The sequence below is a fragment of the Vombatus ursinus genome, unplaced genomic scaffold, assembly GCF_900497805.2.
Source record: "Vombatus ursinus unplaced genomic scaffold, bare-nosed wombat genome assembly UNPS02007284.1, whole genome shotgun sequence".
NCBI lineage: Eukaryota > Metazoa > Chordata > Mammalia > Diprotodontia > Vombatidae > Vombatus > Vombatus ursinus.
The window spans coordinates 19,760,817-19,832,905 of record NW_020947062.1 but is presented as its reverse complement, the minus strand read 5'-3'; the positions used below and the strand labels follow the sequence as shown (position 1 = coordinate 19,832,905).

General features: G+C 39.0%; 1 long non-coding RNA gene across 1 annotated transcript; it reads left to right on the top strand.

Moving 5' to 3' along the window:
* The first annotated feature begins 19,047 nt into the window (after positions 1-19,047).
* Positions 19,048-53,460, top strand: LOC114033589. The gene is made up of 4 exons (XR_003567997.1): positions 19,048-19,966; positions 36,617-36,762; positions 52,478-52,556; positions 52,845-53,460. It is a non-coding gene; the product is annotated as an uncharacterized LOC114033589 (long non-coding RNA).
* The last annotated feature ends 18,629 nt before the right edge of the window (positions 53,461-72,089 follow it).

The window sequence follows — 72,089 nt, the reverse complement described above, 5'->3', positions numbered from 1 at the left end:
AGTAGCAGAAAGAGGACTATAAATTCATGTCCTCTCCCTCTCAACCCAGAGCTCTTTCAGCTGCCTCTTAATTGACCTTCCTGTCTACAGCTTCTTTCTTCTCTAGTCTGCCCTCTGCAGAGCAACTAAAATGATTTTCTCACAGCACTGTTGTGATCTTCAGTGACTTGCCCATGTTTAGGTCAGCCTTTAAAGCCATCACAATTTGCCTCCAAACTCCCTTCAAGGTCCTCTATCACTCTAATCTCCATTATAAGCTCTCCGTTCTCCTTCCTCAAATCGAGAGGCAGCACAGCAGATACAACATTGGATTTGGAGTGCAAAGGCCTGAGTTCAAATATGGCCTTAGACACTAGCTGTGTCTAAGCTGCCTCAGTTTCTTTGTCTACCTCAGTTTCCTCATCTATAAAGTGAAGATTATAGTAGCACCTGCTTCCCAGGGTTGTTGTGAGGATAAAGTGAAAAAAAAATTTGTAAAGTCCTTTATAAACCTTGAAGATATATAAATGCTAGATGTTACTATTCTTAAAATATTGGAATTCCCTTATATCACTCTTGCTTTGGTACATCAGTACAAGCCACCTCCCACGCCCTGTCCCATGCTAGGAGTATATTCCTTTCTAATTGGCACCTGTTGAAATTCTCTTCCTTCAAGGCCCAGGTTAGGGGTCATCTCCATGAAGCCTGAAAGTGTTTTGTCCCTCCTCAGATTTTCCCAGATCACTTTGTCTCTTTTGTCCGCATCACTCCTGTCCTTTGTCACATTTGTCTATGGGTTTCATAGCTTCCCCTGACCCTAGTAGACTAAAAATTCCTTTAGAGAATTGTGATGTTCACCTTTATAATCCCAGTGTCTAATATGGCACCTTGCACATGGCAGGTACTTGAAAATTTTTACTGAGATTAATTGAGTTTTATTATTAACATTTTAGAAAAATAAATTTTAAGCTGGTTTTTGGTATGGTTTTTTTTTACAAGCAGCTAGAGTCTGCTTGATAGATGAAAATCTTTGTAACCTGCCTGTGCTTCTGGCATCAAGTCATTCTGTTCCTGACTTTTTGATGGGCTTATGTCCATTCAGAGAACAAGTGAAACTTGGGGATGATTCTATAACCAGGCACCTGTTAGGGAAATACCTTTGCATCAGACTGAGTAAGAGGATGTCAGAGAGTTAGACATCTCAGATGACTTTGCTAAAAAATCACATCCATGCAGACTGGTGAAATTCAGGGCATGGACACAGAAAAATGGATTCAAGGTAATCTTACTGCTTCTGAAAAGCACTGACCCATCACTTCTAGGACAGAGTTCTTAACCTGAGGTTTACAGATTCTTTAGATTTCAGGGAGTTTGGATGGGAACTTGGATGGGAAAAAATAATATCTTTATTTTCACTATCCTTTGATTTCCTTTGTAACCCTATGCATTTTATTTTATGTATCGAGAAACATTATTCTGAGATACGGTCCATAGGCTTCACCAGACTGCCGAAGGGACCTATGAAACACAAAACAACATTAAGAACCCCTGCTCTACAGAGAAAACTTTTTGGACAGAAATTTGCAGAGTTACAGCATATCGACAAGCTGTGATGGATAGGTCATCAGCCTTGTAGTCAGGCAGGACTGAGTTCAAATCCCACCTCAGGCACTTCCTACCTGTGTGATTCTAAGTCACGACTTCTGCTTGCCTCATTTTCCTACCCTGTAAAATGAAGGGGTTAGACTGCACCATCCCTAAGATCCCTTCCAACTTTAGATGTGCAACTTCTTGGGCAAGGAAGAATACTAAGGGGGACAGCTAGGTGGCGCAGTGGATAGAGCACCTGCCCTGGAGTCAGGAGGACCTGAGTTCAAATCCAGCCTCAGACATATAACACTAGCTGTGTGACTCTGGGCAAGTCACTTACCCCCAGTTTTCTCACCAATAAAAACAGAAGACTAAGGGAAAGAGCCTATGGGATTCTGGTGAAGAAAGACTACTTTAGGGTATTCCTGTGCCCCTGGGGTTGATAGCAGAGGAGCCAGACGGCCCTGTGAGTCCTCATATAGAGAGTGCAGTTTCAGGGGGGAATGGGCCAGTAACTTCTAACTTTTCATTGATATTTTTCTTAATTCCATGCAGCAGTTTGGAGTACCCTGGCACATGAACTCTTTAGGAGTCTCTCATCCAGCTTGCTCCGTGCTGGTTGGCAGGATCAGAAGACCAGAGAGAAGTACTGCAGTGACCCATCAATCAATGAATCAATCAACTAGCGTTTATGAAGTACTTACTATGAGTCAAGCTCTGTGCTGAGCTCTGAAGATACCAACAGCAAACAACAACCACAGCGTCAACAACAACAATGACAACAACAGTTCCTAGACCATCCAGAGAAGCTAGTAAGAGGGTGGGGTACGTGCACCTGTTTTATTTTAAATGCATCTTAATGTGAAATGCAATGGGGCTAGATTAGGTGACTCAATATTCATTCATTCAGGAAATATTTATCAATCACCTACCACATACACAGAGAGAAAGCCTTGTGCTGGACATTGGGCGAGACATAAAATTTAGACAAGTCAGTCCTTGCCTTCATCAGATTTATAATCTAGGATGGGATTATAACATATACATAGATTATAGCACTATACAGCCTTACCTAATAGGGGTATTTAAAAAATACAAAACAAAATGCTTTGGGATGTTCCTTTCAGCATTGAAGGTCAAAGCTTCAGTAAAATCATTTACTCTAATGAGAATCATCGACAAACTGTCCAGTAAATAGCATTTCAGGGTTTTCAAAGATCTTTTCAAAGCCTCCCATTGCAGCCTCCTAACAATCTAGTGAGGTAGGTGCATTATTATCACCCCCATTTCACTGTCGATCAAGCTGAAGCCCAGAGAGGTGTGCTAGGACCACAGATCATAGATTTAGAGCTAGAAGGAATATTAGAGACTGTTTAATCCATCTGCCCTTCTCGTTTTACAGATGAGGAAACTGAGGCCAAGATAGGTTGAAGTTCATACAGCAAGGATGTGACAGAGTCAGGGTTTGGGTTCAAATCATCCTGACTCAAAACTCTTAGTTTATGGAAAGTTGTTATTGCCTGAAGCTGGTTATAGTGTATTGTTTAGGAAGGACATTCAGCATGGGCCAAATTCACTCACCACTTTGGTTGTTTTGTTTGAAAAGTCCACATCAGCCTAGTTCTAGCTTAACCTTGGTCCTCCTCAGCTTTAAATGCCCACCTCAGTCACCTTTGGTAACATCATAAACTTTTTTAAGACAAAAGAAAATTTTTTTAAAGGCTCACACAATCAGTATAACATTTTAGACAACTGGCTTTGAGAAAGTTTGGCTGGGGGCGTTGGCGTACTTTCATGGTTACCACAAGAAAATGGCTGAGTCTTTCAAAAAATCTAAGAACACATGGTGAGTGAGATCTTTATAGAGAAATGCTGCTTGGTAATTGTGTCAAAATCGGAGGCAAACTCTAATTCTCCTGCTTGGCTAAGAAAGATGAGGCTAAGCACCCCAAGAGCATCCTTGTACTATTAGAGAACTCTTGGGATCACAGATCACTGAGTCAAAAAAATACCTCACAGATCAAGGACCCCTATCCTACCACTTTATAAAGGAAGAACCTGAGCACCAAAGGCAGTAAGTTACTTGCCCACAGTCAAAGTAAGTGTCATGGGAGAATTGGAACCCAAGTCTTCTCACTTCAGAGAAGTTATTTTCCCACTATACCAAGCTGACTCCTCCAAGTGCAGACATAATCCTGGGTGCTAGGCTCTATTCCTCCTGGACAAAAAAAAAGAGAGCACTTTGGTTCTGACCCCTGATTCACTTGACCACCTCTCCTCCCCCGACATCAGTTGGCCATGATGCTGAGGAAAACAGAAGTAAACCTTGACTTTCCCTGGGACGCTCCCTCGGAGTTTCACTTTGTGTGCCAAAGCACCTAAGTTCTTCGCTGTTTAGTTTCAGAAAAGCCCAGAAAAGTGCTGTCAGAAACTGGAGTTTCTCCTGACTTGGGGGTGGGGAGAGGGTCATAACCACAAGCCTCCTGTCTTGGGAGTATAGCGCTGGTGGAAGGAGGGTACTCAGAGCCTCTCAAAGAAGACGTGCTCAATTTCTTGAAACCTTGACCTGATTAGAAGAAAAAAAAAATGCAAAAAATGTATGCAAATAGGAAAATGAAAAATGCATACAAAATAAGCACAAAGGGATTGGGTGGAAAACAGTAACACCTGGGAGAAGGGGGCCTCAGATCAGGAAAACCTGATCATCATCAGCTTCCTATACCAATAGGAAATGGCACTTGAGTCTCACCTACTTGTTGAGTATGGTGGGTTAGGCCTCCAGTCATCAACACTACCCTTCCTATCTCCCCCTACCAGTGAGCTTGAAGGCTTATTGTCCTAACATTCTTACCTCAGCCAATACAAGCTCCTCAAAAGTGTTTCCCTACTTGTCCATCCATCCTCTCTCCCTTCATCTATCCTTTGTAGCCTTCACATCTTTGCCTAATTGGCTGACAAGAGGTTGGTTTGGGTACAGCCCTATAATTTGTGACTCATCCCTCTCTCCATAGACCAAGGAGACACAGATCATTCCAATGACTGGTGACTCATTTGGACATGTCTGTTCTAGCCAAAAACTTTAAAGAAAACTGCCCCTCTCTCATGTACCTTCTTACTCTGACTCAGACTGTTATAAGCTATGCTTTTGTCTGAGCCTTTTGGTTGAGGTTGGGAGGCCTGTGGGGAGTGACTCTTGGGTGGTACCCAAGCTCAGTCAAGGCTGCTGGAGCCAATCTGTCCTTGGTATGGCCATTGGAATACCTCTCTGGTGGCAAATGCTTGTGTGAAAGGCTGAGGTCAGGGCAGGTGTTATACACATTGGGATGATTATAGTGGATGGTGCCTATTGTCCAGGTGGAGGTTCTCCCCACCCTCCCCTTGCTGGGGTTCTGTAGCAAAGCTGCTCTTTATCCCTCACCACGCTCTGGCTTAGATCGTCATCTTCATGGTCATAATAGGGTTGGGAAAAGATAGAGCTGGAAACACTCTTGGCAGACCCAGCCTAACTAGAATAGATCCTGAGGTAGGTAGTATGAGGTAAGGGAAGGAGAGTTGCCATGTTAGATATCACCATGCAATTCAGTCAGAGGCAGCAGGTTACTGGATAAGGTCTCTTCCTCTTTAGAGAGGACCTGATCCTGGAGTACAAGGACTCTTTTCTTTTGGGGTTTGTACTCCTAGTACCTAGGATGGCACCTGGCTCTCAGCAGGTGTTCTAATAAATGCTTTTGAAATGGTCTAAATCTTTAATTCATAGACTGTCAAAATTGGAAGGAGCCTTAGAGACCATCACATCCAAACTCCTCAATTTATAGATTAGGAAGCTAGGGCCTAGAGAAGGGAAGATCACATTTTTCTAAGGATCCTTAACTAGTCTGACTAGAGTCAGATCCAAATTCTAGGGCTTCAGTATTATCAGTTGTTTTGCCTCCTGAAAGAGCAACACCCTTGGTAATAAGAAAATCCTGGGTTGGTGTCCTGGTTCTGACATTTACAAACTGTGTGATATAAGACAAGCCATGTCACCTCTCTTTGCCTCTGTGTTCTAAATGAATGAATAAATGAGTGAATGAATGATTGAAAAAGCATTTATTAATCACTTCTTATATGTCAGGGACTATAATAAACTCTGGGGATACAGATACAAATCAGAGATGTTTCCTGACTTTGTAAGAGGGGAAAATGTCATTCCTCAGTTGATAAATGGTCAAAGGATATGAACAGATGGTTTTCAGAAATCAAAGCTATCTATAGTTATATGAAAAAATGCTCCAAATCACTATAGATTGAAGAAATGCAAATTAAAACAACTCTGAAAAAACCCTCGTATCTATCAGATTGGCTAATATGACAGAAAAGGAAAATGACAGATGTTGGAGGGGATGTGGAAAAATAGGGACACTAATGTACTATTGGTGGAGTTGTGAACTGATCCAGCCATTCTGGAGAGCAATTTGGAACTATGCCCAAAGGGCTATCAAACTATGCATATCCTTTGAATCAGCAATACTAGGTCTATATCCCAATGAGATCTAAGAAAAAGGGAAAGAATCTACACATATAAAAATATGTTAGCAGCCTTTTTGTGGTAGCAAAATATTGGAAACTGAGGGAAGTTGCAAAACAAGTTGTGGTATATGATTGCAGTGGAGTACTATTGTGCTATAAGAAATGATGAACAGGATGCTTTTATCTATTTTTAATAGTATTTTACTTTCCCCTCAGTTACAGGTCAAGAAAATTTTTAGCATTCCTTTTTATAAGATTTTGAGTTCCAAATTTTTCTCTCTCTCCCATCTCCTCTTCTGAAAATGGTAGGCAGTTTGATATAGTTTATACATGTACTATCATGTAAAAAATATTTCCACATTAGTCACCATTGTGAAACAGATCAAAAGGGGAAAAAATATGAGAAAGAATGAAGTAAGTAAAAACAAATATGCTGTGATCTGCATTCAGAGCCCATCAGTTCTTTATCTGGATATGCATAGCATTTTCCTTTGTGAGTCCCTTGTAATTGTCTTGGTTGCTGAAAAGAGCTGAGTCATTCATACTTGATCGTCACACAGTGTTGCTGATACTGTGTACAATGTTTTCCTGGTTCTGCTAATTTCATTTTACATCAGTTCGTACAAGTCTTTCCAGGTTTTTCTGAAATCTGCCTGTTCATCATTTCTTACTGAACAATAGTATTCCATTACATTCATATACCACAGCTTGTTCAGCCATTCCCCAATTGATGGGCATTCCCCCAATTTCTACTCTTTTGCCACCACAAAAAGGACTGCTATAAATATTTTTGCACATGTAGGTCCTTTTCCTTTTTTTTTTTTTTTTTGGTTTTTAAGGCAATTGAGGTTAAGTGACTTACCCAGAGTCACACAGCTAGTAAGTGTTATATGTCTGAGACCGGATTTGAACTCAAGTTCTTCTGACTCCAGGGCCAGTGCTCTATCCACTGCACCACCTAGCTGCCCCCTCCTTTTCCCTTTTTTATGATCTCTTTGGGATACAGACCTAGTAGTGGTATTGCTGGATCAAAGAGTATGCACAATTTCATAGCTCTTTGGGCATAGTTCCAAATTGCTCCCCAGAATGGTTGGATCAGTTCACAACTTCACCAACAGTACATTATTGTCCCAATTTCCCCACATCATCTCCAACATTTATCATTGTCCCTTTCTATCATATTAGCCAATCTGATAGGTATGAAGTGGTACCTCAGAGTTGTTTTAATTTGCATTTCTCTAATCAAAAGTGATTTAGAGCACTTCTTCACATGCCTTTAGATAGCTTTGATTTCTTCATCTGAAAACTGCCTGTTCATATCCTTTGACCATTTATCAATTGGGGAATGATTTGTATTCTTGTAAATTTGACTCAGTTCTCCATATATTTGAGAAAAGAAGCCTTTATCAGAGACATTTGCTGTAAAGATTGTTTCTCAGCTTTCTACTTTCCTTCTAATCTTGGTTGCACTGGTCTTGTTTGTACAGAAGTTAATTTAATATAATCAAAATTATTCATTTTGTATTTTGTAATGCTCTCTATCTCTTGTTTATTTTTGGTTGGGTTTATTGAGTTCTGAGAGGGGACAGTTGAGGTTCCCCATTACTATAGTTTTGCTGTCTATTTTTTCCTGTTACTCCCTTAACTCCTCCTTTAAGAATTTGGATGCTATACCACTTGGTGCATATATGTTTAGTATTGATATTGCTTCATTGTCTATCGTACATTTTAGCAAGCTGTAGTTTCCTTCCTTATCTCTTTTAATTAGGTCTATTTCTGCTTTTAGTTTGTCTGAGATCAGAATTGCTACCCTTGCTTTTTTTTTTTTTAACTTCAGCTGAAACATAATAGATTCCGCTCCAGTCCCTTACCTGTGTGTGTGTGTCTCTCTGCTTCAAGTGTGTTTCTTGTAAACACCATATTGTAGGATTCTGGTTTTTAATCCACTCTGCTCTCTGCTTCCATTTTATTGAAGAGTTCATCCCATTCACATTACAGTTATGATTATTACCTGTGTATTTCCCTCCATCATATTCTTCCTCCTGTCTGTCCTTTCTCTCTTTTTCACTTTTCCCTCCTCACCAGTGTTTTGCTTCTGTCCACCACCTCCCCTGATTTGTCAGTCCCCACTCCTACCACCCTTGCCTTTATTTGATCTCCTCCCCTCCTACTTCCCTATTGGGTAAGAGAAATTTCTATATTCAACTGATTGTGTATGTGATTCCCTCTTTGAGCCAATACTGAGGAGAGGAAGGTTCAAGCAAAGCTTGCTGCTCACCCTCCCATCTTCCTGTCCACTGTCTCTCATGCCTCTTCACATGAAATGATTTACCCTATTCTACCTCTCTCTTCCTCCTTCACTCATTGCATTCCTCTTTCTCATCCCTTATTTTTTTATGTCATTCCCTGAAATTCACCTTATACCCATACCCTCTGTCTATGTATAGTCCTTCTAGCTCTGCTGTTGGTAATATATTTTTTTAAAGAATTACACATATCATCTTCCCATGTAGGGATGAAAAGAGTTTAGCTCTATTGAATCATATTTTCTTTTCCCTTTTACCTGTTTATGTTTCTCTTGGCTCTTGATATTGGAGGTTAATTTTTTTATTTAGTTCTGGTCTTCTCCTTATGAAATCTTGAAATCCTTCTATTTCATTGAATGACCATTTTTTCCCTTTATGTATTATGCTTAATTTTGCCAGGTAAGTGATTCTTGGTTGTAGTCCTAGTTCTTTTGCTTTCTGGAATATCATATTCCATGACCTCCAATCGTTTTATATTGTAGCTGCCAAGTCCTGTGTAATCCTGACTGTGACTCCCTAATATTTGAATTCTTTCTTTCTGGCCACTTGTAGTATTTTTTCCTTGACCTGATAGTTCTGAAATTTGGCTATAATGTTCCTCGGGGAGTTTTTATTTTGTGATTTCTTTCCTGAGATGATAGGTGGCCTATTTTGCCTCAGTTTCTAGGACATGAAGGAAGTTTTCCTTGATAATTTCTTGAAAGATGCTGTCCAGGTCTTCCTTTTGATTATGGCTTTCAGGTAGTCCAATGATTCTGACATTTCCTCTCCTGGATCTATTTTCTAGGTCAATTGTTTTTCCAATGAGGTATTTTACATTTTCTCCTGTTTTTTCATTCTTTTGAATTTGTTTGATTGATCCTTGATGTCTCATAGAGTCATTAGCTTCCACTTGCCTAATTCTAACTTTTAAGGTGTACTTTTCTTCAATTAGCTTTTGTGCTTTCTTTTCCATTCGACTAATTGTGCTCTTTAAGGAGTTATTTTCTTCAGCGGATTTTTGTATCTACTGTTCTGTTTGGCCAATTCTACTTTTTAAGCAGTTTTCCAAGCTGTTGATTCTTTTTTTCCCATAATTCTCTTGATCACTCTCATTTCTTTTCCCATTTTTTTCCTTTTACCTCTCTTATATGATTTTTAAGCTCCTTTTTTATCTATGAGTTCTTTCTGGGCTTGAGATGACTTCCTGTTTTTCTTTGGAGTTTTGCTTATGGGTGTTTTGACATTGTTGTTCTCTTCTGGGTTTGTGTTTTGGTCTTCCTGTCACCACAATAACTTTCTATGGTCAGATTCTTTTTGTTGTTGTTGTTTTTTGCTCATTTTGGGGACAAGAGGCTTTATTCCTTTCTTTTAAATTTCAGCTCTACACCTGGGATGGAAGGGGCACTGTCTCTGGCTCTTGTGCTAGTGGCTGCAGGCCCTGGCTGTTTGCCTGGTGTTGCCCTGAGGCCTGTGGGAGATGTTAGTGTCTGGTGTTATGCTGAGGGGGTGGGGTGGGGGTGGCTGCACTGCTGGAGGCTGTAGGGGTCTGGCAGCTTACCTGGTACTGAGCTGGGGTTCTAGTGGTGATGTCTGGTGTGTGCTGAGGCCCGTTGGAATGTTTCTGTGTTTCCCTGGGGCTACATCAAAGTACCTGGAGGTCTGACTACTTGAGAATGGCTGTTTGCCTGGGGCTACACTGAAGCACATGGTGCTTCTTGAAGTGGAGTCAGCAGGTTTCCCTGGATACACTAAGGCACATGGGAGGTCTTGATGTTGGCATTTGCCTGCTCTACCAAACTGAGGCTCAGGGTCTCCAGCTGGTTTGCTGAGGTGGGGCTTGCCGCTGGTTTGCTGGGATGCTTCCTGTCCTGGAATGCACTCCCTTTTTACCTGAGTGAGATGGACCTTTCTTGCCAATTTTCCAAGTTTCTTGAGCTAAAAGATTGCTTCACCTCATCTTTTTGCTGGTTCTGGTTCTGCTGTTCCAGTATTTGTTTTGGGGCACCATTTTATGATTGTTCAGAGGTGAATATGGGAGAGTTACAGCAATTTACTGCTTACTCTGCCATCTTGGTTCCCAGAAGTGGGCAGGATGCTTTTAGAAAAATCTGGAAGACTTACATGAACTGATGCAAAATGAAATGAGCAGAACTAGGGGATCATTGTACACAGTAATAGCAATGTTGAGTGACAATCAACTACGAATGACTTGGCTATTCTCATCAATACAGTGAACCACCACAACTTCAAAGGACTCATGATACAAAATACTATCTGCTCTGGAAGAGAACTGATGGACTCAGAGTAGAAACTGAAGTATATTTTTTTCTTTTATTTTTCTTGCCTTTCTTTTCAGGCAGGGGGGAATCATGACTCACGTGAAGATAGGTTATACATGACTGTATATGTATAATAGGTAGTCTTACCTTCTCAATGTGGGGTTGGGAGGAAGGTGGAAGGAGGGAGAGAATGTAGAACTAAAGAGAGAAATAAAACTTTAAAGAATAAAATAAAAACAGTTTTAAAATATTGCCATTTACCCTAAAACTAAAACCAGAATGCATGAAGAAGTTGCAGGTAAATTGGAGGCTGCCTTCCAGGTTCTCTTTGGAGAGATATTGACTTCATCATGTGCCCGAAGTCAATGAAAAACATGATTTCATGGAACACTTGACTATCTCATATTTTAGTCCCCAGGATAAGTAAAGGCAGGGGCACTACTTTGCATGTAAATTTATTGCAACATGTGTATTGATGTGTGTTACCAAGGATCATGGAGTAGGGAAATTCCACATTGAAGCTAATGATATATTCCAAACCAAATTAATTCATACTTTGATACTCGGTGACTTCGGTACAAAAGTAGGCACAAGATGGTTGAGGGGGAGGGGTGTAAATGGTAAAAATCCCCATAAAATTTGGGATTATGAAAGAAGCAAAGGTTTATGGGTCATTCAAAAGTTTGGTACTTACATATTATGAATATTATATCTTGGATGTTCATAGTTATTTGCATGTTGGCTCTCCCATTAGAATGTGAGCTCCTTGAGGGCACAGACTGTATTTCAATCAATCAATCAATATTTATTAAACACCTACTATTTGCTGGGCACTATGCTAAGTGTTGGAGATACAAAAAAGAGGCAAAAGACAAACCCTGCCCTCAAGGAGCTCACAATCAAATAGGGGAGACAATAAACAAATAAATATATGCAAATAAACTATACACATATATATAGGATAAATAGGAAATAATTAACAGAGAGGAGGCCATAGAATTAAGAGAAGCTGGGAAAGCCTCCTGTAGAACATGAGATTTTAGTTGGGAAGCCAGGGAAGTCAATAGGCAGAGATGAGGAGGGAGAGCCTCCCAGGCATGAGGGACAGCCAGAGAAAATGCCCAGAGCCAAGAGATAAAGTGTCTTGGTTGTAGAACAGCAAGGAGATCACTGAATTGAAGAGTACATATCAGGGAGTAAGGTATAAGAAATTGAAAAGGTAGGAGTGGGCTAGGTTATAAAGGGGTATGTATGCCAAGCAAAAGATTTTGTATTTGATCCTAGAAGTGACAGAAAACAACTGGAACTTAGTGAATAGGGTGGATGATATGGTCAGACTTGTGCTTTAGGAAAATCACTTTGGTGACTGAATGTAGGGTGGGTTGGAGTAGGGACAGACTTGAGGCAGGCAGACCCAGCATAGTCTATTTCAATAGTCCAGATGTGAGGTAATGAGATCCTGTCCTGGAGTGGTGGCAGTGTCAGAGGAGAAAAGGAGGTGTATTCCCCAGATACTGCAAAGTTGAAGTAGGCAGGCCTTGGCAACAGAGTGGATGGGTATGTGTGATGAGAGATAGTAAGGAATCCAGAATGACTCCTAAGTTCTGTGTCTGAGGGACTGGGAAGATGCTGTTGCCCTCTATATTATCAGGGAAGGTAGGAAGTGGGGAAGGTTTCAGGGAAAAGATAATAAATTTGTTTTTTAATGTGTTGAGCTTAAGACATCTACTGGATTTCCAGTTTGAGATGTCTGAAAGGCACTTGGAGATGTGAGATTGGAGGTCAGGAAAGAGGTTGGGGCAGGATAGATAGATTTTAAATCATTAGCATAGAGATGGAAGTCAAATCCATGAGTGCTAATCAAATTACCAAGTGAAGTAGTATAGAGGTAAAAAAGAAAAGGATCCAGGACAGAACTCTGTGGGACATTGATGGTTAGCGAGCATGGTCTAGATGAGGATCCAGCAAAGGTGGCTGAGAAAGAGAGGTAAAATAGGTAGGAGGAAAACCAGGGCAGAGTAGTTTCCTGAAAACTTAGAGAGAAGAGAGTATCAAGGAGGAAAGAGTGATCAACAGTGTCAAAGGTTTAAGAGGTCAAGATGAATGAGGATTAAGAAAAGGCTATTGAATTTGGCAACTAAGAGATCAGTGGTAACTTCGGACAAAGTTGTTGTGGAATGATAAAGTTTGAAGTTGGATTGTAAGAGATTAAGAGAGTGAGAGAAGAGAAAGTGGAAGAATGTATTGTAGAATGCCTTTTTGAAGAGTTTAGCCACAAAGGGCAGAAGAGATATAAGACATTGACTATTAGGAATGGAAGGACCAAATAAGGGCTTTTTCAGGATAAGGGAGACATGGCAGAATGAGTCAGTAGTCAGGGTGAAATGAAAAATTAGTGAGAGAATGGGGGTGACAGAGGGGGCAGTCTCTTGGAGGAGACATAAAGGAATGGGATTGCTTGAGCATGTAGAGGGGTTATTCTTGGTAAGGAGTAAGGCCACCTCATCATGTGAGATAGGGGTGAAGGAGGATGTAGTGGCAGAAGGCAACTATGTGATAGGATATGATGAAGAGGGGAAAGGAGGGAGCTCACTGTGAATGCCCTCAATTTTTTTCTGAAAAAATATGAGGCAAAATTCACAGCTAAGAGGGTGGGGGGAGGACAAGCCAGGGGAGGTTTGAAGAGAGATGAAAAGGTTTGGAAGAACCCCTATGGAGAGTGGGGTAGTGAGTTGAAAAGGCAGGTATAGAAGGACTGCATAGAAACAATGAGGGCCAAATTGAGGTTGTGTAACATTAATTTGTAGTTGACCCAGACAGAATGATTGACTTTCTCCACTTTAGTGACTGAATGGAGAACTGAGTAGAGTGGGGAGAGACTTGAGGCATGCAGACCCACCAGGAGGATATTGCGATATTCCAGATAGGAGATGATAAGGATCTGCACTAGAATGGTGGCAGTGTCAGAGGAGAGAAGGGGGCATATTCACGAGATATTACAAAGGTAAAGTCAGCAAGTGCTGGCAACAGCTTGGATATGGGGAGCGAGAGATAGTGACAATGTAAAACTGAATTGGTTTACTAAGGAGTTGAGATGAGCAAAAAAGGAGAGAGTGAGTAGTACAAGAGGGATGACCTGGTAGAGAAATGAAAGGTCAAGGGGTTAGAGATCATGGTTCGAATGAAGAGTAGGGTTTTGTAAGGTAAAGCAGAGGGAGAGGTGAAAAGTCAATAGGTTAAATTCAGACAATGGGATTTGGGAATTCTTGAACATGGAGACGGTATGTTTGTGGGTAATGGTAAGATCAAAGATATGACCATCTTTGTGTGGAACTAAGGTGGGGTGGAGGAATGGGTCATGGGAAGTAAGGAAGGTGAGCAACTAAGTGGTTTGGGTGTTTGAAGGAAAATCAATTTGTATGTTCTTTCTATGTCCAGTGCATAGTACAGTGCCTGGCACAAAATAAGTGATTAACAAATGCTTGCTGACTGACTGACAAAAAGGGTTGGAAGTTACTGTGATAGGTACCAAACAACATCATAACAAATGAGTTGACTTATTTTAACAGACAGGAAACACCTGGTGGGAGCCATTTCAGAATCAGCTGTCTGTGTGCAGTCAGGTTATTGAGTGGTTAGAGCACAGGTACAAGAAAAGATAAAGATAAGAAGAAACAACTGCTCCAATCCAACCTAATTAATTCAGCAGTTAACTCCGAAAAATTGGAAGTGGATTAAAGCAGATGCTGGCTCTGATTCTTGACATTTCTTAGAGAAAATTAATGAGTGTCAAGCAATCACCACAATGAATAAAAAGAAAAGAGCCAGAAACCATCTTTACCAACAAATATGTGCTCCCCAGGCCAAGTAGAAAGATGGTAGAGAAGGGCAAGAATAGTTTACAACAAAAACTCATTTATAAGATATTATGAAAGAGGATAGAAGAAGCAGGGTAGTTAGGTAGATGGAATGCTGGATTAGGAATCAGGGTGACTTGGGCTTGAATCCTGCCTCAGTCATCTACAAAATTAAGAATTTGAATTTAATTACCTGTAGGGTCCCTTCTAGCTCTAATTTTACAATCCCATGATGTTATGATTACAGCATTATTAGCTTAAGAATCAATGGGAGGGAAAACCAACATTCATAAAGCTTGACATGAAAACCAAACAGATCATCCTAAGTGTATTTATAGATGAAATTAGAAAGAGGACAATAAATAGGTGCGTTTTTACAGTGGTCTATATTTGGAAACAGAAATAGTTGCTAGACCTGATCAAATTCACAAAAAGGAAACCTGTACATGAGAAGACAAAGTATTAAAGTCTCTAAAGGATTAATTTTCAAGATTTCTCAGAAGGGAAAGATTCCAAACTAATGGAAAAAATCACAGATTTTATTATTACCAAAAAAAAGGGCAACTAAAGAAACAGATATGACTACAACCACATATGCCTACTTTCTTCTATATGTAAAGTCTTTATTAGAATTGCCTATGTACACATCAAGGATATCCATGATAAAAATATGTGAAAAGAACAGGCAGTCTTCTACAGATTTCTTTTTACAGAAACCACACAGATGACTGAAATACAGAAAACACAAGTATGATTATTTTTTCTTTGCCGATTATAAAAAATGAAGCATTTGACTCAGCACAGAAAAACAGCTTTAAAAAGTCACTTCTAACAAACTGTGTCCTATCCCTATAGTTATATCTTACAAGAGTCCTTGGTAGAATATAATCCCAGACAAAACTTTGCTCAGTGAAGCTCTGATTATTAAGAGCAGTACTTAAACAGAGAGGCACGCTTGCCACAAGTGTTAACCAATGTTATGGAGAAGGTCTTACTTAATGTTAAAATGAAAAATGGATTCCTTATAAATAGGGAATAAGGTTCTTCAGATGTTGCTATTTGTATATGATATGGTGCTGATTGCAGAAAGCGCTGGCACATTACAATGCCTTCTTAATGAGTTTCAAGACCTCTTTAAAATAATTAGGTTAGTAATCCATTGCCACAGGAAAAACTGAATGAAACAAGAATGCATATTTCCCAGATTATGATGTTCAATTGAATCTGTAGCTCATTGAGTTACTCCATCAGTATATATGTCCAGGACAAACATTGTTAGATGGACAATTATTATACAGATGGACAATAATTAAGAAAAAGACAGAAGGTTGAACCACATTTGGGACATTCTGAAACACTTTCAATGATTATTAACTTACATTCAAGTATATACTTTAAAGTTTTTTTTTAATCACTTGACATATATTATCTCACTTGAACTTCATAATACCATATGAGATGGGTACTAGAGAGAATAGGCTCTCAATAAATGTTGATCAAACTGTGAATGACTTAGCTATTCTCTGCAATACAATGACCCAAGACAATTCTGAAGGACTTATGAAAAATGCTATTCATCCCAGAGAAAGAATTGATGGTGTCTGAATACAGATTGAAGCATGCTTTTTTAAAGCTTATTTTATTTTTCTTGTTTTTTGTTGTTGTCTGTTTTCTTTTACAACATGACCAAAATGGAAATATGTTTTGCATGACTACGTATGTATAACATGTATTAAATTGCTTGCCTTCTCAAGAGTCGGGGGAGAGGTAGGGAGAGAATTTGGAACTCAAAATTTTAAAAATAAATGTTAAAAATTGCTTTTACATGTAATCTGGGAAAAATAAAATACTAAATAAGAATTTGGCAAATGTTTAAAAAAAAGTAAAGGATGAGAGAAGTGCCTCATGACTGGACAAGGAGGAGGAACCACTAATGCTGAAATGTTGCTGATCTTCAATTGACTACAAGGACTAACTATGGTCACAGAGATAAGAGCAGGAAATTTGGAAAAGTGGGGAATGATGGGGGCAGAATGGTGTCTGTCCATTAGACACAATCACTTTATCAGTTTTTTTTTATTAGAAAAGAATAAATGAAAGAGAATGTGTTGGGAAATGATTCTGATATAATAAAATAAAATTCATCACTGAAAAAAAGTAAATGTTGATCAAATAACCATGGAAATACAAAGCCTTCCAATCATAAACCCAACAGCCAGCAGCCATGTTTCTCTCTATCCTCTGTGACAGATTACTCAGAATTCAATTAACATGTCTAAAAATAATAAGATCTCAGATCTTATTATTTTTAGACATGTTAATTGAATTCTGAGTAATTGATTCTCAATGAATCAATGTTGTTAGGAATGTTGCAACTTCCCATAAATTAAAAACAGAAAGGGAAAATTGTATAAATAATCATTTACTTTTTTTATTATGGTGGTGATTCATTAATCACAGAAGCATTGCTGAGGAGTTAGGACACTAACCTACCTAACAGAGGAATAAATAACAATTGGATCCCTACAGTGAAACATTCACAGGTACTGTTCAAAGCACTAGGGATATGAAGACAAAAATCAAGTAGTCCCTGCTCTCAAGGAGCTTGTCTATTGAAGGAAAAAAACGTGTACACATATATGTATGTAAATATTTGTGTGTATATGTATAGGTATATATACATATACACACACAAAGTAAATATGAAATAATTTGGGAGACATCAGCAACTGTCAGGAAAAGCTTCAATTAGGAGGTAACATGAGCTGAGATTTTAAAGTACTAAAGGATTTTAAGAGATATAGGTGAGGATGGAGTACATTCCAGGAATGGCAGACAACTTGCGCAAAAATACAGTGATGGGAGATGGAATGTCATGAGTTTGGACTAGTAATAAGGCTCGGTTCGGTGGGCTAAAGAATGTATAAAGAGAAGTAATGAGTAATAATCCAGTAAAAGTAGGTCAGAGTCTGGGCATGTAGTACTTCAAATGCCAAGCAAAGTTTATATTTGATTACAGAGGCAATAGGTAGCTCCTGGAACTTCCTAAACAGGAGAGTGACATGATCAGATCTGCAGATTAGTCCTTTGAACACTGTGTGGAAGATGCATTACAGAGGCCAGAGACTTGAGGCAGAGAAACCAGTGAGGAGGCTATTGCAACAATAATGGTGATAGGAGGCGAAAGCCTAAACTATGCTGGCGGCCATGTGAGTAGGAAGAAGATGAACGTGAGGGGTGTTGTAGAGGTAGAATTGATAGAACTTGGCAACTAATGAAAATGTCAGACAAAAGAGTGAAGAGTTGAGGGCAATTTTGAAGTGAATCCTAGATAACTGTAAGAATGGTAATGCTCTTGACAGAAATAGGGAAACTATTTTGTTTTGGGGGAAGGAATTCTGTTCTGGATATATTGTTTAAGATGCATATGAGATTTCCAGTTCAAAATACCCGATAGGAAATTGATGATATGGGACTAGAGGAGGAGGAAAAGAAGGAAGAGGAGAAGGAGGCAGAGAAGGAGAAGAAGGAGAAGAAGGAGAAGGAGAAGAGGAGGAGGAGGAGGAGGAGAAGGAGAAGGAGAAGGAGAAGGAGAAGAGGAGGAGGAGGAGGAGAAGGAGAAGGAGGAGGAGAGGAGGAGGAGGAGAAGGAGGAGAGGAGGAGGGGGAGAAGGAGAAGAGGAGGAGGAGGAGAGGAGGAGGAAGAGGAGAAAGAGAAGGAGAATAAGGAGGAGGAGGAGGAGGGGGAGGAAGAGGGGAGGGAGAAGAGGAGGGGGAGGGGGAGGAGGAGGAGGAAGAGAAGAAAGAGAAAAAAGAGGAAGAGGGTCTTGTAAACCATATAATTTTATCAACAATTTGGATTTATTATCTACTTTTCATGTGTGTAGGTCTTGTTTCCCTGAGACTGAAAATCCTCAAGGACAAGGACTGTGTCTTCTTCTCTTCTTATAAGTCCCTGCAGTTCTGGCCCAGGACTGGGCAAATAGTGGGCATTCAAAGCCTTATTTTTAAATGCTATAGAGTGGTTAAATTGATAAACTGAAAGGGGCTTTAGTAATCTCATCCAATCCTTTTATTTTACAGATGGGGAGCTTGAGGCTCACAGAAAGGATATGACTTGCTGTAGGTCACAGAATAAGTGAGCGACCAAACTGGGATGAGAATCCATGTATCTCCATCTTAGTTCACAAGATTACTTATTGACTCATCTAATTTGTCTTACTTCAAGCCCTGTACTTGAGAAGGATGTAATGTCTGAACACTTAAAAGGATAATTCTTTTTTTCTTGAAGAAAACCAAAAAATTTTATTGAGGGTTGGGAATTGCAATATTATCTTGTTCCTGCTAAAGATTTTAAAAAAATTTTTTGTTGTTTTTGTCTGCTAAAGATTTTTAAAAGATGATTTTCTTGCTTTGTGACACTGCAACATGGACATTAAAGAAATTCAATGCTCATCAGCATTATAACACTCATAAGAATCACAAATATTTAAAATTAGAGAGAGAGAGATGAAAGGTTATTATTGCAGAAATTAACAGATGAAAAGCAAAAGCAAAGACAATTCTTTCAAGGAGCAATAAGACCTGGAAATAATGCCACTGAAGCAACTTATAAAGTAACTTATATACTTGGGGGAAAGGGGAAGCTATTTAATGATGCAGAAATTGTGAAAAAGTGCATTGTCAAAATTGTAGGATGCTTAGACTCCAATAACATTTTAAAGTGCAAACAACTGCCTTGAAAGGATAATTCTTGATCCCACAGAGAGCTTGCACACTTTGTTAGTGAGATGAAATATCCAAGGAATTGACTTTTAATTAATGTTATTGTTCTGAAAGACAGAGTGGCATAGATTAGGTTTTCTTTGGTTTTCCACACTTCTCCAAATGATCCCAATATAGAACCCGCTTCATGGGGAGAAACAATGACTGGGCTATTTTAAGGCTTTCAGCTCCAGGAAGTTTGTCCCAAATTCAGTAACAGACACTGCACATTTTTTCCCCCAGGAGAGTGGGATGAGACAATCAGTTTAGAGGCCCCATCCTGCTGCCAAGGATGTTTGAGTTCCTTCCTGGATGTACCATAAAGAGTTAATAGCTTCAACAAACCTAAATAAAACCAGCCAAATCCCAAGATACAAAACTCAAGTTCTTGCCATTTTTCTTGTGGGTCTATAGCTAGAAAATGATTCTTAAAGAACAGAATGGGGAAGAGGAGGACCAAAGAAATGTCAATATCATACTGAAGTGCCTCTGGAGAAATGAAGGAGCAAATTCAAAATATAAGTTTCAGGGGGTTGGGAGAAGGAACTGAGTATTTTACCTTGTATCTCAAGAGCCGAATATATGTCTATGCTTTCCACAGAGACACCACAGACCTGAACCACCTTCGTACCCAACAGAGATAAATTGAAAATTGGAGTGGACTTTCTGAGTACTTCCATATGAAAATTCACAGGCCATTAGTGAGTCTTTTTTCCCTCATTTATCTTGTTGAAGAATTTTTCTGGAGACATAGGAGTATATCCTAGAGATAAGTGTGAGGGAGAGAGATTCTGGTCAAGTGCTTCAAGATGATGCTGTGTAGAACATAATACAAGCACCATATTTGCTCCTTTTAACAGAAACATAACCTAATTCTTCATAATTTTCATGGAACTTAATCACCCTCAAGGTCCCAGAACTAGTCCTTGTAACTCTGTTCTGATATCCATAGAAAATGTGGGCAAAAGCCTTAAGAAACTTCCTCCACTTTCCCTCTGAAACCACTCAGTTATTTTAGTTGCATTAAGGTTGAAAAAGTATGGGATTCCCCTGAGGAAGCAGAGACCAAGAGACAGGTAGATTTGCACTGATGTTGAAATGCATCAGGGAAGAAATTGTATACTCAGTTTCCACAAGGTCTGACCAAAAAAGCTGAAAGCTTCACATCCAACAAGTAGAGAAGGCAAGGAGATTTTGCATTGCCCTTCATTGTGTGCTTGTTTTGTGACTTTCTGTCACAATCAATTAGTGTCAGGATCATTGCTTAAAGTGTAATAACCTAGTCTTTCTCCTAGAAAAGAAGATCTGTTTACTTTCCAGATTATTAGGGAGAATGGAGTGTTCACTGAATAATACCAGTTCACATTTATATAGTCAAGGCTATAAAGTTTTGTAAGGCACTTCCATTTGGGAAAATGGAAGAAAGACTTCAAGGCCAAAACAGAAAAATTAAAAGGAGCTGAAGAAGCAGAAAAAATTCTTGGTTAGTTTCAGGAGATTGAAGGAAAAAGGGAAAATAATCATTCAAAGCAAAATTATGGATTAAAAACTCTTATGTGAAGAGAGGACCCAGTCAGGAGGAAACAGATACTTAAAATCCTAGAGATGATGTTATGGATCCAGTCATGCTGTGAGGAGAGAAATCACAAAACAATAGTTGGAAAAAGAAGAAGCAAGTGGTAGCAAGTGGTGATAATAGTGACAAGTCCAAGCTGAAGAGTGCCAAGAAAGTTATTTGTAGACCTGACATCACCAATGGAGAGGTATGCTGCTTCTGCCATAATGTGACAGACAACTTCTCAACATACCCAACCTGATAATGGAGTGATGGATCAGTAGAATAGATGTAGGTATGCAAGGTACACTAAATAGCCACAGTAATCTAGTATTTGATAAACCCAAAGACCCCAGCTTTTGGGACAAGAACTCCCTATTTGACAAATCTACTGGGAAAACTGGAAAAAAGTATGGCAGAAACTAGGTAAAAACCACCATCTTACACCAACTACCTAGATAAGGTCAAAATGGGTACATGATTTAGACGTAAAATGTATATATCATATCATATCAAATAAGCAAATTAGGAGAGCAAGGAATAATTTACCTGTCAGATCTATGGGGAAGGGAAGAATTTATGACCAAATAAGAGAAAGAGAGCATTACTAATCCATGTAAAATGGATAATTTTGATTATATTACATTTAAAATTTCTTGCACAAATAGAAACAATGCAACTAATATTAGAAAGAAAGCAGAAAGTTGGGAAACAATTTTTACAGCCAGTGTCTCTGATGAAGGCCTCATTTCTTAAACATATAGAGAACTGAGCCAAAATTATAAGAATACAAGTCATTTCCCAATTGATAAATTGTTAAGGGATATGAGCAGGCAGTTTCCAGAAGAAGAAATCAAAGCTATCTATAATCACATGAAAAAAATGCTCTAAATCAGTATTGATTATAGAAATGCAAATTAAAACAACTCCAAGTTACCGCCTCATACCTATCAGATTGGTTAATATGACAGCAAAGGAAAATAATAAATGTTGGAGGGGATATGGGAAAATTGGGACAATAATACATTGTTGGTGGAGTTGAGAACAGATCCAACCATTCTGGAGAGCAATTTGGAGCTATACCTAAAGAGCTATTAAACTATACATACCCTTTGATCTAGTAATACCATTACTGGGTCTGTATCCTAAAGAGAGCTTTTTTTTTGTTTTTTTGTTTTTTGGCTAGTCTATGGGGTTAAGTGACTTGCCCATGGTCACACAGCTAATAAGTATTATGTGTCTGAGGCCGGATTTGAACTCAGGTCCTCCTGACTCCAGGGCTGGTGCTCTATCCACTGTGCCACCTAACTGCCCCAAGAGAGCTTTTAAAAAAGGGGAAAGGATTTATTTGTACAAAAATATTTAGGATAGTTCTTTTTGTGGTGACAAAGAATTAGAAATTGAAGGGATGCCCATCAATTGGGGAATGTCTGAACAAGTTGTCGTGTATGATTGTAATGGAATACAATTGTGCTATAAGAAATGATGAACAGACTGATTTCAGAAAAACTGGAAAGATTTACATGGACTGATGCAAAGTTAAGTTAGCAGAACCAGGTGAACATTGTACACAGTAACAGCAATACTATATGATGAACAACTGTGAATGACAGCTCTTCTTGCATTACTAAGATGAGGTAAGTCTATCAAAGTTAGTCATTGCACAACGTTGCTATTACTGTGTACAATGTTCTCCTGATTCTGCTCACTTCACTCAGCATCAGTTCACATAAGTCTTCCAGGTTTTTCTGAAGTCCACCTGCTTATCATTTCTTATGGAACAATAGTATTCCATTACATTCATATATCACAACTTGTTCAGTCATTCCCTTGATGAGCATCCCCCAATTTCCAATTCTTGGCCACCACAAAAAGAGCTGTTAAAAATATTTTTGTACATGTAGGTTCTTTTCCCATTTTTATGATCTCTTACAGACCTAGAAGTGGTATTGCTGGGTCAAAAGGTATGCACAGTTTTATAGTCCTTTGGGCATAGTACCAAATTGCTCTCCAGAATGGTTGGATCAGTTCACAAGTCTACCAACAATGTATTAGTGTTCCAATTTTCCCATATCTTCTCCAACATTTATCATTTTGCTGTTTTGTCATGTTTAGCTTGAGGATTTTTGTTTTGTGAGACTACAAACCCCAGACTCCAACCTTGTTGTTTCCATCTACCTCCCAGGCAGGGAAAGAATACATGCACCAGATGTCTGCCATTTATCCTAACCTCAAACCCTTCAAATTGGATAAATAGGAATAAAGGTGGGACATGGTCCCCAAGCTAGCTACTTCCCCAGGGGATCACAGGCCATATGCTCAAATGACAACTGAATGGCCAAATGAGAGAACTAAAAATTTTCTTGGTCTCTTGGACTCTGCAATGTCAGGATGCTCACTTTTAAGGGATAAGAGAATTCCCCTCAGTGACTTTGGTCCAGGTCCTAAGAGACTACCATAATTGCACATTTTCCAGCCTGTAAAATGTATTGCAGTGGCAACCCCCACTGAAGAATGTATCATAGGCATAGACTTGCTGAATCACCTTAAATGGGCAGACTATTATGCCAGCTGGTCATAGTATACTACTACTGCCCATCTCCTTGAACTAATTGTGGAGTGGGTAGCAGTTTATGACCTACCCTTCCTCCAGTTGTCCTTTCCAACCAATGTGATCCAACAATAGCAATATAGAATTCCAGATGGGGAGAGAGAGATCACTGCATTAATACAATAACTATTGCATTCTGGAGTCATACTCCTGGACCATCTACCAGCCCATGTGGCCAATGAATAAAACCAATGGTACTTGGTCACTGACTATAGACTATCAAAAGCTGATGCCTGTTGTGGACACAGTTGCCCCTGTCGTAGCAAACATGGTGACTGTGAGTGAAACTCTGGTAGCCACGCACAGTGAATAGAATACACTGGTGGAGTAGACCTTGCCATTGTTTTCTTTTCTATTCTCCTAAGAGAGGAGACCCAAGCCCAGAAGTGTTTTTACTTGGCAGAGAATGCAATATACCTTTACTACCCTTCCCCAAGGATATATTAGTAGCCCGGCCATCTGCCATCACTGAGTAAGATGGACAGTGGCCAAATCTCCAGTTTGACTCTGACATTAGAGTCTTCTACTATATTGATGATATTATTATAGTCAGATCAACTGAGAGAAAAGTGACTGCACTCCTGCCTGCCCTGTGGGCCCAAATGGAACAAGATGTATGGGCAGTTAGCCTGGACGAGATTTAAGGATTTTCAAACTCTGAGGTACCACATCACACCTATCAGAATGGCCAACATGACAAAACAGGAAAATGATAAATGTTGGAGTGGGAAAATTGTTGGAAATGTGGGAAAATTGGAACACTAATGCATTGTTGGTGGAGTTCTCAAATGATCCAACCATTTTGGAGAGCAATTTGAAACTATGCCCAAAGGGCTATAAAAATGTGCATACCCTTTGACCCAGCAATAGCACTTCTGGGGCTATATCCCAAAGAGATCACACAAATGGGAAAAGGACCTACATGTACAAAAATATTCCTAGCAGCTCTTTTTTGTGGTGGCAAAGAATTGGAAATTGAGAGGATGCCTATCAATTGGGGAATGGCTGAGCAAGTTGTGGTATATGAATGTTGGTATATGAATGTGATGAAATACTATTGTGCTATAAGAAATGATGATCAGGCTGACTTCAGAAAAACCTGGAAAGACTTGTATGGTCTGACGCTGAGTGAAGTGAGCAGAACCAAGAGAACATTGTACACAATATCAGCCATGTTGTGTGATGACTAATATTGATAAACTTAACCCTTCCTGGCAATACAAGGATCTAAGACATCTCCAGAGGCCTTGTGATGGAAAATGCTATCCATACCCAAAGAAAGAACTATGGAAGCTGAATTGTTATTTTTTTTCTCTTCTGTTGAGTTTTGTTTCCTCTTTGTGATGGTTCCTCCTATTGATTTTAATTTCTACTTACAACATCACTAATGTGAAAATATGTTTAATATGAATGTAAATGTATAGCCTATATCTGATTGTGTACCATCTTGGGGAGGGTGGTGGAGAGGAAGGGGGAGAAAAATTTTAAACTCAAAAGCATATGGAAGTGATTATTGATAAATCAAAAAAAATTAATAAAAAAATAAAATAAAATAAAATAAAAAGATTTAAGGATTTCCCAATGGGTCAAGTTCCTAGAGACACAACAAGCAGAGTCCTGGAGGCACATCACTGAGGTCAGGACTAAACTTCTGACACTGAAGTCCCCAATAACCAAGTAAGTGGCTCACGACTTGATTGAACTCTTTGACTACAGATGTCAGCACATCCCACATCTAGGGATCATTATGAGGCCCTTCCATGCAGTGACTCAATACGTCACCCAGTTTGAGAGGGGACTAGAGCAACAAAGTATATCAGAAGTTGCCCAATGAGCCAACCAACAAGCCCCTATCACCTACTGATGTCACAGAGCTCCAAGTATCAATTACTCCAGTGGCAGCAGACTAGAATCTACGACAGAAAGATGCAGATGAAATCCAGAAACTCTAGACTTCTGGACCCAGTAGGGACAATGATTAAATACGCAACCCTTTGAGAAGCAATTATTAGCCTGCTACTAGGCCTTGATCATCTGATAGGGATGTTCCCATCACAATAAAATGTGAAATTACCATACTTCAGTGGGTTTTGACTGAGACCAGATCCCATCAAGTGAGATGAATGCAGGAGGCATCAATTGTAAAGTGGAAATGGCACTTTCAAAGCTGAGCAAATGGGGCACATAAGTGGCACAGTGGATAGAGCACCGGCCCTAGAGTCAGGAGGTCCTGAGTTCAAATTTGGCCTCAGACACATAATACTCACTAGCTGTGTGACTCTGGACAAATCACTTAACCCCAGTTGCTTCACCAAAAAAAAATAAAAATAAAAAAGCTGAGCAAAGCCTGGGCCCAGCAAGGTGAGTAAGTTGCATGAGTTGGTGACCAACTAAGCCATTGGAGAAGATGTGCTCAAAGCTAACTCATTGCCTATACCCCTAGTGACGTGGGGCCCTTGTCTGTTTGGTCTTCCAGAGGATATAGGTCTGGTTTAGTGATACAGAGGTCTGAAATTTACTACACTTCTTTCATTAAAGAAGGTCGTCCAGTGTAGTATAGTATTGATCAAGATTCTGAAAGGTGAGATTCACACTACTCTTGGTAATGGTCAGGCAATGAGGTAGTGCAGTGGGTAGAGCACTGGCCTTGGAGTCAGGAGGACCTGAATTCAAATCCAGTCTCAGACCAGACACTTGACACTTACTACCTGTGTGACCTTAGGCAAGTCACTTAACCCCAATTGTCTCACCCCCACCTAAAAAATGGTAATGGTTAGTCAGCCCAATTAGCAGAGTTATAAGCAGTATAACTTGCCCTTGAAATGAGCACTCAAAAGGATATGTTTATTGACTCTTGGACCATGGCTAGTTGTTTGGTCCAGTTAGTGGCAGGAGAATAATAGGAAAATCAAGTATAACCTAGAATGACAGACATCTGTGTAGGCTTGCATAGCAGCTAAACTAAAAAAAAAAAACTAACAATTATACGTTTATCATATATCTGCCCTAAGGAATCCAAATGGAATGACTTGGCTGATCATTTCCATGACTGACACACTGCCTCAGCAACACAAAGAATCCTTGCCCAAACTGGCCATGGAAATGGCCACACTATGCAAGATTGAGGATGATTCCAAAATGCAGGATACCAGAGAGGTCCCACTTCACCCAAGAGGAAGCCAAGGAAATGAAGCCAAGTTCTATTTTTTACTAACTCCATTATCTTGTAGAAAGGGGAACCCTAGAGAAGATCCCTCATGAAGTAAAACTGGCCAGATCTTGGGAAGTGGATTATATTGGTCCTTTTCTGTGGCACTGAAGTCTGTGATATATCTTGAAAGTAGTAGATATCTACATAGAGTACAAGGTAGCTACCTCTGTCATCCGCACTGATGCAAGGGCTATGTACCATCTCAGCCCTTTAAAAGAATATTTGCCTTCTCTTTGGCAATCTTGATGATAATGGTGATAATATAACTCCATTTACTGACCCCAAGACTCAGCAGTGGGCCCCAAATAAGGATATAAGATGGGTCTTCCACACTTATATCATCCTCCAGCAGTATGTGTTGTGGAACAATGAAATAGGCTCTAGAAACAAACTCTATGCTTCAATAATAATAGGAATCCCTTTAAGCCTGAGTAGATCAGGCAGTTTATTCTTTGAGTACCCCCATCCTCAACTAGAGCAAGTCTCCATTATCTCAAATGTTAACTGACCCATTATCAGGGGGTGGAGGGAATGGAACCAAGAGGTTGCAAATATTTGTGTGTAACACAACACAGAAGTGGTACATCCTGACTCATCCTTCTTTTCCCATCCAAACCACATCCAGCAGGAAGGTGTACAATCTCCTCTGCAGGTCCCACCAGTTAGGGTGGAGTTGATACCATGTTTTCTGCATTGATCCTTGCTGATCTATGTGCTAATAATCTGGCTAGTAGACTAACCATCTTTTTATATTCACCCTGCCAGGGTCCCACTTATATTCTCTAGGAGAGCAATTTACAGCCCGGGGATCCTACTGGGATTATACAACTAGTACAAACAGGAATCATAGAAATAGTGGGGGGCCCAGGGGAGACTGGGGGAGCCATTGGGTAGAAACCATCAGTTAGTGATAAATGGGTCCTAGCTGAGATAGTGGGCCAGGAGACTAGGGAACAGGATACAGTGCACCTATAAGCTGTTAGAAAGGAACTGACTAGATCACTAATGTGATTACTAGTGACTAGAAGGGATGATGTGGGCTGGCAGAAAGAAGGATCCTAAACTCTGGATTACACCCTTTGTGCTCTTTGCCCCCTCCCCCCCCCCCCCCCCCCCCCCCGCCGCAGGTAGCACTGAATGGGAACCAATTGACTACATTTGCCCTGTTCCTATTGATCTGATTTGCTACTTGGCCTTTGACCTTGCCATCACCTATGTAGTAGAGGCAACAAGACCCAGCTATCACCATGAAGGTGCTCATGCTTTTTATGAGAATTCTTTTTTTTTTTTTTGTAGTTTTCCCCAGGTACATCATTTGAGCAGCCAACCACGATGATGTAACAGTTGCTAACTTTAACAACACCTGGATCTGTCACCCAGCTCCAAGAACACCTCATAAGTGGATCTGAAGTATCTTCTAAACCTTGGCCCTCTGCGTGATAGGAATATCTATAATCCTGATCATAATCCACTGTGTATTACAATGCTCCAGCTCACTAATTCCTTCTCTACCTGTTTTATCTATGCTCTGGACTAGAGAACTGATGAAGTGCTGGGGTAGGGAGGAGGTGATTTGTCAACCAGTGAAAATTGATTTGATTGGTAAGATCTCAATGTCCTATACTCCCCTGTCCCGCCCATTCCCAGGCAGCTAGTATGCCAAGGCTAATAAACCGAGGGACTGGTCATTAATTCCATTTGAGCCTCTTTCTGGGAATGGTATCATTTCCTGATGGTACCATTAGAGTTTCCCACTTCCCTATTCCCCATTCCTATTTCCCTGTTCCTCATTCCTCCTTCATTGTTAGGTAATTTAGAAAATGCTCTTGTTTTACCAGTCCTGTAGATAACAAGGCAGTCTCCCATGATCATACTGGTTCTTTGTTTGAAATGACACATAAAGTTGGACTCCGAGCTGTTCTGGGCTTTTGACTGGATATTGATACCCCAACCCTTGCCCACTGTGGTCATGGAGGCTGCACTCTGAGACTCCCTGCCAGAAGTATCCCTCCTTCCCTTGTGGGTAGCAATAAAGTTTGTTAAAGCTTAATCCACGTGGGATGACATTTTTCATCTGGTGTCCCTTGCCCTACTCACCTAACCTAAATATCAGAAGGACCTAAGGAACTTCTTGTTAGGGTTGGTAATGAAGTTGAAAAAAAAAAAAAGATTTTTATTTTTTAACAATCAATGGGCCCTTTTGTGTGCATTTGGGTGCAGCTGTGAGCCTGATCAACTTAAAAGCTAAAAATGTGTTGGTTACACCTTAGAAATGTTTGGGCTCTCACAAAAGTGACTATTCCCTTTGGGGAAGCAACCCCAGCAGCGGCTCAAGCACATTTTGGTGGCTCATTAGAGAAGCAACAAAGAACAGCTTCAGAGGTAAAGTGAGTAGCTATAAGATAGCACCGACTGCATGGGAGGTGCTCTAGCCGTAATGCAACCCTAGGAATATTAGTTCATAGGATCATAAGATCATGGGAGTGTAGTTTGAGAGCTTGAAGGGAACCTAAAATCCATGTAGTCCAATCCCCTCATTTTATATCTAACCCCCTGGGGGGAAGCTCATAAAAGAGCACTGATAGGTTGCTGGGTTGTTATGGTGATGCTGCTAGGCGAATCGCACATGCTCTGTTGGAACCTTCTCTGTTAGGCCAACAAACACACATATAGCTCTTTCCTCTCCCCACCTTTCCTCCAGAGATTAACATTTTTTAAACACTTTCAGAAAAGCCCTAAGCCTGTCATTTAAACAGCGGGAGTATTCTCTTCTCAAGATGTTTTGATGCTCTCATGATAAAAGGAATAAATCCAAAGGTTTGAGGTATTTTTTCAAGGCTTGTGCAAGTCCATCACCAGTCCTTCCATTTTTCTTCTCTTTATAGTTCATCCCTCAGACTCAGGTCATCCGAACCAAAGATGCTTCTGCCTCTGGTAGGAAAAGCATCTCTCTATAATCCTTCCCCAAGTTTCAAATAATAATGATCTAAAGAGTCAGAATCATTGCTCAAGTATATTTTATGATAGGTCAATAAAATCTAAATAAAAAGTAATAGATAAGAAACAAAAAAGCTAGCATTCCTGGGCTACTTTGACTGACTGTCAGAAAGAACATAAAAGACTTTTCTCTAAGGGATGGAAGAACCCTGGAGAATCATTCCTTCAGAAGTGGGTGGGTAAGAGGGAGGAACAGTCAGATATTGCTGATACAAGCAAATCTCTCTTACCGTCCTAGAGGCTATAAATGACTGGCATATGTCTCTAGTGCCTACTTGCAACTGTCCTTAATCTGGCAACTTTCTCCTTCTGGTCATCACTGTCCTTCATGCCATGCCAACCCTTTGGCTGTTCTCTCAGCCATCATCATCAACTTTTCCCTCATATCTTCTATCCCAGAGTCTTCTCATAATCTCATACAAATTTTAAGGAATAACTCTTGCTACTTGGACAATACTGGGTAAATCCACCCTGATCAGCAGGACAGGTACTTGAATCCCAAGTTACTCAAGTCAGTGCCCCTTGAAGGTGGGGCCAAAGATGGACCACATTCATGTGAGCAAAGTCAGGCCCAACAAGTTTATGGGATCATGAATTCAGAGCTGAGAGAGACTTCTGAGGCCATCAAGTCTAATCTCCTCATTTTATACGAGAGTAAACGAAGCCACAGACAGGATAAGTGAATTGTCCAAGGTCGCAGTTAGTATCAGAGATCCCAGTCTCCCTGACTCCGAGTCTGGTGCTGTAGCCACTATGCCGGTTGATAGCCTCAGTCTTTCCACAGTTCTTTCATGGGTTTAATTGGGTCACCAGTTCTGTGCTGGATGATAGAGGGGAAACAAAGGAGATGAGATCATATTTTCCTTTACCCTCAAGGAATCCATTTAGAGAGATATGACTCACATTCATTTGTCAGTAAGAGAATAGTGTATAACCTGGCATGTTAACAGTTCTATCATGGCAATCCTGTGTTGAAACTGGTATCTAGGAATTAATCCATATCTTTTCTGAGCCTAAGATTCAGGGATTCTAAGGAAAGCAGAAATGTTTGGGGCCATCCGCAGTCTATGAGGTGATATTAGGAGGGATAGTTCTGACCTTCCCCAAATCTGCCCCTCAGCATACCAACCCATCAGTCAACATCCTAAGCTAACCAATCTAGTATTATTGCCAAGAATACCCCAAATGGGGTCATGAAGAGCTGGACACAGCTGAAAAAACTCAACAACAACAGCAACAACAAATAATGTCTCAGGAAGCCTAGAATCCTCAGTATCTCCAGTAGTTTCCATACTGACACAATGGTTTGCCTAATATACATACTTTTGTTGTTCAGTCATGCCCAGCTCCTCCTGATCTCATTTGGGATTTTCTTGGCAAAGATAGTGAAGTGGTTTGCCATTTCCTTCTCCAGCTCATTTTACAGATGAGGACACTGAAGCAAACACGGTTAAGGGACTTGCCAAGGGTCACAGCTAGTGAGTGTCTGAGGCCAGATTTGAACTCAGGAAGAAGAGTCTTCCTGACTTTAGGCCCAACATACTATCCAATGCATCACCTAGCTGCTCCTCGTATGTATGTTGTCTATATTGACATTACAGCATGTAGTATCCATATTAGTAGTAACCATCCTAACATTATGGTATGTAGTAACCCAAATAAAATACAGGCAGGAAGAGGAGTGAGGTGTACCATTCTTCTGACCAGAATTAGGGGTGGACATTTCACAAAAGGAACAGAACTAAAGTCACTTTGGTCTTCTCAATTCAATTCCATTAATATATACTAAGTATCTACTGTGGATGTAGTGCGCTGGGCTTGGTGCTTAAGGAAACAAAAAGGAAAAACAACATAATCCCTGCACTCAAGGACCTCATAGACTACTTGCATGGAATAAAAGACATACACAGATGAGTATAATAATAAGAACTAAGACATGCATGCAGCATTTTAAAATTTGTAAAGCACTTTTCACGTATTATCTTACTATCTTCACAACAAACTTGCAAAGTAAGTACTATAGATGCTCTAGTATACTACTATGGGTAATATTATCCTCGTTTTCTAGATAAGAAAATCGAATGATTTGCCCATGGCCACACAGCTACTAAGCATCATGGGTCCAGCACTCTTCCTACTATTCAATGCTTCTCTAACATAAAGAGTGACTTATGGCATGGGGTGGGGGTGGGGGTGGGGAAGGAAGTTGTCAGAAGGAAAGCCAAACAAAGTGGTCTATAAAAATCGAAGAGGAAAAGATCACTTTCATCTGGGGATATCAGTGAAGGATTCATGGAGTAGGTGACACCTTATGTAAACCTTGAAGGAAGAGAAGGATTTTGATTAGTGGAGATGAGGAGGAAGACCATTCCAGGTGCAAGCCAAATGAATGGATAGATGAGTGGATGAATTTAAAAAAATGTATTAAATACTTACTAAGTACTGTGCTAATTGCTATGGATACAAACTGAAAAATAAGGCAGTTCCTACTTTCAAGGACCTCACATTCTAACAGAGGGAGACTCACCAAATGGAGGAAGTTTCAGCTGCAAGTCAAATGAAAGGCCTGGTGGTCCTTTCAGTGCAGCTGCCAAGCTGATGATAAAGCATTTTCTTTAATGCCATTTCCATTAATAAAGCTACTCATAAATCATTTGACAGTGCCAAGGACTTTGGAGGTAAGAACTTTCTTTTCTGGGACTTCAGTTGAGAAGTCAGGGCCTGCAATACTTACAGAGGAAATTGCTCAATTACATTTCCAAAAGAGTTGCTTCTCTGATGGATTTGGGAGCCAGACTGTAAGCAGGAGTGGGAGTCCAGGGCAGGCTGTTGCTGCTGACCTCAGGGTTCTTGGGCTTGCCCATAGTTGGTTGGCAGTTGGTGTTGAGGATGGTAGGATGACGGTCCCTTCTTCCACAGGGGTTGCTCCCCTTGATAATGGTTGTGGGGGCCAGTTTGGAAGCAGGGCCAGTGTTGTGTGTGTGTGTGTGAGTGTATGTGTGTGATACTTTTATTCCTGGCTCTTGGGCTCAGGGTCTTGGGAAGTCTCCATATGGGAAGGTAATGGTTGAGGTAGTTTGACTTAGATGGTCCATACTGCCTTCTGTCTCTGTCTCAAGGAGTCCCACTATCCCAGCCAGACTGGATTTCCTTACTGGAAAGTGGCAGTTGTCAGCCTTTGGTGTTGTTGTTGGTGCTATATAATGACAAGAAGGGTACCTGTATACTTAAGGAGATTTCTCACACTTTAAGCTAGTAGCTTATCACCCAGGAAACCAACTGTTGAACCAGAACTGAAGTGCATACAAAAGACTTCAATAGAGAAACTCACCTGCTGAGTTTGTGGCTGGCTGGCCACAAGGCATAAGGATGACTTGGTGAGCTTGGGAGAGCTAGTGGGAGTGTCCTTCTCTCTGACCTGTGAACTCATTACCCCCTAGGCAAGCCAGTGTCTGGGATGGGACTGCCTCCTGTTTGGGCTTCTTCTTTTAATACAGAACCTTATGTGACTTTGAAAGGTCAGAAAAGCAGAGGTTCAGTGACAGGAGCCCGTGCCAGAGTTTGTCAGCTGAGTTCAATGTACCAGTGAAGTCCTGAAGAATGATCTGCTTTACCCTGCCCAACACGGGATCAACCTAGGAGTGGAGATGCTATGTTCTACAGCAAGGGAATAACTTACCTAGTAGCGATGCTTCATTTAGAAATGAGTCAAGTGGGTTGAATACTTGAATCAGCAACTCTTAGTCCCACAGATGTATATGAATCCTCAGAGTCACTTAGACTCTTTCCCACAAATATTGTCTGAGTCTTATTCTCTCTATTGCTTGAAAGAAGAAAGGAGGTGACATTTCTCATTCCTCTCCTCTTTCTTTTCTTCTCTTCCTCCCTTCTTTTCTCTTCTTATCTGCTTTCTCCCTTTCTTATTACTATCTTTCATGGTTCAGTGTGGTAACGCAGTCGATCAGTTCATAAGACCAGGCAAGTCTCTTTAGAGTTCTCCGCCCTTCCAGTGCTGCTTTCTTGGTGCAAGATAAAGGTTAAAAAACAAAATCAAACCAAACCACCAGCCTTTTCCCCCTCATCTGGTTGCAACTGTTTTCTCCTTGTATCCTCTTTCTTCTATATATTCTTCATTCTTATACGGACACACATCTTTCCCATCATTTGATACATTTCTTCTAACAATCTTCCAAATTATAGTAGATACGTATACAATGATAACACAAAATACACTTACCTACTGTACATCTTACAATATACTATAATGTACTATATATCTTATAATATACTATAATATACTATACATGATACTCACGCATAGTAAATTTGTATATAGTGAACTTTACATTCATTCTAGCATTCATTGGTAACAGCAGCTATTTATCTAGGACTTTAATGTTTACATAGCACTTCACATATTGGATCTCATTTGATCTTCACAACCACCCTAGGAAGTAGGTGCTATTATTATCCTCATTTTGCAGATGAGAAAATTGAGGCAGAGGTTAAATGACTTGTCCGGGGTCACAACACTAGTAAATGTCAGAGGCTGGATTTGAACTCAGGTTTTCCTGATTCCATTGTTCTATGCATTCTACCACCTAGCTGCCTCCTAGGTACAAGATAATTTCTTAAGGGAGGCACTAGAAGCTGGAGAATTGGGCAGGGAGGGAAAGGAAGGAAATCAGGGAAGCTCTCATATAGGAGCATCTGATCTCAGCTTTAAAGGAAGCTAAGAATTTGAAGAGGGAAAAATGAGGAGGGAATTCATTCCAAGAATAGGAGAAACACTAATAAGGTTGGTTTGACTGTGTCATCTGGCTCATTTCCCAAGATAACCCCACCCCACTGAATTCTCCCTTCAAGAGAGAAAAATCTAAGCAAAATCCAACCTACAAAGTGACTATGTCTCTATTTGACACTATATGCAACATTCTGAAACTACGAGAATCCTTGCAAGTAATATTTTGGCAGCATTTTAGTGTTGCTTACATTTACATTATTGTAGCCATTGTGTATATTGTTCTCTTGATTACACTCTTTTAATAACCACCCCACTACCAAACATTGATGACAGAGGCCCTTAACAGAAGGAAAGGTTCCATAAATACCACCCCCTCTGGCCTCGTTCTCCAAACTCCCGTTTGTATCCATGCTTGTTCTTTGTAACTTTGCAACATTATTACTTTTTTTATTGTTTTGTTATTGTTCTTTCCGTGTTCATTTTGGTCGTTATTTGGTATACTGCTTTCTTGACTTCTCACAAACCCTCCAACATTGACTATTGCCAAATTTTATCATCTTTGTCAATTTCTGGGGGTGAGGTGAAACCTCAGAATTGTTTTGATTTGCATTTCTCTTATTTTTAGTGATTTGGAGCCACATATGACTGTTAATAGTTTATAATTCTTCTTTTGAGAAATATTTGTTCATATGCTTTGACCATTTATCTATCGGGCAATATACATGTGTATATATATATATATATATATATATACACATATATACACACACATGTGTGTACATATATAGGTAGAAAATGTGATAGATGTGTGTATATATATATATATATATATATCTGTTACTTATCTATATATCTTGGTTACAAAATCCTTATCTGGTAAATGTGATACCAAGATTTTCCCCCCATTTGACCACTTCTCTTCTTATCTTCACTGCATTAATTCTGTTTATGCAGAAGTTCTTTAATTTCATGTAATCAAAGTTATCTATCTTATCTTATTATATTATCTATATTATCTTTTGAAATTTCCTCAATCTTTTGTTTGATTAAGAGCAGCTAGGCAGTGCAGTGAATAGAGCACCTAGCCTAGAGTCAGGAAAACTCATCTGAATTCAAATACAGCTTCAGACACTTACTAGCTGTGTTACCCTGGGCAAGTCATTTAACCCTGTTTACCTCAGTTTCCTCAATTGCAAAATGTATTGTAAAGGAAATGGCAAACCACTCCAGTATCTTTGCCAAAAAAAACCCCAAAAGGGGTCACAAAGATTCTGACACAACTGAACAACAACAAATTTGTTTGATTAGGAATGTCTCCTACCCATAACTCTGAAAAGTATATGAACTAGTTCATTTTTAATTTTCTCATGATATAATTTGTAACATTAATGTCATTTATTTATTTGGAATTTATTATGGAATAGGGCATAAGATCTTGCCAAAAGCCTATTTTCTGCCAGAGTGATTTCTAGTTTTCCCAGAAGCTCTTATCAAATAGGGAATTCTTTCCTAAACCATTTATGTTTTCAGATTTGTCAGACATTGGGTTATTGACTTACACTATTTCTGGTTTTCTTTCCTTGTTTCTGTTTCTGTTTAGTCCATTCCATTGATTTACCTCTCTGTTTTAAAATCAGTACTATTTGGTTATGTTGACTATTACTTTATAATATAGTTTGAGATCTGGAAGTACTACTCCCCCTTCATCCCCACCTCTTTTCATTATTTCTCTGCATCTTCTTCATCTTTTGTTTCTCCAAATGAATTTTGTTATTATTTTCTTGAGCTTTGTAAAGTGTCCTTTTGAAGGAAAAGTGGGAGGGAATAAACATTCATTCAATGCCTACTGTGTAAGGCATGGTGCTAAATGTTTTCTAAATATTATTTATGTACAAATATTATAGTTTGATTGGAATAATATTAAAATTATAAATTAACTTAGGTTGTTTGTCATTTCTATTATATTGGCATGACCTAGCTGTGAGCACTGAGTATTCCTCCAGCTAATTCAGTTCTTTATTTCTTTAAGGAGCACTTTGTAATTGAATCTATGCAAGTATGTTGTGTGTTTTTGTAGATTTATCTCCAACTACTTTATGCATTTTGTAGTTATTTGGAATGAGGATTCTCTATTGTTGCCTCTTAGAGTATATATATATGCTGTTGATTTTTGAAGACTTATTGTGTAGTCTGGAATTTTGCTTAACTTATTCACGCCTTTTTCTTTCTGAAGAAGAAGGAAGAGACTATGAACAAGACCTACCTTGGACAGTGACCCACCTTTCTTCCTGGATCCATTTCTCTAGGCTAAGATCAAAAGACTGGCAATAAAGATTGAGGGGAGAGGCTTCCAGGTCTTTTGACCAGCAAGGTGAAAGAGTAAGTATTTTCTCCAATGTGCAAAATCTCTCAAACCTCTCCAAAATAGGAATTATGCACAAGAGATAACAATTTCAGTTGTCTCCACAGTCTGATATCAAGAATTCTAACAGAATTAACCTGATGAAATAACAGCAGAGAAAACAAATCCCTAATCCATAATAGGCTCCCTCTAGAGTTTTCTCCTCCCCATCCCTGTCAACTGTCACACTCTGGCTGGGCTGCACAATCTTACCCATAGACCTGTGCTCTAAGATACATTCAGCAATTCTTCATCAGCTTCTGAAAAACTGTCCATCAAACTGTGGTTTCTGGCATATATGATTTGGATATCTTTTTAGTTGCACTCAGCTGACAAATGTTTAGATCATCCATACAAAAGCCTAGTAAGAACCCCCCCCCCCCACACACACACTCATGCCCTTGGTTCAATTATAGAGATTAACTATTGATTCCTGGCCTTGAATGGTTTCTTGCTACCAGTCCAAGCATTAGTATCATTGGGAATGAGGACCTGACCCATTTAACTAACTTTAATTTCTTCCCATTTTTCTTGTTACTGCCTTTTCTTTCTTCTTGTATCCTGGTTGATTCTTATTTGTTATGAGTAACTGGGAGAGAGTGTACTTGCTTCTCAAAGGCAGCCGTGGTTGAGGTAACAACAATTTATCATTTAAGGTTCCCCTGAGCATCAAAGCAAGCCAATTATGCTTCCAAGAGAGTTGTTCACCACTTCATTAGGTGGTAACTTTTCTAAACTTTGTATGCAATTGTAAACTTTTTCACCTTCCTTTTGAGCTGTAGTTAGGAACTTAAAGTAAAAGTACTTAGAACTCTCCATATTTTTAAACTGATTATTTAGTGCCCTTAAGCATTCTTGTGCTGTAACAGATGGGGTTTCATTTTTAATGGAAGAAACACATCTAATGCAAATTCAGTCACTTTTTTTTTCTGTCTGACATGGGAGACTTGTAGGATCTTATGATATAAGTCGTACCTCTTCCACTGGGTTTTGGGTATTTTTGTTTTATTGTGATTTGGTCTGAGCCTGTGCTTTTACTGATGTAGTGAACTGCCAGATTAGAAATCCCTTCTACCAAGGCAAGATAACAACTATTATGCAATTTATAGTCTTAGAGAGTTTTTGGAATGCATGGAGACACTATGTGAATTGCCCATAGTCACAGTCAGTATGTGTCAGAGGTGGAACTTGAATTCAAATTTTCTTGACTACAAGATCATCTATCTATACACCTCTCCATGTTGCCTCTCTTTATGGTAATTAATTATGTTATTCCACCCCTCCCCCTAATGTTGAACCATCCTTTTGATCCTAGTATCAATCAAACTTGGTCATAGTAACATTTTTAAAATGTTGCTATAGCAAAAATATTGCTTTAGCCATGCTCAGATTTTATTTACTATTTTTATATTAATATTCATTAGTGATTTTGGTCTATAGTTCCCTTAAAACAAGAAGCAAAGAGCTTTGTACTTCCCTGATTTATATGCTAGCTATTAGAATTTTACTTGTCTCATAATAAGAGTTTGATAGAGTATTTTCTTTCTTAATTGTTGAAACATCTTCCCCTTTCTTCCTTCTTCCCTTTCTTCTTTCCTTCTTTCCCTCCCTCCTTCCTTCCTTCTTTCTTTCCTTACCAGATTTCCTGAATTTTATTATGTGAAACTTTCATCCAATTTTCCTAGTTCTATCCTCAGGAGCCAAACAGAAGAAGTCTAATTCCTATTCCGAATGATAACCCTGCAATACCAGGTCCTCCCTCCCTGATTTTTCTCTTGGCTAAAAATTCAAGTTACTTCAAAATAGACTCTTTCATACAACATAGACTCAAGGTCCTTCAGCATCCTGGTTGCTCTTCTCTGTATACTCAAGAAAAAAGTGATGAGGCTTCCACCTGCACTATTTCTTTATGGCTAGATGTCTTCTGGAGCCAGACTGGGAATTGTCTTAATTTTCTGGCCAATAGCCATCTTCTCCAAGAGTACAGGAATAGTTGCCAGGGACTTTTTCTGAAGTACATCATTGACTGAGGAACTGGAATATCTTAACTCTTTGCCCATCTCCAGATCAAATGGACTTGGGATTGGGGGAGGGGGGAGAGCACAACAGAAATGTCAACCAGAGGCTGTGACTCAAACTCACCTAGAGTAATTTGCCTCCCCTTACCTCCAACTCTAGCTGCCTTATATAAGGAGTCACTTGCCTTTTAAAGACTTGTTGAGTCATTAGATCTTTCTGCTCTATGTCCAATAAAGGATTGCTCCATCACCCCCAAAGCACTCCAAATCTTGCACACATGATCAGTTGGAATTAGGTGAGGTAGCACAGAACATGCCCAAAGGAGAGCTTTTCTTGCTGTTTTATGGGTGAGGAGGGAGTAGTTGTGGTTAATTGTAATAATGTTAAAAAGAAAAAAGAAAAGAAAGTGTCTTTTATCAATTGTGTCGATAGTGTCAATTGATCATTAAAAAGAAACAGAAGAGAACTGAAGGAAATTCAAAAAGGGACACAAACAAACCAGTTAGTCAACTAACATTTGTTGAGTTCCTGCTATGTATCAGGCATTGTGCTAAGTGCTAGGGATACAAAGAAAGTAAAAGATAGCCCCTTCTCTTGAGGAGCTCACAATCTAATGAGGGTGAGAACATGCAAATTCCTCTGTACAAACAAGCTATGTACAAGATAAATTGGAAATTATTAACAGAGGAAAGGCACTGGAATTAAGAGGGAATGTAGAAAGGCTTCCTGTAGAAGTTGGAATTTTAGGTGGGACTTGAAGGAATCCAGGGAGTTTAGAAGGCAGAGATGAGGAGAGAGTGAGCATTCCATGCATAGAGGGTGGCTGGTAAACTGAGTAAAGCAGGGAGATGGAGTGTCTTGTTTGAGGAGCAATAAGCAATCTAATTCACTGGATTGTAAAATATGTGATGGGATGTAAGGTGTAAGAAGACTGAAATTATAGGGGAGACGAAGTTGTGAAGGGCTTTGAATGCTAAACAGATTTTATTTTTGATCCTGGAGGTGATAGGGAGCCCACAGAATTTGTTCAAATATTGAGGGACCATAATCAGGATCACAAAAGATTTAGCAACTATCCCTATAAAGCAAAGAATGTGGAATGTGAGACTCCAAATGGCAAAATATAAAGGTCTACAACCAAAAATAACATACTCAGAAAAAGTAAGTATAATCTTACAAGGTGGAAAAATGGATCTTCTATGAAATAGAGATTTTCAAACATTTCTGATGAAAAGATTGGAGTTGGATACAAATATGGAAGTAAAAATAAAAATTTAAAAGGAAGTAAAAAATGAACAATCAGAATGAACTTTTAAAGGATGAACTATTTAAATTCTAATAGAGACTGAATGTTAAAAGGGTTCTGTTAGAACTCTAATTTCACAAGGGGTCATAAAAGCAATCAATTGAAACTGAAGATCTATAAATAGTTTTGCTATGTTTTGAAGATGTTGTAAGAAAAAAAGAAAAGGGGGTGGGAAAAGTATATATTGGGAGGAATGGGGGAACACATTGATACACATAATCAGATTGCTCAAATAGAACTGCACACAAAAATGGAAGGAGTGGGGGAAGTATCACCTGAACTTTGCTTTCATCTAGACAGCTCAAAAGAAGGCAGAATACACACACACACACACACACACACATGTTTGATGTAGAAATATGTGTAACTCAATAGGGATACAGACAGGAATATGAAGAGGGAGAAGAAGAGCACAAGAGGGAGAGATTAGTCATAGTAAAACAAACTCTAAATTTGAATAGGGGATAGTGAAGAGAAAGTTGACAGGAAAGAGTAGCAACTTGAAATAAACATGGACTAAAGAGTATAGGAGAATATGATGAAAGGAAATTGTGAATGTGAAAGGCATGAATTCATCCATAAAATAAATCCAAAAAATAAAAGGTTAGCAGAATGGATTAGAAATCCAAATCTAATGATATATTGTTTACAAGAAACACATCTGAAACATAAAGACACAATTAAAATAAGGGGTGGGAGCAAAATCTATAATGCCTCAGCTGAACACACACACAGATACATAAAATCAGGTATAGCAATTTTGATCTCAGATAAGATACAACCCCACAAATAAATTTAATTAAAAAGAGAAGTTACGTGTTGCTGAGAAGTAACATGTAAAATGAATTGATTGTAATGTGTAAAATATATGCATTGAATACCATAGCTTTGAAATACTTTAAAGGAAAAGCTAAATGAATTACAAGGAGAAATAAACAGCAAAACTACAATAGTGAGGGAACTCAATTTATTCCTATCAGTCTTAGATAAATCTAAGAACAACAACAAATCAAGGACCTTAGTAGAATTTTTAAAAAACAGATATGATAGATGTCACATTTCTTTCTTTTTTGTGTGTGTCCATCTCTTCATGACCCCAGTGGAGTTTTCTTGGCAAAGATACTGGATACCATTTTCTTCTTCAGAAACTAATGGAAACAGAGGTTAAGAGACTTGCCTAAGGTCACACAGCTAGTAAGTGTCTGAGGCTGTATTTGAACTCAAGTCCTCCTGACTCCAGATACAGCACTTTATCCACTGTGCCACGTAGCTGCCTTTAATAGACATCTAGCGATTATTAAATAAAAATGGAAAGGAGTATACATATTTCTCAACTATAATTACACTTTGCCAAAAGTTGATCATGTGTTAGATTATAAAAACCTCACATGCAAAAGTATAAAGGCAGAAATATTAATACACAGCCCTTCTTAATCACAATGCAAGAAAAATTATGGTAAATAAAGGACTATTAAAATACTGAAAATCAATTTCAAAAGAAATTCCTTAATTCCAAAGAATTGGTGGGTTGAAGAGCAAATTATAGAAACGATAAATAATTTCAGTAAAGATCATGAAAACAATGAGACAATATACCAACATTTTGGGGATGTAGTCAAAGCAGTCCTGAGGGGACTAAACACTTTTATTAACAAAAAAAAAGGAGAAAGAATAGATCAATTAGTTAGGTATGCAACTGAAAATACTAGAAAAACAAAAAATTTTAAACCTCATTTAAACACAAAATTAGAAATTCAGAAAAAATCAAAGAAATTAACAGAATTGAAAATGAAAAAAGTTATTAATAAATAAAACTACAAGTAGTTTTTAAAAATCAATAAAATAAATAAATCATTAGTTAATTTGATTAAAAAGAACAAAGAGGAAAAACAAGTCACCAATATGAAAAATGAAAAAGAAGTCACAGCAAATGAAGAAGAAATAAGCGATATTATTAGAAACTATTCTCAGATTTCTTTGAAACATAAGAATTGTATGAACTGATGCAAAGTGAAGTAAGCAGAGTAATTAAGAAGTAAGCAGAAGAACAATTTACACTGTAACCTCAATATTATAAAAAGGGACACTTTTGAGTGCTTTTATAAACTGACTAAGAATGAAATGAACAGAACCAAAAGAACAATTTCCACAATAGAACACTTTGAAGACCAATGCCTTTGAAAGCTGTAAGAACTATGACCAAAAAATGACCATTCATGATTCCAGTGGACAACTAATGATAAGACATACCATAGTATGTCACTACCTAACAGAAAGATGATAGATTTAGGCTGCAGAATAAGACATATGTATTTTAGTGTGTAGTCAAGGAGAAAATGTGTTTTGTTTGATGATATATATGTATTACATATAATATATACATATATGTATACACACATATACATAATACATATATACACATACATAAATATGTATTTGTTACAAAGAATTTGTTTTTCTTTTCTTTCTTTTTTTCAATGGAGAGGGATGGGAAGAAAATAGATTTCTTTAATTAACTTTTTAAAATGGGAATTTAAAATGAGGAAGTGGAGTTGAATACAGATGTAGAATGTAGTATAGTCTTCCAAAGGAGGTCACTATATCATTGTTTTTGTTTAATTGTTTTACCTTGTTATAAGAAATCTCCCATGAAGTGAAGATAATCTGTAAATGTCTGCAATGTAAAAAGATATATCAATAAAACTTTAAAAATAAATAATATATGTATGTAGAGGAATCATACACATATGTGTATACATGTAATTAATTATCTTTAGAGAGGTAAGAGTTGAATCCATGGGAATAAGCGAGATCATCAAGAAAGAGAAGTACATAGAAAGAAGACCCAGGAAAGAATATTGAATGATACCTATGATTAAGCAGTAAGGAAAAGATGACAATCCAGCAAAAGAGACTGGAAAAATAGAGATCAGACAGGTACAAGAACCAGGAGAGGTCAGTGTAATAGGAGCTAAAAGAATCCAGAAGGAGGGAGTGGTCGGCAGCATCTAGTGCTACAAGGGAGTTCAGGAAGGAGGAAGGAAATTAACTGAGAAGAGAGAGATGAATAGGGCAGTTAAAAGCCTACTGGTTACCTTTGAAGAGGAGTTTCAGCTTCCAGACCACGTTCAGATTCCTGGCTTATCATCTTTCTAGCTCAGGTGCCAAATTCTGTGAACTCATCTGGCTTTCCTATTTCTTATTCCTAAGTCTGGTCTCCCAGCATTGTTGTTTTCCTTTTCATTTTCTCAGAGGAGATTCTTGGCATTGTTGCTGTTCAGTTGTTTCAGTCGTGTTTAACTCTTTGTGCATACATTTGGGGTTTTCCTGGAGTGGTTTGTGATTTCCTTCTCCAATTCATTTTATAGATGAAGAAATGAGGCTAATAAGGTTAGGTGACTTGCCCAGGATCACATGGCTAGTAAGTGTCTGAGGCCAGATTTGAACTCCGATAGATGAATCTTTTCGACTCCAGGCCTGATGCTCTGTGCCATCTGCTCTCCTTCTTAGCACCATACCTGTGTCATTAAGAAACTCTTTCTCTGAGGCCTGTTGCTCTTGGTGTATCTCTTAGTCACTTTTACAATTGGCTGCTCTCTTAGCTTCCATAACTTACAGGAACCAAGAGAATCTTAAGCAAATTCCTCCTTCTGTGTCTCATCCCTATCTTTTGATAAATTATCCATGCCTTCTGCCCTACACTTCCCGTTTGATGCATTTATCACATGACTCAGAATAGTTAATTAATCTGTATTCTCTTCCCTTCAAAAACACATGAGGCTTTTCATGAATAAATGTCCCTTTGTTCACTTTCTTGTGACCCATTTCAGTATCAAAGACTCCATTCAAAGGAAAGATCCAGGCTACAATGGTCATGTCACCCACCTTTAAGGTCCTGGAGCCTTGAGCTACCTTAGACTAGTGAGACTTTAATGAGGTTATGGATGTGAATTTGGGGACACACAGAATAGGAGTGGACCTTCACTCTGGGCCCACAGGTAACCATTTGCTTTTAAATCCTTGTTGGGGATGGAAAGTAAAATAGGAACAAAGATATATCTCAACTAATTTTTCCCAAAAAGAGAAGTTTTGGGAGTCTTTGAAGAGACTTTAAAACATCAAAGGTTTGGTTTTCTTAGTAATTATGTTTCTTCCTCCTTCAAGTAACTCTTTTAGCTAGTGTCTTAGAACCATTTGTAATGGTATGTTTCTATAGGGAGCTGCTTCTTGGAAAATTATATTATGTAAGGGAAATGCCTTGGAGAGACAGAATATGGAAGCTGGCAAAGATATTCTATAACATATCTATCACATATTGAAGAGGAGACATTTCAATTGGATACAGAAGCATTCAGAAAGTCATGGATATAGCACTGAGCCTGGAGACAGGAAGGCTTAAGTTCAAATCCTACCTCAGACACTACTAGGTATTTGACCCTGGGCAAGCTACTTAACCTTTGTTTGCCACAGTTTTCTCATCTATAAAATGGGTGTGATAACAGCGCCTATTTTGCAGAGCTGTTGTGAGGATCAAATGAGATAATATTTCTAAAGCATTTAGCACAGTATACACACGCTGTACTACATGTACTACATACACAGCGTGTAGTAGATACCATGTAACTGCTTATTCCCTTCCTTTCCCTTTCCCTTCCTGTCAGCTTCCTGTTATAGTCTTTTTGCCTCAGTATATAAAAGAGACTACCTGTCTATTATACGTAGAATATAGAATGTTGGAGCTAGAAGGAATGTTATACCAGGTTATTTACTTGTCCAAACCCTCCTTTACAAAAGAGGAAACTGAAACCCAGAGAGAATTGACTTGCCCAATGTCTCATGGATAGTTAGTAGCAGATTTGAGAAACAATGAATAGGTGGGCAGATAGGTGGTGCAGTGTATAGAGCTCCAGCCTTAGAGTCAGGAGGACCTGAGTTCAAATCCAACCTCAGACACTTGACACGTACTAGCTGTGTGACCCTGGGCAAGTCACTTAACCCTGATTGCCCCACCAAAAAGAAAAAAAAAAGAAACAATGAATAGGAAGAATGAAGAGGAGCATGGGAAGACTTATATGGACTGATACAATGTAGAGTAGCAAAACCAGGAAAGCAAAATGCACAATGATTATAACAACCATAATATATTAGCCAGAATTCCTATAGCACTTAAGGTTCACAAAGCACTTTGCATATGTTATCTTATTTGATCTTCACAACAACTCTACAGATATTGCAACTGAGACTGAGAAAGGTTAAATCAAAGAGCTTGTAAGTATCAGAGGCAGAATTTGAACTCAATCCTTAATTCCAAGTCCAACACTATCTACTGTATCACTTAGCTGTCACAACAATACAAACAAATGAAAAAAAAAGGAAACTGAATGCTGTTATAATTATAATGTCCAGGCTTGGCTCTGGAGAAAAGTTGAGAAAATGTACCTTCCTCCATTCTTTGCAGAGGCGAGGGACTCTATCTAGTCCATTGTGTATATTATCGTACTTGGATTTGTTGGTCAATTTTGCAAAACTGTATTTTTTTCTAGCTTTAATAAGTTTGTTTATGTATTATTTATTTAATTTGTTTCAAACTATTTATGTAGGGCTCAATGAGGGTAGCTAGGTGGTGTAGTGAATAGATTTGCCAGGCCTGAAATCAGAAGACTCATCTTCCTGAGTTCAAGTTTGGCCTGACACATTCTATCTATGTGACCCTGAACAAATTCCTTAATCCTATTTACCTAAGTTTCCTCATCTGTAAAATGAGCTGAAGAGGAAAATGGTAAATTACTCCAGTATCTTTGCCAAGAAAACCCCAAATGGGGTCAGGAAGATTCAGACATGACTGAAAAAATGACAACATGAACATGGCTCAATGAGTTGAAAGAGAAGAGATATATTCAGAAAATGAAAATGATATAAAAGCAAAAGATGCCAATGGGAAAAAATGTAAGTAGTTATGGACAGAGTTGTACTAGATACCCATCCAGGTCTCCTTACTCTTAGTGTCATGTTGCCAGTGCTATCTCCACTCTATAAGTTTGACTTATACCTAGCTGCTCTTGAGAAGATCATCAAGTCTATTGGGAGAAGGCTGGGCAATCTTCACTTCCCCAGGACCCCATAAAACTTCTTCCCTGCAAGCTGCTCTCCAGTTTTAGATTTAGAGATATAATTTAGAGTTCTGTACAAGAAAGAAAGAGCATGGAATTTAGAGTCAAAGGACTTACATTTGAATGGCAGCTCTGCTATTCAATATCTGTTTGGTGACCTTGGACAAGTCAATTAACCCCAGTTTACTCATCTGTAAAATGATCCTGTTGGATGGGGGTGGGGAACCTGTGGCCTCTAGGCCAAATGTGGCTCTCCAGGTCCTCAAGTAAGGCCTTTTGACTGAATGCAAGCTTAGAGGCTGCAGGTTTCCTTCCCCTTGGCAGTCCTGGGGAAGTGAAGATTGCCCAGCCTTCTCCCAATAGACTTGATGATCTTCTCAAATGATCTCCAAAATTCCTCCTGACTCTAAATTCTATGAAGCTGTTTGCTCTGTGGCTGGTCTCCTGCCATCAGCCCAGGGCCAAATGAGGATGTACTAGGTCCTGGGCCAGAAGCTATGAGCCTGAGAGTCCTTTGTTCCCTGCTTCTCATGCATTTGGGGCTACGTGACACTAATCTCCATTCTGATCATTTTGTCAATTCAGGTACTCACCAGAAACTTCTGTGCTGTTTCACTTTTTAATTTCTACATTGGCCTGGTCAATGGGTTGCCAAAGCTGAATTTCCCTGGCTAATGCTTTTCCTAGTTTCTAAGTCCCCTGTGACAGAGTCAATGATATTGTCCTGCCAATAGTTAGTAAATGACATTGTCAAATCTTGCTTTCGAATCATGATTAAAGTTTACTTTTTCCAAACAGTCTGTCTAGATTCATACTCCCCCCAAGGCTCATTTCAGAAACATGCCTGAATAGTAGTTATTGGTTCAATTTGTGTTTTAAACAATCTGTCACTGGGATTCAATATATCTGTGTGGATCCCATTATCCCTATTTGTTCTCACTCTCAATGAGCTCACAGTCAGTCTCTTCAATTTTGAGTCCCCATAGGGTTCAATACAAAGGGTATGTGTATGTGTGTGTATATATCTATATATCTATATATATCTATATATCTATGTCTATCTATGTATCTATATATCTATGTATGTATGTATGTATCTACCTATATATATACACACACACACACACACACACATATATATATATGTATATATATATATACACAGGCACAGGGCAATGGTGGAAGAGGGGATTATACTTCATCCAACATCTCTAGCCTTGTGGTCATATGAAGTGTTTCATCCAGACCATGTCTTTAAGGAAGTTTCTAACCCTGCTCCTAAACTGTTGTTTAAATATACATTGTCCTGAGTAAGAGTCAGAAGACTTGACTTTTAATTAATTTCCCAACCAATAACTTTATGCTTAAAAAATCCCTCCAATCACATCTCTTCTTTAACAAAGAAAAAAAATAGATAAAACTCAGCCATCAAAGCAACTGTATCTACTTGTATATGCTTTATTTCATAGCCATAGTCCCCTCTCTACTGAGAAAAGGAAAGGAGTTGTGTTTCCTCTTTTCTCCAGCAGTATAATTGGCCAGTGCTAATCTGAGCTCAACAACATTTTAGCATTGTCATTTTTGACATTGTTATCCTTATTGTAGATATTGCTTTTTTGGTTCTACTCTCTTCATTCTATTATCAGTTCATGCAAATCTTCCCATGTTTCTGGGGCAGCTAGATGGTGCAATGGATAGAGCACTGGCCCTGAAGTCAGGAGAACCTGAGTTCAAATCCAGCCTCAGACCAAACACTTGGCACTTATTAGCTGTGTGGCCCTGGGCAAGTCACTTAACCCCAATTGCAAAAAAAAAAAATTCAAAAAAAGAATAAAATCTTCTTATGTTTCTATATGTTCCTCATATTCACCATTTATTATGATACAATATTCTATAACATTCCAATGCCACAGCTTGTTCAGCCAATACCCAAGAGATAGGCACCCATTTTGTTTCTGGGGTTCTTTTTTTGCTGCCATGTATTCCAAGTAACATTTAAATGCCTAGATCCCAGGTAAACTACTTTGCTTTCATTTAAAATAAGCAACCTTGACCCTGCCTGGAAGGCAAAGATGTTTTAATTGTGCTAAAAGGTATGGGAAACATAGGCAGGAAAGTGAAGGATGGAGAATTTTCTAAATAAATAGATTTTCAGCAGTTGGTGGTGAAGCCACCCGTGAGATTAGAGGAATAAGGTTATTGACAACACTTGTGCTGGTTGGGTTCAGATGTTTCCCTTAGTTAGTCAGGGTTTCTGTTCAGTTGTGAGCACACCTGCACCCGACAATTGCTGGTAGGGGCTCTGTATGGGGAACTGGAGATAGGAGAAAACAAATAAATAGTGATGTAAGGTGTATAAGACGAGATAGCATGGACATTTTGGGGCAGTATTGGAATCACATATGAGGGAGATAAGATGAGGAGATGGGCCTGGTTTTGAGAAAGAGAAACAGATAGAGACAGAGAGACCGAGACAAAGAAAGACAGACACAGAGACACAGAGGCAGAGACACAGAGACAGAGAGAGAAATGGAGACACAGACACAGAAACAGAGACACAGAGATGGAGACAGAGACAGCAACCAGGCTAAAGCCAAAGTCATCTTGGGTGGGAACTGTTCTGTTAAAAGGGATGAGAAGGAGGAAAGGAGAGCAGCAGAAGAAGATCACATGAGAAAGTCAGCTAGTATAAGACAACTGAGGGGCCCTAACTCCTGGGATTATGCTACAGAAACCTAGAAGAGTATTACATCCACAACACCCATGGGAAAGGGATTCAAAAGTGGGATGTGTCCAAAATCTACCATTCATTTAATCCCAAGACCCAGAACCCACCTCCAGCCAACTCCTTCACACTCTAGGGTAAGGGGTAGGAAGAAATATAATGTACCAGATCATTGAATTAGCTGGTCAAATTTCTATTCTGGAAGCCTGTTTAGGGGTCAGAGCCAAGATGGCAGAGTAAAAACAGTGACTTGCTTGAGCTCTCCCCCAAACCCCTCCAAATATCTGTAAAAAATGGCTCTAAACAAATTCTAAAGCAGCAGAACCCACAAAAAGACAGAGTGAAACAAATTTCCAGCCCAAGACGGCCTGGATGTTTGATTGGAAAGGTCTGTTATGCAAGCTGGGAGAGGAACGCAGTTCAGCGTGGGCACGCAGGCAAAACAGGCCTCAGTGAACCTGGAACAGGCCTCAGAAGACTGAATCATGGGCAGCTGTGGCAGTTTCCAGACCTCTCAACCTATGAACCCCAAAGACAACTTAGAAGGTCAGTGATAAAAGTCTGTGACTGCAGTGAGAGAAAGAAGTTTGGTCCCAGCCCCAGCCCCTCAGCACAGCCCCAGGGTGGCGGCTCTTTCCAGAGCTGTTTGCCCACAAACTGAGGGGGAATTGAGTGGCTGATCAGAGGGGGATTGCAGGGATCTCTTTGCCAGTGCTGAGGCAAGAATCTCTTGCTTTACCTGTACTTGGATCTGGGTCACAGTTCTGGGTGGTGATCCTGGGGCAAGATGGAGTGCTGATGTGATGGAGCTTGTAGTGGTGGTGGAGAGGAAATCCTCCTCACAGTTCCAAGGCAGAAAAGAGTGCTTGTGGTCACTCATAGACCAGAGCACAGGCCAGGAAAGGAGTAAACACCTCACCCCTTATCATACCACCTTGGAAGAACTGAAAATTTACAGATCCTTAGAAGTATCTCTGAAAACAGCTGCACAAAACCCCTGAAGCTTGGGATGGTACATTCTCCACACTGGAAGCAGATCCCTACCTTAACAAAGAGCTTAAAACTCAAGTAATTGACTGGGATCGTGACCAAACCTCGCAAAAAAAAAGTCAGGCCATAGAATCTTTTTTTGGTAACAAAGAAGATCAAAACATACAACCAGAAGAAGACAACAAAGTCAAAGCTCCTACATCCAAAGCCTCCAAGAAAAACACAAATCAGTCTCAGGTCATGGAAGAGGTCAGAAAGGATTTTGAGAAACAAGTAAGAGACGTAGAGGAAGAACTGGGAAGAGAAATGAAAGTGATGCAAAAAAATCATGAAAAACAAGTCAACAGTTTGCTAAAGGAGACCCAAAAAAATACTGAAGAAAATAACAGCTTAAAAAATAGCCTAACCCAAATAGCAAGAGAGGTCCAAAAAGTCAATGAGGAGAAGAATGCTTTAAAAAGCAAAATTGACCAAATGGAAAAGGAAGTCCAAAATACTTCCTTAAAAATTAGAATACAGCAATTGGAAGCTAGTGACTTTATGAGAAATCAAAACACTGTAAAAACAAATCCAAAAGAATGAAAAAAATAGAAAACAATGTGAAATATCTCATTGGAAAAACAACTGACCTGGAAAATAGATCCAGGAAAGAGAATTTAAAAATTATTGGACTATCTGAAAGCCATGATTAAAAAAAAAAAAAGCCTAGATATCATCTTTCAATAAATTATCAAGGAAAACTGCCCTGATATATTAGAATCAGAGGGCAAAATAGAAATGGAAAGAATCCACCAATCACCTCCTGAAAGAGATCCCCAAATGAAAACTCCTAGGAATATTGTAGCCAAATTCCAGAGTTCCCAGGTCAAGGAGAAAATATTGCAAGCAGCCAGAAAGAAACAATTCAAGTATTGTGGAAACACAATCAGGATAGCACAAGATTTAGCAGCTTCTACATTAAAAGACCACAGGGCATGCAATATAATATTCTGGAGGGCAAAGGAGATAGGATTATAACCAAGAATCACCTACCCAGCAAAACTGAACATAATCCTTTAGGGAAAAAAATGGACTTCAGTGAAATAGAGAACTTTCAAGCAATCTTGATGAAAAGACCAGAGCTGAATAGAAAATTTGACTTTCAAATACAAGACTCAAGTAGAACATGAAACAGGAAAGAGAAATCATAAGACACTTATTAAGGTTGACCTGTTTATATTCCTGCATGGAAAGATAATATTTGTAACTCATGAGACCTTTGTCAGTATTAGGGTAGTTGTAGGGGAAAAATTATATGTATGTATGTAGATGGATAGATAGATAGATGGATGACTAGAGGGCACAGGGTGAGTTGAAGATGAAGGGGTGATATCTGGAGAATAAAATTAAGGAGTGAGAGAGGATTATACTGGGAGAAGGAGAAAGGGAGAGGTAGAATGGAATAAATTATCTCACATAAAACAGACAAGAAAAGGCTTTTACAGTGGAGGGGAAGTGGGGGAAGGTAAGAGGGAATGAGTGAATCTCATAGGATTTGGCTTAAGGAGGGAATAACATGCGCACTCAACTGGGAATGGAAATCTATCTTACCATACAGGAAAATGGGGGGGGGAAGGGAACAAGAGAGTAGGGGGATAACAGAGGGGAGAGCAGATTGGGGGAGGGGGTAATCAGAAGCAAACACTTCTAAGGAGGCTCAGGGTCAAAAGAGAGAATAGAATAAATGGGGGGCGGGATAGGATCAAGGAAAATATAGTTTTTCACAACATGACTACTATGGAAGTGTTTTGCATGACTACACATGTATAACCCGTATCAAGTTGCTTGCCTTTTCAATGAGGGTGGGCGGAGAGGGAGGAAGGGAGAAAATTTGGTTAACCCAAAGTTTTAAAAACACATGTTTAAAAAAAAAAGAAAATAAAAAAACAAAAAACACCAAAAAAAGAAAAAAAATTCTATTCTCAGCTTTCCTTTAAAATCCTTCTTGGTACTACCATGGACTAATATACAGAATGTTCACTGAAAGAATGAGGGTGGGAATCTTTGATTTCCAAAGCTTTTACTCTTCCTCCTGCTCCTGAGTCATAAGAACAGTGATGTCAGTTTCCCAGTGAGTCTGTACTGGGCAAAGCCAGGATCAGGCTAAAGATTTGGAGTCATGAACATACCATGGTTTACTTTACTGCCTGAGAATTGGCTAAGTTCTCTATCATTGACCTTTGGTATTTACCTGTTATTTCTAAAACAGAAAGGTATACAAATTTGTGAAATTTTAGTTCATTATCCAGGCCACTATGTCTTGGTTTGACATTTTCAAAAGGCTACTCTCTAGATATAATTCTCTGGTTGTTATCATTGCCTGTGGAATAGAAAACTCTCAGCTGGGAGTGTGTCTCTAGGGGCTTAGGCTTCTGCTGCTCCCTTTTCCTTCCTGTGCTAGGAAGGGACCAACAGAACTCCTTCCCCGTCCTTAGTATAATGAGTATACTCTGTCCTCACTCTCCTAAAGCAAGGTCTGATACATCTTCCTTTCGGGGTTCTAGGAGTAACTTCAGAGGTTTAGAAACATCTCTTCTCTAATATCACCAACTGGAGCCCCTACCAGCTGTGCTCCTTCCACTGGTAAGTGCCAGTAAATGACTAGAGCTCCAGTTTCATGTAACCAATTAATATCGATTAGCTTTTACAAAAGAGTTGTTATTTTGAAGATTTATAAGAAAAAAAAATTTTCCCTCTACAACACTTTGGGGGCACACTTTTATTTCCTCTGGATCTGTGGGAAGAATAAGTTCAAACTTAACTTAGTTACTATATGACATTGACCCCACCAAGCTCATATCCAAAAGTATCTTAGTTATTGATAGGTTGGGTCCCAGAGGTCATATGCTAAAATTATTGTTTGTTCCATAGGTCATCAATGCTGAACTGGCTGCAAAATACAGACTATGATGCCTGGAGACTCACTTTCCTAACATTTTGTAATTCACAAGGTCAGTCATCAATCCCTTCACCTAAAACAGAAAAGAGCAAATACAGAGACCAAGGACTAAAACCCATTTCACAGAGTCACATATCAGCTGTGATGGAGAGAAGTTTCAAGATCTCTTCCATTATGGCATTATCTCCTCTAGACTCCACCAACAAAGGAATCAAATCAAGAGAAAGCAGGAGAAAAAAAAAGACTGAGTCTGTGGTCACTAGTCCTTTGTGGATTCCTCCACAGCTAGTCAAAGAGCTTCCTATTCATCATGCAGTTAGCTGACCAAAAACCAGTTATGGAATGCCTACACATGCTCCAAAGCATCTCCAAGGTCTATAATAGAAGTCTATTACGCATTATCACTACTGTTCCAGGAGTAGGCTCTCCAGCCTTTCCACGTGAGGGAGATGCTATTCAAGGCATGCCCTGCATGTGTCAGTCTTTGTTTCATTAGTATATAGTCTTTTGTCTCAAAAATGTTTTGTTATGATCATTGGAGAACATTTTTCCCCTTCCTTCCTTCCTTCCTTCCTTCCTTCCTTCCTTCCTTCCTCCCTCCCTTCTTTCCTTCCTCACTTCCTCTTTCTACTACTCTAAGTTGTATCTCTAACCCTCAAACTGGAGAGCAAATTGCTGGGAAGAAGTTTTCTGGGGCCCTGAGGAGATGAGGCTGGTCAGCCTTCCTTCAATAGACTTGATGATCTCCTTAGGAGCAACTAGGAATAAGACAAACTTACATAGTGGAGACAGCATTGGCACAAGAACAAGGAGACCTGGATAGGGGTCTAGTCCAGCTCTGTCCATAACTACTTACATTTTTTCCCATAGGTATCTTTTGCTTTTATATAATTTTCATTTTCTGGATATTTTCCTTTCCCTTCTCTTTATTTCTTTAGGAGCACTTGGTAATTGAATCTGTATAAGTATCTTATATGTTTTGGTAGATTCATCCCCAAATACTTTATGTGTTTTGTAGATATTTGGAATGGGAACTCCCTTTCTATTATTGCCTCTTAGATTTTATCATTATGTAGAAATTTTGTTGATTTTTGAGAACTTATTTTGTAACCTGCAACTTTTCCAAAGCTATTATTGTTATTAATTAATAGTATAATTAATATATTTTCTAATTCCCTTGAATTTTCTAAGTAGACTATCATGTCATATGTAAATAGGGATAGTTTTATCTTCTCTTTACCTATCATTATACTTTTAATTTCTTTTTCTAATCTTATAGCTATTGATAGCATTTCCAAAACCACTTGCTTTTTTGGATTCATTTAATGCATAGTAATTTTTTTTCAAACCCTTCATTTTTATTCTGTGGATAGCTTTGATTTTTAGATCTATTTCTTGTGAGTAATCATAAAATTTTGTTTTCTTATACAATATGTAACTCTCATATTATTGGATTATTTAATCCATTCACACCTAAAGTTACGAGTTAGATTTACATTTTCCTCCATTTGCGTGAATTTTTGGGTTTTTTCTGAATAAGATTTTTTATTTGTTTCTTTTCCTCTGTAATAGTACACTGTCTCTTCAGTTGTTTTTGCTTAATCTACTTTAAGCCAACCCTTTTCCCACCATATCCTTTCCCCTTACTCTCAACCTCCTTCCCAATTTCTCACTCCTTTCCTTAGTTTTGGAGTTTTGTACATCAAAGCCTTGTGTATTACTCCCACCTTTAGAATCAGTCTATTAACAAGCATTTATCCTAGGAAGAGAGAGTAATTTATGTTTCCCAGTACCTGTATTTATCTTCCCTAAGTCCCTCCCAATACTCCTAAATAAATTCAATGGAAGAGGACACAGATCAAATTTTGGCCAGTGTTCATATTTATGTTGATATAAATTTAGAGCTATTCCAAATATTTTTACTTCCTTTTTCAAAGTAAATCTAATTAGTTATAGCTGCCTTTCTCTGACTCTGATTTCCTTCTAATAGCCAAAAAAAAAAAAAAGACAACTTCAAAGCAGGAAACTTCACTAATCAAGACACATGGGACAAATCTAGAAGCTCAAAAGCTATCTTATTTTTAGAGCAAAGCTCATTTTAAGTAATCCCAACTAATTTAAATTATTTGTGTTGTTCCTGTCTTTTTCTGTATGTGTATGCATGTTGTCTCTGTGTCAATGTGCATGTGCCTGGCAGTGGGCTTGTGTGCATGTGGGAAGAAACATAAATAAATGTTTTTTTCTATTTTAAAATCTTATTTGGAATTTTTGAGAGGTCATGAGGATCAGAGAAAATGTCCAGTACTTCATCTTGTTGTTCATGCCCAAAATTGTTGTGTATTTTTTAGTATTTCAAGATGCTTTCCCCCCCTTTTTTATTACATTTCTATTACTATTCACTGACTTCCCCACAACAAATAAAAGTATTCTCTTTTAACAAATAATTACTTAATCCTCCTATTTTACAGATGAGAAAACTGAGGCCTAAAGAAGTTGTGACATACCCAATGTCATACACATGGCAAAGTTTTTATTCATATCCAGGGTACTCTGGCTCCAAATTTAACACCTTCTGCTGAATCTACTCTCATTTCCTTCCTTTTAAGAATATACAATTTCCCTTGATATATTTAAATTTTGTTTTTCCTTATGCATTTTTTATTAAATGACTTCATTCTGTGAAGGATCTCATGGTTATGTTGATTGATGGTATAGAAAATATGAAAATTAATTTGGTTTCTAATACTACATTTATTACATTTACTTTACCTAACTATAGTCACTGAATCTTCAACTATTTAATGACTCCTTTATTTCTGAAAAAAAAAGTTTAAAAGTAATATTCATAAAGGTCTTATTGTATCTTGATGGCTAATTAATGCCCTAATATTTTATATATTTTATCATTGCTGAAATTGGTATTCATCAGTTTTGGGGTTTTTTGTTAGTGATATACAGAAATGTTGGTAATTTTTGTGAATTTATCTTATATCCTTCTATTTTTTAGAAGCTGTTTATTATGCTAATTTTTTGGTGAAATCCTCAATTTTACTGGGAAGGCTGTTAACATATTCCCATTAGAAGTAATGGAAAAGTCTATAGATTCCAATAAATATTTTTCATAATAGTATAGAAAAATCCTTCCATTCCCATGGGTTTAGATAACCCAGAACTAGAACAAAATGAATGTAGTAGATTATTGTTTGATAAACCTAAGATCACAAAACACTAGAGAACAAATTCTTTATTCAATAAAAGCTGTTGGGAAGGTTTTATGAAATATCACAATTACTTTCAAGTGGATCAATAATCTAAGTCTTTTTGAAATAATTAAAAAATTAAAAGATAATGAAATCTTACATTGTGAAGAGGTGCAAAACTCCTAGCACAAGTAGGAGACAAAATAGATTAATTTTGTTATAAGGAAATAAAGAATTGCCATGGTCAGGAATTCATCACCAAGAGGCTGTTGTACTGTATGCATTACATAGGTTGGCTGGCCTTTGGAAAGCAGCTTGTCACTGATGCAATACTTGAAGTTCTTTCAGTGTAGTAGAACTTAACAGAGCTTGTGCTCCACTGGCATAACCTTATAGAATTCAGGGTTGCCACTACACCCTGATGAGGCAGAAGAGTACATAACAAAAAGCAATGTACCCAATACAAAAAGAAAAGAAACAGGGTAGGGAGAATGACTAAAAGTTTGCTAAAAACTTTTCTTAGAAAAATTTGACTTTAAAATCCTTAAGAAGAAATTGACACAACTTTATAAGAAAATATTCATTTCCTAATAAATAAGTGGTCAAAAATATAAACAGTCCTCAAGAAAAGCAATACAATATTGTGCTCTAACAAATGAGAAGCAGGATGATATCAGAAAAACCTGGACTTAATGAACTGATACAGAATGAAGTGCACAGAACCAGGAGAACATTGTACACAAGCAACAACAATATCTTATGATGAACAGCTGTGAATAACTTAGCTATTCTCAGCAATGCAATGATCCAAGACAATCCCAAAGGACTCAGGGTGAAAAATGCTGTCTGCCTCCAGAGGAAGAACTGGTGGTGTCTGAATACAGATTGAAGCATACTATTTGTCTCTTTCTTCCTTTCTTTTTTCCTTCTTTCTTTCTTTTCCTCCCTCCCTCCTTCCTTCCTTCCTTCCTAATATGGAAATGTTTTACATGATGGCACATGTATAACCTATATCATATTGCTTACTGTCTCAGGGAGGGAAGAGGAGAGGGAGGGAGGGATGCAATTTGGAGCTTAAAACTTTAAAAAAAAGGAACAAATGCTAAAAATTATTTTTACATGTAGTTGTGTCAAAATAAAATATTATTAAGAAAAAATATATTGATTGCATTTTGAATTTTAGTTAGCTCAGGCTATTGACATCACTTCCTGATTATCTGAGCAAAAAGCAGCTTTGAGGAGCAGTGGAACCAATCTGATACTTGGCTGGTAGATCTTGAAGGACAACTCAAGCAAGGTAGTTTTGCTTCGCTGAATCAACCCAAGATGTCCTCAGTGCTCATCCTTGTTGAGTATCCTCCTCTGCTATTATAATAAGAATATTACTGTTAGTACTTTTCCATGCCTAAATTCTAAGCTACTGACTCTCTTAAGGGGAAACTGTCAGGGTGATCTCAAGACCACCAAGCCTTATATTATAGTAGCTATATCTAAGTAAATCTTTTTTTGTTGAATGTTGAATGACCTAAAAATATCTCATTTTGTTGCAATGTTGAAACTAAACTACCAGGAACTGGCCTGAGGCCTAGCCTGGAACATTTCTCCAGCATAAATTTTACATGATTCTAATATGGATTTTGGCTATGATCTGAACAGGTATTTCCTTAAAAGAGCATGAGATGTGCTTTTTTACATAGGATCAAGCGCAAGAGTATTACACTGAAGCCAGCTTGAACTAGTTCAAAGGAGCCAATTGTTAAATTTTCAGTATAAGCATTTACATTTGAGGAATCCACAAATGCTACTAATCAGTGCTTGATTTATTGTTTTGTGGATTGTCTAGTTAAGAAAATTTCAATAAAGTAAATCAAATAAGAAAAGAAAAGCAACACAAATTATCAACAACCACGTGAAAGGGTGTTAAAATTCCCTAGTAATCAGAAAATTCAATCTCAAACATTCCAGGATACACCTTCACACCAATTACATAGGCAGCAATGGTTAAAAAGAATAAAATTCAATACCAAGATGACTATAGCAAGACAGTCATATTTTATTCTATCGGTACAGCTGTGAATTGGGACAATCTTTTTTGGAAGATAATGGCTACAAAGCTATTCATGTCCTTTGGTTCACTGATCCCATTACTGAGACTATACTCTAAGCATACTATTTCAGGAGGGGAAAAATCTATCTGCATAAGAATATTTCTAACAGCATTATTCTAATAGGAAAAAAACCCTAGAAACAACCTATGTATTTAAAGATTAGGAACAGTTAAACAAATTTTGGATATTAATGTAATGGAATATTATTGTACCATAAGAAATGACAAATATTAAAATTACAAATATCTAAAATTCATATGAAGTAATGCAAAAACAAAATAACAACACACATGCTGATTATAAGTATAATAACCATGAGCAACAAAAATCCAGGAAAATATACTGACAAGAAAAAGAAGTTAGGAAGGTATCATGGAAACAAAACAATTTGGTTTCTATGTTTTAAAGTTAATAAACATATTTTACCTCAAAATAAACTAAAGACAATGGAAGGTTGCTGTTTCAACATAGACATTTAAAATAATTTTTGCTTTTGTTTGTATTTGAATATTTACATTTTGTTATGCATGTTAAGTATGTGATGGTTTAAAAAAAAAAGAAACATAAGGTGCTCTAGCTGAGGTAAAGAAAAGTACTACATGGTACTGTTTGCCTTCTCCTCCTTCTCCAGGGCTTCTAAGCCAAAAGAAACCCTTCGTGCACATCCTTCATCTTACAGGCAGTTGGTTGACCTTGTTTTCACTGGGAAGTAATGAAGAGCCTCCTGAGAAGCACAATTTCCCCACCTCGTGGCTAAAGCCTAAAACTCCACTATCTACACTTCTTTCCCAAGTTTAAGGCTTTGTTCCACATCAAGTTCTTGGGAAATGTCACACTGCAACCCTTAACTTTTATTGTTTTGAGACGAATCTCTCTTTGTAGAGCACTTAGGATTGTCCAGTACAAATAGAGAATCACACCGACTGCCTCATTTCAAACCTCTTCTTTTACACATGAGGAAACTGCTGAGAGATATGGCCTACCTTAATCGAGGTCTTACAGTGAGTTAGCAACAGAACTGATCCGAGTACCCTTGTCTTCTGAAGTCTACTTCAATTCCCTGAGGGCACTTACTAGTCAGATTTTACTTTTGTATCCCCAGTGCCTGGCACATAATAAACATCCTGAAAATGCTTGTTAAATTAGGTGGAAAAAAAGAATATGTATGTAACAAGTACAAACCTGCTGTTTCTTTCCTCAGGATTCTAGATATACTCTGAAAGTGTAGGGTATCTTTCCTTAATGCCATTGGCTCAAACCCTTACCAGTTATTCACCCTCCCCACCACTGATAGCCACCAGTGACTATCTAGTACCCAAGTTCTATTTAACCACTCAACATCAATTAACTTTTACAAAGGGATATTTACTTCAAAGATATAGCAAAAACAAAAGTGCAAATGTGATAACTTCTAGAAAAGTGCTGACTGGCCAAAAAGACCCTGGGATCTGTAGTTCCTCCTAGCTTGGGAAGAGAGGAAACTAATGGGATACTAGCTCTCAGATTAGACGTATTTTGGGTACAATGTACAGCTAGAGTTTTGAGACAGAGAGAGAGAGAGAGAGAGAGAGGAGGGGGAGAGAGAGAGAGGAAGGGGAGGAAGAGGAGGAGGAGAAGAAGAAGAAGAAGAGGAAGAAGGAGGAGGAGGAGGAAGAAGAGGAGGGGGAGGAGGAGGAGGAGGAGGAAGAAGAACTTTTTTTTACTTTGTATGAATACTGAATTATAGAGGTTAGTAGAACAAGGGGCAGTAATACCCAAGACTGGGAATGAGATCAAGTTGGAGTGAGTTTGTGTAGTCCTCAAATACAAGGAATTCATTAGAGTTCAGTCAGGTAGCCAAGATTTTAAGTGGAACCCACCTAGATTCAGAATTATGAGACACTCTAAATGACACAGAAAATAGGCTAAAGGATGTCAGGAAGGATACCCACTGGGAAGTCCCATACACAATTAGCCCAGGAACTCATGTGAAAATGTGGATCAAGATATAAAGTAGAATAATTACTCTAGTGATATAGAAAATGAAACAAAAGTTCAAAAGAAAGCTTCTGAAAGAGAATTTCAGGGGTAACATTGGTATCCTTTGGCAAAGTCTTGAACTGAGAGCATAATGTCCATATATCACTATCTAAGGGAGATAAGGGAAGCAGACAACTTCTATTTCAACTCTGGAGAGAAAGGGCATGCACAGGTTAAATGCACTCAAAAAGAGATTGGGACCTTGGTACTTCAGAGATTGAGGACAGCAGGACCTGTTACAGTGAAAAGGAGGTAAAATCAAGGCAAGAGGTTGTCTTGGTCCCAACAAATACTGACAGTGATCTCATCACTGATTCCACTGGCTCCTTTCCAGCTAGACTCATAGAGGTAACTGTAAAATTGAGAATGTGGAAGCAGCTAGGTGGTACAGTGGATAGAGCTCGGGCTTTGGAGTCAGGAGGACCTGAGTTCAAATCCATCCTCAGACACTTGACACTTACTAGCTGTGTGACCCTGGGCAAGTCACTTAACCCCAATTGCCTCACCAAAAAGCAAAAAAAAAAATTGAGAATGTGAATTGCATTTCCATTCTAGCTAGTGGAAAGCAAGGAACTATTAGCTTTCAGTCATTTTATGAGAGATGTTTGAAGAAAATAATTATACAGCTTCTTGCAGGTTTCAGTTTTGGAGGACTGAATGACAAAAACTACCCATAGTTGGGATATCCATTTGTTCAGACCTTTTATGTGTCAATGGAGTGTCGGCTCTAATGGGAACCAATTCTAGATTGTTCAGAAAACTGGCAGAATACTGCAACCTACAAGCTGGGGCTCCCTATCTCTACCTTTTGACCATCCATACAACTTGTTCAGAGGCACACAGGAAGAGAGATCATCATCACTGTGGTGACAGTGATCATAAGGGCAAAGCTCTTCCATGCCTGAACATTTCAACAGCACTTTGATGAACGTTAGGAACAAATACCAGAACAAAAATCTCAGTTGAAGTCAGTATTTTTTTTTTGTACATATGTAAAACTCTACCAGGAATGATGCCACTGGCTTTATACCCGGCTAATGTTTGGGCATGAGCTACATTTACCTAACAACCTATGTTTGGAGTCTCTGAGAACAGAGACTATAGGTATTCATTACCAGTATTTTTTCATTTGAGAAAGAAGCTTAGCACCTACCTAAATTTTCATCCAGGAATAATACTGAAAGAAATAAAAGGTGATATGATGCTAGTGTTCATTGTCGGGACGTTTGACAAGGTGACAGTCCTGCTAAGAAATCTTGTTGTTCTTAGGACACACATGTTAGAAGACCAATGAAAAACTACCCACACCTTGTTGTGGAGAGGACAAGCAGCCCCTGACACTGGTGGAGGTCCATTAAGGATAATTCATCACAATCACTTATTGCTGGTTGCTGAGTCTGTTGGCTGGAAGTTGAGTTGAGCCTGGGAGACATTCACCTCAGTGGACTTGAAGGAAAAAAGTTCATCAGCCAGTCATGCAAAGACTGTCTTATCCAGACAAGGGATTAGAAACATGTTTTAAGTGAAGAAGATTCTATGTACTGTGCCCCATAATCAATTCAAATGAGGGGAGATGACTGAATCTAATGGCAACACCTTTTCTGCCTAATACTTCAGCTGTAGGAACTACAGACAATTCTCTCAGAACATTACTAGCTAGCATGGGCCCCTTATTAGGTCAGATGTGGGTGGGCAATACTATAGTTCTGATAAAGATTACAGTTATCCCTTCCACATTGCAACTCTCCCCATCATGGGGGTATTTAGCTTGTATGTGGTTAAACTTTTCACTTTGGTATCCTGCCTTTTCATGAGACTGTGAATGAACAAAGAATAGCTAGAGGAATCACATCCAGGCGAGGCAAAACAAAAAGGAATGATGTGGAGGTGTTTCTTCAAGGCCTATTTAACCAGAAAATTCTGTTAGAAGGAGTTGAGGCTCTCCCAGGCTGCCTGATAGGAAAGAAAGGAAGGAAATGACCTTCTGGGAGTTGAAGGATTAAAATATTTCTGGCCATAGGCCCGAGGTCCCTGGGGAGCAGGTGTGAAGGAGAGCAGGATAGAGGGGATAGATGTATCTAAAGCACACTTTGGGGATGCCCAGAAAAGCTCAGAACAAAAGCCCAGGAAGAGTCCTAGGCATATTATTCTGCCTACTGTGAAAGTTCTACTTGGTATTTTCTATTGGCAACCTGAAGACGCATTGTTCAGAGTTCACTCATTTTGACCTGTATTTTCTATTAAATACGGTTTTCATCACTAGGGTTTCTTTTTAAATAAGGAACTTCAATCAGAAATATAATTAAAAAAAAAGAAATATAATTAAAAAACCACTCAGTGGGGAGAGATAGCCACCATTCATAGTGTCATGGTGACTGTGGAATTCTAGCCTGGTGCCTCAGATGACATGCAAATTTCTTTGAAGAGGTTAAATCTGTTGAGGATTTGCCTCTCAGGGATTAAAGTACAGATATTTTAAAAGCAAAAAAAAGATGATTATAATATTTTTCTACCTGAATATATTTTGGTGGACTCTTGTCCACCAAATTTTGCGTGTCATATGCTAATACTTTTCTAGGGAGGCATTGTGACATCTTAAAGAGAATACTGGCCATCACTTAAAGAGAATACAGAAAGAACTGGGTTTGAGATCTGCCTCAGACATTTTCTCTCTGTTTGAGCCTAGGCAAGTTACTTAACCATTTAAAACCCCTGTTTTCCTTTTAACAGCTAGCTGTGTGAAACTGGGCAAACCATATCCTCTCTGAGCCTCAGTTTCATTGCCTATAAAATAGAGATAATAATAATATATGCCTCACAGAGTTGTTGTGAGGAGCAAATGAGATAATATATGCAAAGCACTTTGTAACCAAACAGTTATTAGCACTCTTTCTCTTAAAATTACTTAATACTTGCTTACTTATATTTATATTCTTTCTCTCACACACCCCTCTGTCCAGTAGAATTTAAGCTCCTAGAATTCAGGGATTGTTTCTTTTTTGTCTCCTTATTCTCAATGATTTGCATAGTAGGCGCTTAATAAATATTTGTTGAATTATTGAATTAAAAGTGCTATTTAAAAATCTCTCCATCTCCAAGGTTACCTTATGTTCACTTTATGTGTTTCACATAGGTATATGTTCTCTCTCCCATTTGAATATAAGCCCCTTGAGGGCAGACCATCTTTTGCTTTTTCCTTTGCATCTAGCCTGACACATAGTAAATGCAAAAAAAGTTTATCTGATTCAGCTATTATTATTACTTAAGTATGTATTTGGACATTATCTACAAAGCAGAGTCAGAGTGAAAGGGAAGACAGTTGTCATCTCAGAGCTATATCAATACTGAAAGAACCCAAACAGATCATCCAGCCCAGAAGTAGCAAACATGCTACCTGTGGTTTGCAGGGGGCCCCGCAACAGTCCCAAATGTGCTGGAACCAGATTAAAATGTATTGGGGAAATATTTAACAAAATAAATTAAAATACAATGAAACATAGCTAATATTACATTTTAAAACTAAGTTAATATGTATCCTATAGATTAAAAGCTCCCACTTCTATTTGAGTTTGACACCACTGGTCTAGGTTACCCATAACCCACATTTTATAGATAAGAAAGGTGAAGATCAAAGAGGAAACTACTAAAGGATCCATAGGCCCACTGTTACCTGCTCTGATCTTACTCTATGCGTGTTATTGTGTACAATTCTGAGCAGCACATTTTAGTAGGAACCTTGACAAGCTGAAGCCCCAAGGAGAGTGACCAATTTGTCTAGAAGACTAGAGACCATGGCCAATTGATGATTATTTGTGGGAACTGGAGACATGTTCAGTTGGAGAAGAAAAGGCTTAAGGGAGACACGGTCATCTTCCAGTTATCTGAAGGATTGTCATATGGAAGGCAGATAAGACTTGTTCTCTTTGCTTCCAGGAAGCAGAACTAAGAGCAATGGGAGGGAAGGGAGTAGATGCAAGTTTCAGCTCAATGTATGGAAGACCTCAATAAAAGGGGAAAAAAAAAATCAGGCCTGGCCATTCACTTACATTTGGCTCTCTCAAGGGACGTGCTGCCACCTGGTGGTATATGTGTGTTCTACATGGTGTAATTAAGCAGGAGAAAATTTTGAGGACAAATGGACACAGGAGTTGGGGGTAGGACTAATATCTGTGTTGTATCAAATAATTATTGTATGGAGTTAGGGTTTGGGGATCCAGATTGACTGGTGATAAATTATCTTCTCTTTTTTCTTTTTAGAAGGGGTCGTGGTGGCTAGGATCTGTACCTGGGATTTTAGCAACTCACCTGCACCTAAAAGTTTCAGTGACTTGCCCAGGTGTGGGGAACCTGCGGCTTTGAGGCCACTGTGGCCCTCTAGGTCCTCAAGTGCAGCCCTTTGACTGAATCCAAACTCCAATTCAAACTTCTGGACTTGCAATGGTTATGTAACTTGTACAAGTCAGAAGCAGAACTAACACCCAAATTTTTATTCCATGGCAGACTTTCTGTACACTACACTAAGCCACCTCTCAAAAGAATTATGTGTTATTTATTATCAAAACTAAAAGTAACAAACATTCCCATGTTGAGCCAATCTATAACAGAATGGCTAGGGAGAGGATAAAGAACAGACACTGCTGGGGTAGCTAGGTGGTATAGGGGATAGAGTGCTAGGCTTGTAATCAGGAAGACTCATCTTCATGTAGTTCAAATCTGGCCTCAGTCACTTACTAGCTGTGTGACCCTGAGCAAGTCATTTAACCCTGATTGCCTTTTTTAAAAAAAAAGAATAGATACTGCAGTTATTCTGGCTGACTTACCACTTGACAACTTAAGTAACAAGATTGCTGCCCTCAACTGAGCTCTTCTAATACCTAGAACATCTAGTCTGTGGTAGTGATTGGTTTTTCTGCCTTCAGTTTCTCCCATCCTTCCTACACACCACCAAAAACATCATCTTCCTTTTGTACTACTCTTGTCATAGCTTCCTTTTACTCCCATTGCCTTCAGTAACTCTCCATTGCCATCCTAGTCCCAACATTCAAGTTTTTCCACAATTTGGAAACAAGTTACCTGGCTAAACTTATTTTATGATGTCATTGTAAAACTGGAGTCATGGAGTAGTGGAAAGCATAGAGAGTAGCTGGGTCCACATCTTAGCTCTGCCATTTATTCTTTGTATGACTTTGGGCAAGTTGTGCTGTCTCTCTGGGTCTCAATTTCCTTAACTATGAAATGAAGGGGTTGGATTAGGTGACCTCTAAGATCCCCCTGTTCTCACACCTCCCCTTTCTGCATCTGTGCATTCGCTCACGACCCACCCCCACATGCTTAGAATGGACTGTCTTCCTCACCCTTCTTGTCTGTTAGAATCTCTGCTTTCCTTCCTTTAAGGACTAACTTAGATTAATCCCTTCCAAGAAACCTTCCTTAACCCTCACAAGTGAATGTTATCTCTCCCTGTATCATTTCTCTTAGAACTTTGTCTGAACCCATCCTTTTGAACTTATCTCTTTCCCTTTTATCATAATGATGTATGTGCTCATCCTCCACCCTCCACCTGCCTGATTATAGATTTCTAGAGAGCAGAACCTGTCATCGTATCTGTCTTTATATTCCCATCATAGGACTTTATACCTAATAGGCACTTAATAAATGCTTATTGGAATGAATTTGCTGAATTAAATAGATCTGGCACGTTGGTCTGGTCTGTAAGATCTTAAGTCATGTTTTTCCCCTCCAGTCACTGCTCCTAACCCCTCCCCCTCTAGCAGTCTTGGAATAGACTTGACTTCATGAAGATAAATCAACAAACATATTAAACATCTACTATGTGCTAAGCAGTACTTAGTGTTGGGGATACAAAGACAGAAAAGAAGCAATCCTTGCCCTCAAGAAGCTCACATTTTATGGAGGGAAAAAATATGTATACATATTAGAAAATGCAATACAATATTAAGTATATGTAATAATATAAGATGTAGCCCAATGTTCTGGAACCACTCCCTCAATTTACACTCAAACTGGCAGATCACATCCCCAGAAACTAGTTTTCTTCAGGGTTCTATAAGGGCCATTTTTTTTTTTTAGTACTGATGTTCATTAGCTCCATCAGTATGTTCCCCATTATTGACCAACCAGTTAAACCCCAATAGCTTTTAGAAAAGGAATTTATTGAGAAGATAGGGCAAGAATGATAATTTAAAATATATATATATATGGTTTTTTTTCCTCACCAAAACAGGGATACATTCTCCCCTGTGCACACAAGGTCTGGGGACAAAAGTTCAATGGTGGTGAGGTACACATAAAGAGGATGCATGTGTGAAAGGGATATTTCACAGTTCTTGGTCACTGGAAGTCCTTTTCTCCCTTAAGAGAGTGCTCATAAAGATCCCCATAAGTGTACTTCTTTACTACGTTTGAAATGTCAGTGATTCTTTGGAGTCTGCCACTGTTACTTCTCTCTACCACAAGGGGTCTCACTCCCTGAAGCTGTCACCACCCGTGGATCACTGTCTTTCCACAACCATCTGCAGGTGCTTCTTGTGTTGTTGGCCAATACTGCTTCACTCTCCATGCTACTGCCTCTGGTAGGACCTCTGTATCTCCCAAACTCACCAAGCCACCTGGGCTCTCTCATTTTGAAACTTTCATTCTCTGAACATCAGGAAAAAATAAACACACATGAGTGCACGTGCACGCACACACACACACACACACAGATGCCATGTGCGCATGGATATATGATAGATAGCTAGGAGACAGAGTAGCTGCCCTTCCCCTCCAGCTTTTTTTAGGACATCAGTCCTGAGGCTTGTCACCTTCTAGGAAAGAGGCTTGAGAACACAGGTATTACCTCTCCTTTTCTTGGGAAACCTCCTATTTGGTCTCAGTATATTTCTCTCTGTTCCCAGTTGGATGTTGTCTCTTACTGGTTCAGCTTTGATCACAATACGATCAACATATTGCAGGGGGGGTGGTGAGAAGAAGAAGAAGAAAGAGAAACTCTCTTTTCCCCAATCAAAGACCTCATCAGGGGCTTGACTCTAATTCTTTGGTTCACTACTCCACGGAATGACTTGACCAGGCTTGCTGTTTTGTACATAGACCTTTCAGCTAATCACATAATGTTTCTTGTATAATATCTTCATCCAATAATCAATGTTATTGTATTCCTTTCAAATTAATTAAAAACTTGTTCTCACCTAGTTTACATTTTAAAATTTGATTCAATTTTGCTGTCTGAGTCTTCTTTAATTACATTAATTGGTGTGTCAATAGAAACTCCTTCCCTTACACATATAATTTTTGGGGGGGTAAGAGTACACACTAACAGCAAGGGAGATCATAAAAAGCCTCATTTTATGACATAGTTGAACTTTGAAGGAAGGTAGGATTTCCAAAACATAGGTGTGAAGAGGAAATACATTCTACCCACATGCAAAGTTTATGTAAAGACAGAGAGAAGGAAAATTAATAGCTGCTTGTGTGTGTGAGGGAGAACAAATAAGCCAGTATGGCTGGAACTTAGAGTAAATGAAAGGGAGCAATGTCTAATAAGCCTGGGAAGATAGACTGCAGAGAGATTGTGAAGGGTTTTAAATGCCAAACAGATAAATTTATATTTTGTCCTAAAGGCAATAGGAAGCTTCTTAAGCCAGAGAGTGACTTGGTTAGATTTATACTTTAACAACCTCCCTTTGGTATCTATGTGAAGGGATGGACTGGAAAAGGGAAAGACTTGAAGAAAGGAGGCCAATTGGAAAGCTCTCTGGTAATAGTCCAGGTAAGAGCTGGTGAAAGGTGATGATAGTGCGAAGTAGGGTGGCTGTGATGTGAATGGTAGTTGTGGTATTAATGGAGAGAAGGGATGTGAGAGATAGTGTAGAGGTAAAACCAACAACACTCTCCAGTCTGGGAACCTTGCAGGTCTCAGATTATTTCCATTCCTAGTAGAAGCCTGAGCTTAAATCAGGTCAAGAAGGAACATAAAGATATGACCTGGGGGGTCATATCTTTATAATGTGGTTATAATAATAACAATCAGGAATGTAGCTTGAACCTAAAAATTATTTCCCCAGATGAATAGTATTTAAGACAGAAGATTTCATTCTAACCCAGTTAACCCCTTTCCTCACCCCTAAGGAAACCAGAGTAGCCAGCCTCTGGCTCCAACTTCTTGCTTGCCCTCCTGGCTGGAATCAAAGTCTTCCTTGGAGAAGGTGGTGGAATAATGTATTCTTGCCTCCCTGAGAGCCACATCTAAACAGACACATGTGGGCATGCACAACCTGTATGGACACAATAAAACAGCACACACACATATACACATATATACCTTACACAATCATTTGTTAGTTATGTGCCAACAGAAAAAAGAAAAAGATGGTGTCTGCCCTCAAGGGCTTACATTGTAATGGAGGAAGCTGAAAAGCAGGAGAGGGGAAGGTGGAGGAAATTGGAGGTAGGGTTTTGAAGTCAGATGATCAGGCACATGGCTCAGAGGGTAATGAAGGCAGGTCAACCCAGCCCCCTCCACAAAATGGAGGCTCTGGAAACAATTGAGCCGTGGGAGATAGGGGTTAAGCATGCAGAGGAATGTTCTGGGCAAAGAGGTCCTAAGGCATGAGGGAAGTTCTAGGATGATACAGCCACTGAGGCATGGTTCAGAAAGTCAGGGTCACACCCAAACCATCCCTTGGAAGGAGATACTGCCTAGCTTCTTATTTTTCTTTTTCTTCCTTCCTTCCTTCCTTCCTTCCTTCCTTCCTTCCTTCCTTCCTTTCTTTCTTTCTTTCTTTCTTTCTTTCTTTCTTTCTTTCTTTCTTTCTTTCTTTCTTTCTTTCTTTCTTTCTTTCTTTCGTGTGTGTGTGTGTGTGTGTGTGTGTGTGTGTGTACTTAGGGGGAAGCTTTATAAATGAATCTGTAGTAGGTTATACTACATGGCTAAAGTCTTACTAAATCTACCAGTACAGAGAAGGAGGTGTGAGAGATGGGAACCTTGATAAGGAAGCACCAATTCCTGATCTGGAGTTAATGCATGGATTAGGCCTGATTTATGTTTGAGACTTCCTTTAAGATAAAGGAAGAGAAAGGAGTAGGCTGGTTCTCAGGAATTCCTATCATGGATAATCAAAAGCAGCTAGCTATTTGCCCAGGGGGCATTTTCTGATTTCTAGGAGGGAAGAGGGTAGACAGAATCTCTTAATATTCTTATATAATGGCCAAGGAAGAACTTGTTTTGTAACTCTAGAGCACATGCTTAAAGCAGGCTGCTAAGTTTAGAAGAGAACTTGAAACGTTTGAACTTCAAGGCCTGTCTGACACAGCTGCCTGTGGTGTTTCCTTCTCTTGGCACCCTGTTCTATCAAGCATCCAGAGGTCCCTTTATGACAGAATGTTGGGGGTTGGACTATCCTGATCCTCTGCTTTACCCCCTCAGTGTTTTCCTTTCAAACCCTTTTGGGAAATGGGGGCTTTGTAGGCACTTTTGGACTTAATTCCCCTAAAGCACACCAAATTTTTCAAAAATTGTCAGTTTTCCAGGGAACTGGGGACTGAGAAAGCCCACCCTCTTAAGTGTTCCTTCCAGTCCTTTCCCATCACTTCTTTCTTAGAGGAACACAAGGGAGCTGCCCATTGGACTGGACCTGTGATGACCCTGAATCACTGTCCTGTTCAGTGCAGTTGCTGATTTTGTGAATTTATCTGGAGTTGGTCATGGAAGGTGGCTAGTGTTTTGCTGTGTCATCCAGTACAGACAAAAGGGATGAGTCATAGTGATAGGGAGCTTGGGTGCTTGTACTTGGACCCCACTTCCAAGATCATATTCTCCCTAGCCTCAAAACACTATCCCCGACAGTTTCCCTCCAGCCCAAGAAGCCTATCTCTGGCAATAAGTCACAAGTGGGCCCAGGGAGGCCAACTATCTTCCCCTGTCACAAGAACAAGCTGACCTCTGTAGAATCTCCCTTGTGTGAACAGGACTATCTTGTACCAGCAGAACTATCAAGTACTGGTTGCCCACAGTTACTGTATACAATCCAGAGGTCAAGCTATGGACATCAACTCCTGAAACTATCTTGTTTCAGACATAACAGACCAAAAACACACCCCTTAGGAACCCCCCTCCCCAGCTTCCAGTAGTGAATAATGTAGTTATATGTTATCACCTAATTAGCATACTTGGCACATAATTCACTACTTTTCCTATGTAAGCTTTAGCATCATTCTTGTTAGGCTGCAAGTTCCCTAAGGAGTTCTGCCCACCATGGCAGAATTCCTTCAGGACCTCTGCCCGCTGTATAGCGTAACAATAAATCTTTGCCAGCTTGAGTTCAAGAATGCTTGAGTCTGTGAATTCATTCCAGACCACCCTGTCCTGTACTTCGGTCCTTGGGGGGATCTAAACCTCTCAGACCACGACGATAAGAACCTTAATAAGGAAGCACCCACTCCCAGGTGGGGCATTATTTTTACCAGAGTCATTGTGCTTTCCAGATGTACACTTCTTTGGCTACAACTTTGTCCAATCGTGTATATTAGATCAAACCTCTCTGGTTTACCTTGTTAATATAGCCCCTGGGAGCCTTTTTTACACAATGGCTAAAAAACTGTAAGGATTATCTGAGGGACTACCCAAGGAGGCTCTCCAAAGCAGCTAAGTAATACAAAGGGTAAAAGCATTAGGCCTGGAGTCAGGAAGAGTCAAGTTCAAATCTGGCCTCAGATATTTACTAGCTGTGAGACTCTGGGCAAGTCATTTAATTTTTGTCTGCCTCAGGTCCCTCAACTATAAAATGAGGATGATAATGACACCTAGTTCAGACGGTTATTGTGAGGATCAAATAAGATGATATTTGCAAAACAGTGCAGTGTCTGGCACATAGTAGGTGCTAAGTAAATGCTTATTCTCTTCCTTTCTGCTTCCTGGCTTCTGCTTACAGGGTCTCCTTTGCATGGAACTGTTGCAGTTTGGGGTGCTTGGGAACCCTGAAATGCAAGAGTACAGGGGGTCTGCCTCAAAAGAATTTGACCACTCAAGCCTTCTTTTAGTCGGAGTAGTGAGGTTTTATTATAACACCGGTAAGGCAAGCAAGATTCCTAGTAAATCTGCTACTGTATACTTGGGTGGAGGCATCAGTGATCTGGGCTACTGAAATGCATGAGAAAATTCTGGGTCCAGGTCCCATCACCCCAACAGAATGTTCTCACTACCCCTTTTTGACTTCTGAATCCTTCTCCATGCTTTAAAGCATAAGGTAAGTGCTACACTTTCCAATAGCTTTTCATGATGTCCTCCAGTTAGTAATTTAATTAAATTTTGATTCCATTTGTCAAACCCCAATAAATTACAGTCTGTTCTAAGAAAGAGACAAATGAAATTAGGGTGCATGTGTCCACAGTTTACTTTCTCTCAGGCTGGTTTGACATGCATTGCATGGGAGTTCAGTCCAAAACTGTGCCCCTCAAAGGGGGCCAGTTCAGAACTGGCTTGATTTGGGATTTGGGGGTTCAGGGTTATATGCCCTTCAAAGAGTAGGTATTCCCAAGGGATGCCAATCAACTCTGATTGGTCAAAACACTGGGAGGTGGGTTGTATTAAAATGAGGTCTTGAGTACCTAACTTAGGTCACTTAATATAGGTCATCCACCATCCAAACAGAGGAAATACCAGCCCCAGTCTTTGGGCTATCTAGGCAGAAAAAAAAAATCTGTCACCTGAGTAGGATAAAATCAATTCAGCCTTGGGTTGGAGTTTGACCAGGATAAAAAGACTCAATGCAATTTCATTATCAGTAATGTCCTTCTGAAGAACTTTGGAGCAGAAGGGGGGGCTGGGAGCTCTGAGTCTCCAAGATACAGATTACAAAGAGAAATCATTTTT